This window comes from Gigantopelta aegis, chromosome 7, assembly GCF_016097555.1.
Source record: "Gigantopelta aegis isolate Gae_Host chromosome 7, Gae_host_genome, whole genome shotgun sequence".
Lineage (NCBI taxonomy): Eukaryota > Metazoa > Mollusca > Gastropoda > Neomphalida > Peltospiridae > Gigantopelta > Gigantopelta aegis.
The window spans coordinates 27,874,881-27,930,123 of NC_054705.1; the positions used below are offsets into that span (position 1 = coordinate 27,874,881).

At 37.0% G+C, this 55,243-nt stretch overlaps 1 protein-coding gene across 1 annotated transcript; it reads left to right on the plus strand.

The window, feature by feature from the left end:
• The first annotated feature begins 11,804 nt into the window (after nucleotides 1-11,804).
• Nucleotides 11,805-43,835, plus strand: LOC121377431. The gene is made up of 20 exons (XM_041505415.1): nucleotides 11,805-11,904; nucleotides 14,194-14,278; nucleotides 15,081-15,227; nucleotides 15,969-16,123; nucleotides 16,701-16,931; nucleotides 17,505-17,646; nucleotides 17,956-18,098; nucleotides 19,053-19,222; nucleotides 19,732-19,863; nucleotides 26,378-26,539; nucleotides 27,455-27,566; nucleotides 29,088-29,267; nucleotides 29,595-29,734; nucleotides 29,978-30,196; nucleotides 31,132-31,384; nucleotides 34,804-34,967; nucleotides 39,300-39,495; nucleotides 39,821-39,982; nucleotides 41,093-41,191; nucleotides 42,452-43,835. Exons 1-20 carry the CDS (start codon nucleotides 11,818-11,820, stop codon nucleotides 42,572-42,574), a joined length of 3,102 nt encoding a protein of 1,033 aa, XP_041361349.1. The 5' UTR covers nucleotides 11,805-11,817; the 3' UTR covers nucleotides 42,575-43,835.
• The last annotated feature ends 11,408 nt before the right edge of the window (nucleotides 43,836-55,243 follow it).

Below are 55,243 nucleotides of genomic sequence, written 5' to 3' on the forward strand. Positions count from 1 at the left end.
ATATTCATCATCTAGTGCTTATTCTGTGGAAATGAACAGAACCTAGGGTGGCTAAAGGCTTTATCTTAGAACGTGACATTATGTTAAATTTCTAATTCGGATTTCAGCTCAATATTCAGATTAGACCTACAATTCTGAAACTAAACATAGAATGTTTATTATATGATAGAGATGTATTCAGAAGTGCACATTCAATCCATAAATAAAAACACAGGGTGGCTCAGGGGCCTCATCTATGTATATAGTACTCCGTGTAAAATCAGTGTACCCACAATTCTAAAAGTAAACAAAATTTGTCGCGTCGCACGCATGCGGTTAGAATGCGACAATTGAAATCAATGATTTCTAAACTAATCGCTCGCATCCAGTTAGGATACAGCTTTAATAGAGATAATTATATGAGTTAGCAGGCCCGTCGGAGAATTTTGTTTTAAATGGGGTGGGCTAATGATCAGGGTCGTTGTTAAGCATGGCACGATGTGCCTTGCTGGAGAATGCACATCGCCCGAGATATGTAGGGGGTTTGGGGGCATGCTCCACCGAGAAAATTTTAAAATTGGATGGCTTTAAACGCCTTTTCTTGGCATCTGAATCGCAAAATTTGCCATTTTTAAACAATAATTTAAAAACTATTTTAAGCATTATTTTGCATAGTATTATAACCCAATAATGTTTGCTTTTTCTTGGCATCTTGATAGCAAGATTACCCATTTTCAGACCGTGATCAGTTTCTCTTTTGGAGTTTTATAACCCAAAAACTATTATTTAGAAAAGTTCAAACCCGTTACTCTTAAATCTCAATAACTAAATCGTAAATGACCAGGAGCGGGAGAACGGGAGAGGAGGACCCGAGGAAAAGCCATAGAATCAACTTTGCGTCGTTGACTTTGATCACTTTTTTTTACAATCTAATTAAAATTAGCTCCACTATTACATGTGGATCTAACACCAGCCAGTTGGAGCTCATGTCATCCAATCAAAACCTTACTTGCAGAATCCTGCCAGTGATTTAAAAATAATTTGAAAACATTCCGAATTATCCTGAGGGTATACGACATGTTTCGTGTGAATTACAAATGCCTTAAAACATGTTTTATTTTATAAAATAAATAATTTGTAATGTAAAACTGAAGACTGATTTAGTAGGGTTTTTTTATAAATAAATAAATAATTTTTAATGTATAATTGAAGACTGATAACCCACCGGTACGTATTGGTATGGTTCGCTGTACTGCGGCCACTAAAATAGACTCGCCCGATATTTTTAGAATTTGTATGCTCCCAAATAACGTTATAAAAGGCGAAGTGTGATTGGTCAATATTTAAATTATTATTTACAGACGAAATGTTACCTGGACATTGGGGACTACGCAGTGTTGTTAGCAATCCGATTAAAATTAGTTCTACTGGTCTAAATAAGGCATTCGTAATTCACATGAAACATATCGTATACCTCAGGATAATTCGGAATGTTTTCAAATTATTTTTAAATCACTGGCAGGATTCTGCAAGTAAGGTTTTGATTGGTGGACATGAGCTCCAACTGGCTGGTGTTAGATCCACATGTAATAGTGGAGCTAATTTTAATTAGAATGAGTTTGTGAAAACAGGAATCTACAAAAATAACAATTGAATCACTAAACGCGCGCGTGGTAAAAAAAAAAACCAAACCCATCAGTGTGTTTAAATTTTGGTATTGGGCATAGCTTTCGTTTTCTATTTGGTGTATTGATGGCATCGGAATCGCTTTTTTTGTGAATAATATTTAAGTCAGTTGCTCCCCCTTGATTGTTAATTCAACAAGGGTATTGCAATCGAAGTTCCACCAATGACTTTATTGGAGACGGAATGAAATGTATAAAACGTTAAACATATTTACGGTACCGGTACCAATCACAGTTTGAGTTGAGAACACATTCGACAGTGTCAGCTTTTAAATAAATTCATCTCTATACAACATGCAATATAAAAAGCAATTCGCCGCTTGAACGCAACAACGTCAATAGTCATATTTAACTGACATTTTATTATTTTTCGGGTGATCGTAGTTGATCAAGATATTTCATAAACGTATTTATTTTATTGACCAGTTTGGCAGCTCTTGGCTGCACGTTTTTCGCTTCGCTCTCTTTACTCGGGTCGTCCCATGATAGTTGTAGTTTGTGAGTCGACAAAATAGCGCGCCACAATTACTTACATATAGACTGGTTCTCATTTGAATATACCCATACGGATGCCTTGTAATATCATTCGTGTAACACATGTACCATTTTAGGCCAAAAAATATTTACGGAAATTTCCGAACGGTGAAATTAATATTTGAGCTTCTACAGAGACAAGTCAAATAATATCAGAGTGCGGGCTTCCAATAATGGTTTCGAATAAACTAGCATTTAATACAGCCATCTGTTAGGGTAAACGTTAAAATACTTATAATAGGAAATAAAAAGCATTATACATTTTTGGGCGGAACTCCAATTCTCGCGGAGGGGTACATTCGCACCCATCGCATCCCCCTTGGCTACGGGCCTGTGAGTACGTATTGCATATGGCATGTAGCTAATGTTCAGCTCTTGTTTAACGTATACTGTATATTGACAGTGTATATGTACGTTAGTAGTTTGTACTTGATATACGTAGTGTATATATGACGTGTTTAGTGCGCATTTGATATAGGAAGTGTAAATTAATTTCAATAGGCCCCTACGTTGTGCATTTGATATATATATATATATATATATATATATATATATATATATATATATATATATATATATATGCAGTGTCTACATATATATACGCTGCGTATGCTTTGTCTAAAACATCTGTGCCGTGTGCAGAGATACGATTTTGATCACAAAATACGGTTTTGTCAAATTATTTATTATGTCTACAATATATGTACGTACAGTCGAATGAAACAATGAAATAGACAGAGGATGAGAACCAAACAGAGGGAGACAGAAAAAAACAGGAAGGGAGAGTCAGAAGATAAAAAAACAAGACAAAAACAGACAGACAGACATACTAGCAGATTGGGGATAATATTCGTTTACATATTAAAATAAGGGGTTAGGTGGGTTGGGAGTTGTAAATGTTCGGTTAAAAATCAAAGCTCAAAGAATTAAATTCATAACACGGCTACTCAGTTTAGAGGGGGATGGGCTTTGGAAATCACTAGCCGATCACTTTTTAGGCCAGTATAAATATTTAAATATCGAAAGACACGCTTTAAAATGTAACATTATCAACAGAAAACAGTATTTTAGATCAATGCCGAACATTTACAAGCAAATGTTACTAGCTTGGACGGACATGCACTTAAAACGTGACACAGAGAGTGTTCAGCAAATCTTGGACGAACCTCTACACGACAATAAGTACATACCACAAAACACGACTAAGAGCAGACTGATAGGAGCACGATTAATTTTAGTTAGGGACATTTGGGACATACGGACGAAAGACTTTCGACCGCTGGATGTCGTAACATCCAGCGCGATCTTTCGCAGACATTACACAGACATAAAGGAAAATTTTCCTCGACAATGGCTACGGACTCTACAAACCGCAGACCCTGACGATGGTGAGTTAGACGCCATCTTTCTACTAGAAACCGACGAGACGCTCGCCGACGTACAGTTCGCGACCACGAAGGACTTGTATACGGTCATGCTAACGAAAACATATAGGCCTAAAGACGTATTGTGTAAGGTCAAATGGGGAAAAACGTTTGGTGAAAACTTAATTTGGAAAAATGTTTGGAAAACCATTCATTCTGGGTTAATTGAAAATTGGGATTTTGATATAATTTACAAAATAATTCATAACGTCATTGCAGTAAGGAAACACCTTTGTGATTGGACGATTATGTCCTCGCCAGTGTGTCGTGAATGCAATGACGTCGACACAGTCTTACACGCCTTTTTCCACTGCCCGAAAACAAAACAATTTATTAACGATGTGGAATATCTTTTTCAAAAACTTTTTGGATCTAATTTCAAGTTAAATGCATTTATAATTGTATTCGGTATATCACATAAAGTTGGCAATAATGCGTCGAACTTGGGAATTTTTCTTTGGAGTAAAATAATTAAAACAATTTGGGCCTCTCGTAAAATGCTAGAAGGAAATAAGCCATGTAATGAAATGGCACTATTCAAATGTTATGTCAAAAATCGTCTAGAAACTGAATATTCTGCTGCAGTTGAGCAGCCACAGAGAAGAGAAAAATTCCTAAAATATTGGTGCGACGAAGACATCCTTGCAACGTGCACGGATGTCTTCGAATTACAAACGTTATTATAAAATGAAGATGTTTCAAGTTAACCGGGTATAAAATTATTATTACTTTTAAATCATACACACGTATGATAATAATATCTTTTATTTCTTTTTCATGTTTCAAAACTGATTTTACCTGTATATATATTAAATTTTATTTCATTGAGACCCGGTTAATTTCGTCAAATAATTCGTTTAATGTATACAGAATGTGGGACGTTGTTTTGTAAATAAATGGGGTACCCGGCATGTTCGGGTGTGCCCAAAACATAAAAAAGGAGATAATATAGAACAAGGGGTCCAACCTAAACCGTATAACACATGCTTGAACTTCGTATACCACTACCAAAATGGCGGATAAAGCTCGCTTCGCTACACGACGGTGAGTACATTTTGTCGTACAGCTGGATGCCTTTGATTAAAATAATATTGCGATACGGCTCTAGAATGAATATTCTATCCGTTTGTTTACTTAATTCCCAATTTTGTTAAACCACAAAAAAGCTATTGAAGAATAAAAATAAAATAACACCAAATATTTTGATCATGTTTGTTTTGACCGTCAAAACAAGGAGGTTTTTCGTCAATAGCTTTTTTTTGGTTGAACAAAATCGAGAATTACGTAAACAGATGGATAGAGTATTAATTCTAGAGCCGTATCGCAATATTATTTTAATCAGAAAGGCATTCAGCATGCAGCTGTAAGACAAAATGTACTCACCGTCGTGTATCGAAGCGAGCTTTATCCGCCATTTTGGTAGTGGTATACGAAGTTCAAGCACGTATCATACGGTTTAGGTTGGACCGTCTAGCTCTCTTAGTCTGAATACTCGGGCTATGCCACCATGGGCGTACGGGCAAAACAGTGGGGAAAATTCGGGAAAATTTTATCTGGGTAAAATTTCGGACAAATCAACCCCTCCAGCCCGCCCTAAATCAAAGAGTCCCCATACGCCCATGTATGCCACCTCATAAGTTTACCTCGGAACGATAATTAGTATGTACTTTGATACAATCTTAAGTTGCACCTTTTATCTTTATTATAGTATAATTTTTTTGGGGTCAATTTCTTAATTTAAGCGCTGGTTCTAATTTTAGATAAAATTTTCGTTTCCTTTTTTAAGCCCGGAAAAATGTAGTACGCTCGAAGTCGTTCACCGTTCTACGATTTATCTCCCTTAGCGCACCTGCTAAATGGGTTACTTCCCCTCGTTAGTGACATCATTGTTTCTCAGGCAACGTTTCAAAATGGAGTTTTATCTATAATAACCGAGAAAAAAACCCAGTGAGTAGTTTTGTTTGGTCACATTTTACACAGGATTCACGTATCGTTTATTAGAAAGCATAATAATCGATACGTAAATCAAAGGAAAAGCCGAAACATCATTGCTGACATTTTTGTTGATGGAAGTATTTTTTTATTGATAAAAATATTTGTCAGGCAGTAGCAAACAAGCATTTTGTTTCAAAGACAATTTTTTATTACGCTTTTAATGTAAACTGAAGCAAATAGACTTAATTAGAAGAAATGCCCACAAAATGTTATAATATTTAATAATAAATTTTGTTCGGCATGATAGTCAATGGATATTCCTGAGTGCGGGACGTAGCCCAGTGGTATCAGGTCGTTACGTAACCATACCGTTTCGTACCATACCGGTTCGTACCCAAAAGCATACCAGTTCGTACCCAAAGGCATACCAAACAAAGGCATAAATTAAAACAAAAAGTTGTATTCTTCTATCAAAAATGTATTATATTGGACAATGTATATTTTTGTTATATGTGCGTGCGTGTGCGCACGTAAGTACTTGTGCGTGTATGAATGTTTTTGTTTTGAGCATATATACGTACGAAGAGAGGATCGGTCTTGCGAAATATTCCGATCGATATCTCGGAACGGTTATATATAACAATAAACACCATTGCTGCACTGTGGAATCGACACCAAATTACAAGACAAAAGAATTGCTTTTTGGTTACGAAAAGGCATGCGTTTTTGTTACGAAACGGCATGCTTCAGTGATGCACAGCACATAATTGCTCATTTAATGCTTATAAAAGATACTGAGTGATTATTACAACAATTTTTTTGCTAAATGTTACAATATGTTTGTAATATAACATTATAATTGTGTATTTAAAAAAAATATTAATGTTAGGTGTAATGTATGACATTATTTAATTGGTTACGAACTGGTATGCTAGTGGTTACGAAACTGTATGGTACGAACGTGTTTGGGTACGAAACGTCTAGAAACCTAGCCCAGTGGTAAAGCGCCCGCCAGATACGTGGTCTGTCTAGGATCAGTCCCCATTGGTGGGGCTCATTGAGCTATTTCTCATTCCAGCCAGTGCATCATGATTGGTACAGGGTTGAAAATTAACATGAAACCATGGTCACCAGCAGGGCCAGTTGAAGAAAAATCTTACGCAGTTACTGGCCCTTCTCGAATTCAACTAGCTAGCCCTTCAATTTAACTGTTCAGCAAAAACCAAAACTCGAATTTTCTTTGTTGAATAATAACCATGTATAATAATAATATATATACTATAGTGTGTATAATCCGTTTCTGTCAAAAGGAAAACGATGAATTGGCATGTATCTTCATAATGAATGGAGTTAAAAGTCATATTAAAACATATTATTAAATTATAAACACTTACCAACCCACAAAAACCTTTTTTGAAAAAGAAATCCATTATCAACAAAAATGTTTCTTTAAAATTACAATTAAATGATACAGATTAAATATAATGTTTAATACAGGGGTAAATATGCTAGAACAGCCAATTTATGCAACTTTACTTGCATTTTCAGGGCTCGACCTTAGCGGTAGCCCAGGGTGTTTTGTCTACCGATTTCTCACTCGGACTACCAGTTGTCTAACCCCGGTAGTCCGCCGGGCTACCAAATGTTTTGACATGTCCAATCATTCCACAATCAACAAGAGTAGACGTTTAAGTCATTGGTGTCTGAAATTCCACCCTTTCATGTGCACGCTCTCTACTGCCACGAGTTGCTGAAACTGTTAATTGCGCCCCTAGTCTGACCAACAGTTGGTGGCGATATGATTCTGTGTATTATCAAGACTTTTTGCCGCCAGCTGAAGTATAAACTAAACCATAACCCAATCGCAGTTTATTTCCTTCTAAGCTACCTATGCAAATTGTCAGATTATTGTTTACAAAATTAATATCTATTATTATATTAAAGAAATGTATAAATTGGTGAATGTTTTCAATGTTAAAAATATTAATCTTTCTTACAAATTATTTTTAATTAAATCTCTCTCATCGTTTACTATTGCTTTGCGTGATAACCTCGCTCAAAATGGCATCTGACCATGTCACGTGATAACACAAACACACATGGTGATCCCCTGTCTAGGATAATTGGCTTATGGCATTTACAAGTTTATTGTTATCAATAAAAAACGCTATTGTTTTGGAATAAAGGCAAGTTTTGTTAAGATTGTTCAAAATGACACCTATTAAAGATAGTTACAGCCATTTTAAGTATTAAAATATGCAATATCGATCTTCAGGATCGTAGGATTATTAGACAGTTCTACACTACTCACTAGTGTCATTTAACGCATGTTAAAATACTTTTCTTAAGAATCACATTTTCCTTTCTACGTCCATTCGGACCAAGTTCTACACATGAAAACTGTATGAAATGTTTCAATAATATTTTGTAAGCCTTCATTACGAGATAAGGCCTAAAAAATAATAATTATAATTTAAAAAACAAATACTATCGTACCAAACAAGTTATGTAGGTATTATAGGTGGGTTTTTGGTGGTGGTTAGATGTAAAAAGAAAAATTCATACCATATTTACCCCTCCTTTGAGGCCATCCATAAAAACAGTTTCTTTTGTCCATTTCCGACCAGTAGTTTCAAATGTGAGTAGGTAGGTAGGGATTATTATTATTATTTTTTATATATATATATATATATACGGTATATATATATATATATATATATATATATATATACCGTATATATATATATATATATATAGATATTTCACAGTATATTGCTCATAATTTTAAAAACATGTTTAAATAAAAATATTTGATTATGAGTTTTTTCTCTTTTTTTTCTCTCTCTTTTTTTCAAGTTAAGGGGCTACCAATTTTTATTGAGGGCTACTAGATTTTATAACCTGTTAGCCCGGTGGGCTACCACTGAAAAAACTTAAGGTCAAGGCCTGATTTTCTTAGAAGTAATCGATAATGCAGTATACAGAGACTAAAATCTTAAAAGGCAATACTGTAAATTAGTCTGAGAGTGGCAGTCCTCTTTATGGTGATGCAAGAGAGACGAACTCTCAAGTAAAGGATTTCCTAGGGAGTGGATGTCCTATAGACAAGGCACTAAGTAAGATTGATGGAATCATCCACTATTTTCCCAAATACCCATAGAATTTAATAAATTACTATGTTTTTATATGAATTTTATACATGTATTTATATGCCAATTAATTGACTTTGAATAATCCTTGTAGTAATGGAAAATATTGTTAGTGCGAGTTAAAACGACGAGATAAATTTTGATTTTGTCCCAGAATAAAATAATAGTAAGCTAATTAAATAGGATTTATTAGTACCATAACATTTAATAATGTCAAACAATAGGTCTACTAGATAATTATGCTGTATCCAGTCCATTCCAATAAGCCGATGACTTTAAAAAACACAATTTCAAGTGTCTACAGTACGTTTTCAGCTATATTTGTTTACAGCCCCAGACCAAAATCGTAGAAGCTGAGACTGAATCTGGTCAGTCTGGCACTGTCAAAATATAGAACATCTCCTGCCAGATCTGTAGTTTGCGCCAGCGAAGACGTGGTGTATTTTGTCACATTGGTCATTTGATTGAGTTTCAGTGCGTTTCTTTTTTAACAGGTACCATACTTGCCCGACTCTAAAATCGATGGTCGCCCAACGGACTACCTTTGTAAAATTCTTAGTCGCCCTTAGCCTATTAAGGTCCACACAGGTGACTGGGCGATTGCTAATTTTCAACCCTGCTGTATACCATTGGCTGTGTTATGTGCTAGCCTATCTATATGGGATGGTCAGTGTTTCAGCCAGAAATAAATTTTTGGGTATGGTGCTGTGGAGTTGAATGCAACCACAGTTAACGGGGTGGAGGGTGGGGGGGGGGGGGGGGGGGGGCTTCCCCAGAAAGAAAATGGGTTACGTTTTGGATTAGGGTTAAGAAATGCATACAGTAATGATAAGAGTAATTAATTTTGTCAAAAAGTTAACTTAAAATAATAAAATCTGCCAACAAATATGGGTATGGTGCGATACCCATTTTACCCTCTGGCAGAAACCCTGATGGTGCATATAAAAGATCCCTTGCGGAAAGACTTCCGAACATTCCAGCATGCAGGCTAATACTGGTACATGTACTATCACTAAACCTAAGCCTAAGCCTAAATGAACTGAATGCTGGAACATTCAGAAATCTTGCCTCCCATGCTATTAATGGAAGAATGTAGCAGGTTTCCTATCTATGACTGTCAAAATTACTATATGTTTGACATCCAATAGCTGATGATTAATAAATTAATGTGCTCTAGTGGTGTCGTTAAACAAAACATACTTTATTCAATGGATATTCCAGAGATTGTTATCTAAATTGGTCACAAACATGGTATTTTGTTTTGTTATTTCCAAAACACATTTACTTTCCTTATTATGTCAAACTAAGCTGAAATTATTTACAACATATTTGTAGGAGAGTATAGGACAGACTGTAAGGTACTAGAGTCACATAAACTAATTCATCATCCTAGTTTATGAACACTACAGAATTCTGGCGATTAATTCTGTCGTACAGCTGGATTTGTAATGTAGGTATTTGGGGACGCGTTATTGTCAAAATCATAAAATGTATTTAGAGTTGTGGCCCTTTACTTGATGGTCACTATTGCCAGTTTGTGGTAACATAGGCCATGATAGGAGACCAGTTTCGGTGACCATAAGCATATCAATATTCATAAACGGACAGGTGTAATCCAAATAGCTACCTTTTTTATTAGCATTTCTACCCTTCAAATAAATACCTTTTTTATTTATACTGATTTTAGTTTTTTCATAAATGTTAAATTTGAATTGGTATGGGTTTAAAACCTAATAATGGTTTTACTTTATTTATTATAGAGTATATATGCCAGTTCATCGGCTCCTTGTTACACTAACGGACTATACCATAGTCTAATAAACAAAACACCTAGACTAGTTAATAAAATGAAAAAACTAATAATATTATCACCTAGTTGTTTGTTAATTGGTTATAAAGAAGTGTCTGTATGTTGAACATATTATTTGTAGACAGTATGAAATGTTTAATGATCTGAGGCAATACTGCATGTTCAAGAAGGTGAGCAATTGGGGTCACTCACCAGACTGACTTTTACACCTAATGTTAGATGAGTGTAATATGATAGAAGACGAATGGTACCAGTCAAATAGTTTGCAAGCATTTGGCCTACTGAACATGCCACTGCTGTGATGTTATAATAATAGTGGCTGTCTGTCAGTTTGGCACCTGTCCAGTGCCTTTTGTGTGACTAGCACGAACACGTTTTCAAAACAGCTTATTAAGAAATTGTACACCGTAGTAAATATGAACAACAATGTACTAGCTGTATTCACACACTGTCTGCAGGTTCGTGACAGTAATAATCTACAGCAGTTGATAATGAAGTACATTTTATAGCAAGTCACACACAATAGCAGACAGAACTTATTTCATAAAATGTAAGTGTGAAATTCCATTTTTGTTTTAAATGAGCATTTTAACAATGTATTTTCATTGTAAAATTATTCAGCTATTCATCAACAATCAGTAAATTTTAGAAGAAAAAAATTTTTTTTTTTTTTAAACATGACCTATATGTAATGCTGTGAACTGTTTGGTATGTAATGTATTATGTTTTAAACCCATACCAACTCTAAATAATCAATTTTGGAAAAACAAAGTCATTGTAAATTAAAAAAAGTTTCTTAACAAATTATCATCAACTTATAAAGATTAAATCTCATTTTTTAATACAGGGTTGAACAAGATGCCAGAACAGCCAAGGTACATGTACATGTGTATGCAGCTTCAATAATAGTAAAACTGTGTGTGCTTTACCATGGCTGTTCCTCCAGTTCACTTCATACGAATGCAATTTGATGGTAATTTTTAAAGAAGCTGTTCAATTTATATTGAATTAAAAAACCCAAACATTTAAGATGGTATGGATTAATAAAACCCAATAATACATTTTTATATGAATTTTAACTTTATTCAATATAGAGTTGCATGCCAATTCATCGGTTCCGTTTTGATGCAAACAGACTATGTTGTGTAGTTGTCTGTAAAGCAGGATGTAAAGTTCTACAGGTAAACTTGTGGAAGAGACTGATCACAGAATTGATCATCCTTGATAGACTGTGGGGTTTTCAGTCTTGACGGAAATCCATCTGCTTATATATCTTATTCTGTTTTAGACTGCTTTAGATAATGGAGTCTGTTACGGTAGATCTGGAGTCGGCAGAAACACCCAGCGTGCAAACCGAAAATGCTGAAAACATTGAGAAAACTGAAACGGTAAGTTGATGAATGAATGAAGTTGCACAGATCTTTGTATTTTACTGTTACAGTACTGTATGTGTTCAAATAATAGATAATTTACCAACAGATTAGTGGCAGTAATTACTAGTTTATTGGTAAAATATTTATTGGATTAATAATAATATAAATTCAGTGAAACCCCATCTAATAACCACCCCATTATAAGACCAGTCTTTTACAGTCTGGAATTTTCTTATTGTTTAATAGTAAAATTAGTCTTGTGTTAAAGGCATATTGTCACAGAACATTAGGGTCTCCACAAGCACTCAAGTACTCGGGCACGGGCTGAGTTTAGCAAGACTCGAATCATTCACAGGATTCGAGTACCCATGCAAGTAAGAGCACTCATTTAATTTTATTTCTTTTACGTCATTTTTGCCATATGCTTGCTGCTGGTTACATTATTTAAGGATTGTCTGTTATTTCTTTTACGTCATTTTTGCCATATGCTTGCTGCTGGTTACATTATTTAAGGATTGTCTGTTATTTCTTTTACGTCATTTTTGCCATATGCTTGCTGCTGGTTACATTATTTAAGGATTGTCTGTTATTTTTTTTACGTTCATTGGGGTATGAACAAAAAAAAATCATCCATAAACTGTGTGAATCAGCGAAGCCGTTCTCACATAAGTTTGAGGATGATTTCTTGGGTTCATACCCAGATGAACGTAAAAGAAATAGCAGACAATATTTATAATTAAATTTGAATCAAACTTGCTAATAATAACATTAAAACTTCATACTTTATTTTGAATTATTTTTGGTCCATAAACAATAACGCTCAAAAAGACAACTTGCCCATATAAAATGACATCATCAGATACGACGTTCTCTTACAATGTAATTTTTACATTCATCGGAATTAAACAAACTCATGTTGCTATATCTGAACCAATTGTTGTAATGGATATAACGGAAATTTAATTATACGGCTATGAGCCATGGAGGGAAAACAAAAGTTAAATGTGTGGATGCAATAAAATGACATGATTTTGCATCGATGTTTAGCACTGGCATTAAGATGAATACCGGGTAATGCTATTTTACTTTATTCTTTAGTCTCATTATCATCTAGTGTAAGTGTCAGGTACTCTGATCCAGGTCAAGTTTGACCCTTGAGTACTTGTGGAGGCTCTACAGAACATTGACCTACCCTGTACGTTTTTCTCAAATAACTTTGAATTACAATTCACGCTTGGCAGTTAAATGTATTATACTTAAAAGTTTGTAAAAGCCAATATATTATCATCATCATAAATTTATGAGTCAAAATTATTAACATGTACTTAATTATTAGTAGTAATCCAATATTAGGACCACCCCACTAGTAAGAACAGTTGACAAAATTTAATATATTGTTTTTTATATGAATTTAGTTTAGAATAAAATAAAATAGCTTTGAAAATACTTGGATTTCATTTCAGTGGTTTATTATCTAGTAATAATTATAATTTCCTTTCATAATGTTTTTGTTTATTGTGTGTAGCAGGCTTGATTTGTTTTATTAGGCACCTGTTTAAAGTGACAGACACTAGTTTTTAAACACTACAATATACATTGTATTTTTCACTATTAAAGCTGTTTTTAATCATTTAATTTATAAGTACTTCCATTTTATTATTTTGAATATTAATTTTGTACACCTGAAGTGGTTCAGGACATCATGTTTTTGTAATACCCCAAATTGCATTTTGCATAATTCTAAAAACACATGTTTGTCTCAGAAGTAATGGTTTATCGAGACAATTAAGATCTAGTTATTTTTAGACAATATTTCCCTATTTAAACAACTTAGATTTTACATGTAGCTTTTCTCTGTTATAACCGTGTCCAAGTGTGTTGCAGGTTTGTAGATTAACTAAACGTAGTGTCAATTTTCACGAGCGGAAACTAGGACCTGTGTGTTTAATTTGATTAAGCCAGCAAATTCAAGTTACATAAATGTGTTATGTAGAGTACCGGCCACTAGATTAACAAAATACAATAGTTCCTCTCCTAGGACTTGTACATGTGCATGTTTATTTTACTACTGATGCACATACTAATCTTTGTATTGTATTATTTTATTTTGTTTAATGTAAATATTCAGTCGTTTATTATTCTTATCATTAGCTTTATTATTGCTGGGTCATCAGACTGTTTATATGTATATAATAATTATATGTATACATCATATGTAAGCACAGTAATAAAGCAGTTTGTATTTTATTGTATTGTATTGTATTGTATTGTATTGTATTGTATTGTATTGTATTCTTTTTACAGCGAAAAGAAACCGAAACAATAGAATTTGATAACATTGATCCAAAGGAATATGGCATTGAAATTGAAGAGGATGAATTTCAATATGGTAAATGCTTTCTAATTATTGTGTAAATTTTCATTTTGAATTCATATTTAAAAAAAAAAAAATTGTATAAAAGATTATGGACCAAATTTACAAAGCCTGTTTTTGTGTTGCCCTCATGTAACTACTTAAACCTGCGTTTAAGAAATACGGGCTTCGTACATTCGACCCTATAATTATAGCCCTACATTTTAGTAATTTGTTCCATTGCCTAAAGAATGAAGGAAAGGAATATTTGTTTACTGATACATCGTGATCAACACATATCAAATTACAGCTACTCAGTTGATAGAGAGACAGAGAAGAAACCTGCTGCCATCATACAGACTTCTTTTGTTTATTACAGAATTAGAAAACAGTGTAACATAGGGATCATTTGTTATGCGAGTTGGTTACAATCCTGAATGATGTCATTATGATGATAATTCTCAGGAAAATCAGTTGAGGTTTGTATCCGAAAAAGAGCAGAAAACACTTGAAATGAGAATAAGGATAACCCTATTGTGTTTACTGGTTTGTGGGTGTGTATCGGGGTTTTACTTTAACAGTTGTAGATTCCAGTTTTGTTGGCTTTGCTAATACATGTAGCAAATAAAACTCAATTTGCGACAGTAAAACGACTGATACATGTCCAAAAATTGCAAAACACAGTAAGGTTATTCTTTCAAAATGCATTTCAATATTTTATGTTATTTTTCTGACAAAGACCTATTTCCTAAATCGGACTATATTAAGCTGCTACACGAAGTAATGCCATGGCTAATCGTGGTATAGTGACTTCACTGATTTTTTTCTTTATTCCCAGACCCGTTGGTGGAGGACGACACTCTGCCTGATTTGTACAACCTGCTGGAGACTCTGCAGAGTGGCGATACTGACCTCGAGGCGCAGCGCCAGCCGCCGTCACTCTTCACTCGGCCAGAACATGTTCCAAACTACCAGAAAATATCAGGTAGATACAATCAGAACATGTGCCGAACTACCAGAAAATATCAGGTAGACATAGTCAGAACATGTACCAAACTACCAGAAAATATCAGGTAGATACAATCAGAACGTGCCGAACTACCAGAAAATATCAGGTAGACTTAGTCAGAGCATGTGCCAAACTACCAGAAAATATCAGGTTGATACAATCAGAACATGTGCCAAACTACCAGAAAATATCAGGTACATATAATCAGAACATGTGCCGAATTACTAGAAAATATTGGGTAGACATAATCAGAACATATGCCCAACTGCCAGAAAAGTATATACATAACATGTGCCAAACTGCCAGAAAATATCTGGTAAGTCCATCAAAGTACATGTAAGTACCCACAACCAGAAATTATTTAGGTAACTAAGTCAGAACATATTACCAACTACCAATATGCGAATATATCAGGGTACATCATAACGTGTACCTAATTACCAGAAAATATCAGCTAGTACCATCAGAACGTGTATTGAACTACCAGAAAATATTAATTAACTTCCATCAGAGCATACTCCGTTTTACAAAGCTACCAGAAAATATCCAGTAACTTAATCAGAATATTTCCCAAACTATTTGAAAATACCATGTAGCTCAATTAGTGCCAGACTGCCAGTGTACTCAAACAGATTTATAGAACATATTTTCACTTACTGGCCTATTTGTTAGTCTATAATCTAAATGGTAAAATGGTGTTTTTATTTTTGTTTGCAGAACTGCGGCTGGAGATTGAAGAGGCCAAACTTGGCCCATACCTGGAGGATTTTGCCGATGGTGTGAAGGATGACGTCGTGTTGCTGGGAGAAATCTCCCTGGACGAGATACAAGATGAAGAACGTCGTTTACGAGACGAACACATTGCGTATCAGGTTGATTGTCTTTTAATCACTCTCATACATAGGATACACTTTACTGTAGAGTAATAGTTTCTAGCAAGAGTCCTCTTGTAGATGTTTTTTCTGATACAAGTTTCACAAAAATCAATCCTTGGAGTGAGCATTAACACGGTCCAAGGATTGATTTTCCACAAAAGGACTCATGCCAGAAATATTTTTTACCATGATGTCACACCTCTCAGCTAATGCATGTAGTGGTAAATATTATATTCTTGCTTACAGAATTATGAAATCAGTATTAGGTCTACCTCCTGAATGATGAGACCACCGGAAGAGGCCATTACCTTCTGGGTGGGTGTGCTAGATGGATTTTCTAGCACCTTTCTGTCAGTTGATTGAGCTTCATGTAGCTCTTAGAGAGATTGTTCTCAGTTTGTTGCCAGTGTAAGAATATCATTGTTTGTATGTTCCACATGTTTATGGTTGTGTCAATGTTTACAATAGTTCAAAGTGGATTTTTCATCCCAATAATTGTGTATATATGTATGTACACTAGTTAACATCTTTGTGTTACTTGATAACATGTAGACACTGATTTTTCCACTAACAGGATCAAGAAGCAGTACGTTCCCGACAGACTGAGGAGAAACTGTTACGCCTTGAAGAAGAGGTTAAGCTACGAGTTGCCAAGTTTACCAAGGAGAAGCGTGAAGACATAGCCAGACGGGAGGAACTCATGAAACAGCGGGAGAAGTTGCTGCTTGATCGACTTCATAAAGCATTCAGGCGTGCCGAGAGTCGACTGGTTGGAACTCTTGAAAGCAGGAAGGGAGCAGTCAAGGTTAGGGTGTTCTTTGAAGATTAATTTTGTTTTCTATTTCTTGGAGCACTTGAATTGATTTTGAGATGAAATTTTTGCTACAAATCAAGTTTGACTTTCATGGCAATTTACCCATTTTTGGCCCATGTTCAAAGTTATAATACATGTATTTGGCTAATTTTGTGGGTTTTTTGTTTGTTTGTTAGAATCTACAACACATGTAGTTATATACATTCTTTTAGTTGAACAATAATATTTTATATATTAAATGCTAATCATAATATTTGTCTTCTTTTGTATTTTCAAGTTTTTATTGAAAATAGGTTTTATGCTTAAATATGCAACTATTTATAAACTAATTTTAAAGTAAATATAACATTTGGTGAATTTTTAATGTTTAGATTTTTGTTAAAATCTGTGTATACTCATCTGTTTAGAAACTGAAGTAACTATTATGATGACATAATAATAAACTAGGTTTATGAAGCATTAGAATTAGTATTTAGTAAGAAAATAACAATGTGAAAAGTCTTGCTTGCATGGGAGGGACCCTCCATATTTCAGTGTAGTATATGATGAAGCATGTCTTTACAGACATTGTATGGTGACCTGATGCTGGCTGAAGGTCAGTATGGAGGAAGCAGAGGTCGAAGGTGGAAGGTCGACTGGGATCGAACTCCGCAGCCAATCCAGGTCAAACTGAAATGTCTCCGAGGGGTCAAGGACAAGCTGCCAGGTAATTATTTACAATTTATTTTTAATTTTGTATTTTAATGGCTATGAGAACTGCATTATGTGATATATATGTTTTTACTTTTTGCATGGTGCTATAAAAATAATTATGATTCCCCATGATATGCCAAAGGGTATGTATAGGGTAAAATTTAAGCATTGTAGTTACACGCATGTAAGACATAAACAAACTTTGTAAATTCAGCCTTGTCTGTTTCAGTGATAAGTGAATAAAATACCATGTCATGCTGAGCACATGATCATGTAATAATCTGTATATATTGTAATATATTGTATGACAATGATTTTCCAGCGGGCCGCTATGTTATGATGGTGTCACTACACAACCGACTGGGAGGTCATGTGATGCGCTGGTCCAAGTTAAAGGGGCAGCAATGGGGAGGTGCCACTTTGCCAGTCTTCCACGAGGGAAACTTCAGTAATGTAGAAATGAAGGTAAGCTTTTTGTGAAAAGTGCTTTTTAGTTCCCTACCGGTCCAACCAGAGGGGACTATAGGTTTCATCTTCGTCCTTCTGTCTGTCTGTCTGTCCGGCTGTCCCACATGTTTTCTGGATGTTTTTTGCAGAAGTCTTTGAGATATTGAGCTGAAATTCTAAATATAGCTTTATCATATACTGTTACATGGCGATTTACCCATTTTTGACAGGAGTTACCTGTATGGCCCTTGAACTTAGGAGATATGAATTTTTTTCCCCCGGACTTTTGTTTTGCAATACCTTTAAGGAATCAATAGCTGATTGTGACAGCTAATTTGATAATAAGTTTGATTGTTATACCAACAACAAAAATCACCAAATATTGGAATATGAATTGTAGTTCGTTTCCAAAAACAATTCTTGTCAGAAAAATTGGGAATAATGGACATAAATAATGAACTGTATATGACCACACATGCCCATAAGTAAACGCAACGTTTTTGATATTTTGTCTAATTTTAATCAACATTAACTGATCTAAAATGTCATAAAAATTAGAAAAAACTATGAAAATAATACTTACCTATTAAAATGCAAACTTTATTTTATGTATTTATAAAACATTTAAGTGAATATATGTAAAAGTTATAAACTTGTACCCACTTAACATGGTTTTTGTCAAAAATTAATTCAGTAGTCGGAAGTTTAAATCAGTTTCTCAGAAACTATAAGTCATTGGTAGATAGTTGCACCTGTGGATTTCATCTCAGTGCATCGAAACATTTTATGGTAAGCAAAACATTTAAAATTGTTTTCTTCCTACAAATGCTGGCTATATGTTTTCAGATAACTGTTCTGACAGATATTAAATTGTTTTCTTGTTATAAATGCAGGCTGTGTTATGTTTTCTGATCAGTGTTCTGACAGTTATTTAAACTGTTTTCTTATAAATGCATGTATGTCTGTTTTCAGATAGATCAGAGTGTGTTCACTGTCCTGCCCGCCAAGCCGTCACTGCGACCCGGGTTTATTCTTGTCTTTGAGCTGTTTCTACTGCGAGGGTCTGTTGTCCACACAGACCGGGTGGTGGGCTGGGGATGTTTCCCTATCTGTGATGGACAGTTTGACATTATCGAGGGCAAGTAAGTAGGAAATGTTTAAAACATTGTTTTCTTTCAGCACTTTTAATCTACCTACCATTCTAACATCCAATAGCCGATGATAAATCAGTATGCTCTAGTGGTGTCTTTAAACAAAACACTTTTTTGTTATTTTTATAAACAAGCAATGTAGACCTATTAAACAAGACAGTCACTGTGTTTTGTAATGCATCTGGATCTGAATTGTCATTTAAATGTCAATGAGTCTAGACGTTGACAAATGCTAGTTGTGTTAGTCACTGGTTAAGAGAAATATTCAAAAGCAAATATTAAATTGAAAGAAATAGCAACAAAAGAGATGTGTACTGTTTAAAGGTCTGTGGACTTTTAGTAGCATGGATGATTCTGGTCATCAGTGGTTCACACTCTATATTCAGACAGTAAAAGAAAGAAAAATAACTAATAATAAATAAATAATAAGAAAATACTCCCACCAAAAATGAAAACCAAACCACACACCACCATTCAGGCATAGCTGTGTTTAATTTCAGATGCCGATGTCCATTTCTGCGAGGTGAGATGGATGCTAACATTGACAAGCACGACAAGATTGAAGAGCTCATGGCATCAGACATGGATCACTGGCTGAGCAACCTCTACTTTGAAGTGGTCAAACTGCCACGGTAATATGACATACAATCAGAGATTGGATGTAGCTGACTGGTAGACCAACCTCTACTTTGAAGTTGTCCAACTTTCACTGTAATATGACACACAATCTGGGCTGGTATGTAGGTTGCTGGTAAAGCAACCTCTACTTTGAAGTGGTCCAACTTCCACTGTAATATGACACTTACACAGTCAGGACTGGGATGTAGGTTACTGGTAGAGCAACCTCTACTTTGAAGTAGTCCAACTGCCACAGTAATATGACACTTACACAGTCAGGGCTGGGATGTAGGTTGTTGGTAGAGCAACCTCTACTTTGAAGTAGTCCAACTGCCACAGTAATATGACACTTACACAGTCGGGGCTGGGATGTAGGTTACTGCTAGAGCAACCTCTAATTGAAGTAGTCCAACTGCCACAGTAATATGACACTTACACAGTCAGGGCTGGGATGTAGGTTACTGGTAGAGCAACCTCTACTTTGAAGTGGTCCAACTTCCACTGTAATATGACACTTACACAGTCAGGACTGGGATGTAGGTTACTGGTAGAGCAACCTCTACTTTGAAGTAGTCCAACTGCCACAGTAATATGACACTTACACAGTCAGGGCTGGGATGTAGGTTGTTGGTAGAGCAACCTCTACTTTGAAGTAGTCCAACTGCCACAGTAATATGACACTTACACAGTCAGGGCTGGGATGTAGGTTACTGGTAGTAGCAACCTCTACTTTGAAGTAGTCCAACTGCCACAGTAATATGACACTTACACAGTCAGGGCTGGGATGTAGGTTACTGGTAGTACAACCTCTACTTTGAAGTAGTCCAACTTCCACTGTAATATGACACTTACACAGTCAGGGCTGGGATGTAGGTTACTGGTAGTACAACCTCTACTTTGAAGTAGTCCAACTGCCACTGTAATATGACACTTACACAGTCAGGGCTGGGATGTAGGTTACTGGTAGTACAACCTCTACTTTGAAGTAGTCCAACTTCCACTGTAATATGACACTTACACAGTCCTGGGATGTAGGTTACTGGTGCAACGTCTACTTTGAAGTAGTCCAACTTAGTAATATGACACTTACACAGTCAGGGCTGGGATGTAGGTTACTGGTAGTACAACCTCTACTTTGAAGTAGTCCAACTTCCACTGTAATATGACACTTACACAGTCAGGGCTGGGATGTAGGTTACTGGTAGTACAACCTCTACTTTGAAGTAGTCCAACTTCCACTGTAATATGACACTTACACAGTCAGGGCTGGGATGTAGGTTACTGGTAGAGCAACCTCTACTTTGAAGTGGTCGAACTTCCACTGTAATATGACACTTACACAGTCAGGGCTGGGATGTAGGTTACTGGTAGAGCAACCTCTACTTTGAAGTAGTCCAACTTCCACTGTAATATGACACTTACACAGTCAGGACTGGGATGTAGGTTACTGGTAGAGCAACCTCTACTTTGAAGTAGTCCAACTTCCACAGTAATATGACACTTACACAGTCGGGGCTGGGATGTAGGTTACTGGTAGTACAACCTCTACTTTGAAGTAGTCCAACTGCCACAGTAATATGACACTTACACAGTCAGGACTGGGATGTAGGTTACTGGTAGAGCAACCTCTACTTTGAAGTAGTCCAACTGCCATAGTAATATGACACTTACACAGTCAGGACTGGGATGTAGGTTACTGGTAGAGCAACCTCTACTTTGAAGTAGTCCAACTGCCACAGTAATATGACACTTACACAGGCGGGGCTGGGATGTAGGTTACTGGTAGAGCAACCTCTACTTTGAAGTAGTCCAACTGCCACAGTAATATGACACTTACACAGTCAGGGCTGGGATGTAGGTTACTGGTAGAGCAACCTCTACTTTGAAGTAGTCCAACTTCCACTGTAATATGACACTTACACAGTCAGGACTGGGATGTAGGTTACTGGTAGAGCAACCTCTACTTTGAAGTAGTCCAACTGCCACAGTAATATGACACTTACACAGTCAGGGCTGGGATGTAGGTTACTGGTAGAGCAACCTCTACTTTGAAGTAGTCCAACTGCCACAGTAATATGACACTTACACAGTCAGGACTGGGATGTAGGTTACTGGTAGAGCAACCTCTACTTTGAAGTAGTCCAACTGCCACAGTAATATGACACTTACACAGTCAGGACTGGGATGTAGGTTACTGGTAGAGCAACCTCTACTTTGAAGTAGTCCAACTGCCACAGTAATATGACACTTACACAGGCGGGGCTGGGATGTAGGTTACTGGTAGAGCAACCTCTACTTTGAAGTAGTCCAACTGCCACAGTAATATGACACTTACACAGTCAGGGCTGGGATGTAGGTTGTTGGTAGAGCAACCTCTACTTTGAAGTAGTCCAACTTCCACTGTAATATGACACTTACACAGTCAGGACTGGGATGTAGGTTACTGGTAGAGCAACCTCTACTTTGAAGTAGTCCAACTGCCACAGTAATATGACACTTACACAGTCAGGGCTGGGATGTAGGTTACTGGTAGAGCAACCTCTACTTTGAAGTAGTCCAACTGCCACAGTAATATGACACTTACACAGTCAGGACTGGGATGTAGGTTACTGCTAGAGCAACCTCTACTTTGAAGTAGTCCAACTGCCACAGTAATATGACACTTACACAGTCAGGGCTGGGATGTAGGTTACTGGTAGAGCAACCTCTACTTTGAAGTAGTCCAACTTCCACTGTAATATGACACTTACACAGTCAGGACTGGGATGTAGGTTACTGGTAGAGCAACCTCTACTTTGAAGTAGTCCAACTGCCACAGTAATATGACACTTACACAGTCAGGGCTGGGATGTAGGTTACTGGTAGAGCAACCTCTACTTTGAAGTAGTCCAACTGCCACTGTAATATGACACTTACACAGTCAGGGCTGGGATGTAGGTTACTGGTAGAGCAACCTCTACTTTGAAGTAGTCCAACTTCCACAGTAATATGACACTTACACAGTCAGGGCTGGGATGTAGGTTACTGGTAGAGCAACCTCTACTTTGAAGTAGTCCAACTTCCACAGTAATATGACACTTACACAGTCAGGGCTGGGATGTAGGTTACTGGTAGAGCAACCTCTACTTTGAAGTAGTCCAACTGCCACAGTAATATGACACTTACACAGTCGGGGCTGGGATGTAGGTTACTGGTAGAGCAACCTCTACTTTGAAGTAGTCCAACTGCCACAGTAATATGACACTTACACAGTCAGGGCTGGGATGTAGGTTACTGGTAGTACAACCTCTACTTTGAAGTAGTCCAACTGCCACTGTAATATGACACTTACACAGTCAGGACTGGGATGTAGGTTACTGGTAGAGCAACCTCTACTTTGAAGTAGTCCAACTGCCACAGTAATATGACACTTACACAGTCAGGGCTGGGATGTAGGTTACTGGTAGAGCAACCTCTACTTTGAAGTAGTCCAACTGCCACAGTAATATGACACTTACACAGTCAGGGCTGGGATGTAGGTTACTGGTAGAGCAACCTCTACTTTGAAGTAGTCCAACTTCCACTGTAATATGACACTTACACAGTCAGGACTGGGATGTAGGTTACTGGTAGAGCAACCTCTACTTTGAAGTAGTCCAACTGCCACAGTAATATGACACTTACACAGTCAGGGCTGGGATGTAGGTTACTGGTAGAGCAACCTCTACTTTGAAGTAGTCCAACTGCCACAGTAATATGACACTTACACAGTCAGGGCTGGGATGTAGGTTACTGGTAGAGCAACCTCTACTTTGAAGTAGTCCAACTTCCACTGTAATATGACACTTACACAGTCAGGACTGGGATGTAGGTTACTGGTAGAGCAACCTCTACTTTGAAGTAGTCCAACTGCCACAGTAATATGACACTTACACAGTCAGGGCTGGGATGTAGGTTACTGGTAGAGCAACCTCTACTTTGAAGTAGTCCAACTGCCACAGTAATATGACACTTACACAGTCAGGACTGGGATGTAGGTTACTGGTAGAGCAACCTCTACTTTGAAGTAGTCCAACTGCCACAGTAATATGACACTTACACAGTCAGGACTGGGATGTAGGTTACTGGTAGAGCAACCTCTACTTTGAAGTAGTCCAACTGCCACAGTAATATGACACTTACACAGTCAGGACTGGGATGTAGGTTACTGGTAGAGCAACCTCTACTTTGAAGTAGTCCAACTGCCACAGTAATATGACACTTACACAGTCAGGGCTGGGATGTAGGTTACTGGTAGAGCAACCTCTACTTTGAAGTAGTCCAACTGCCACAGTAATATGACACTTACACAGTCAGGGCTGGGATGTAGGTTACTGGTAGAGCAACCTCTACTTTGAAGTAGTCCAACTTCCACTGTAATATGACACTTACACAGTCAGGACTGGGATGTAGGTTACTGGTAGAGCAACCTCTACTTTGAAGTAGTCCAACTGCCACAGTAATATGACACTTACACAGTCAGGGCTGGGATGTAGGTTACTGGTAGAGCAACCTCTACTTTGAAGTGGTCCAACTTCCACTGTAATATGACACTTACACAGTCAGGGCTGGGATGTAGGTTACTGGTAGAGCAACCTCTACTTTGAAGTAGTCCAACTTCCACTGTAATATGACACTTACACAGTCAGGACTGGGATGTAGGTTACTGGTAGAGCAACCTCTACTTTGAAGTAGTCCAACTTCCACAGTAATATGACACTTACACAGTCAGGGCTGGGATGTAGGTTACTGGTAGAGCAACCTCTACTTTGAAGTAGTCCAACTGCCACAGTAATATGACACTTACACAGTCAGGACTGGGATGTAGGTTACTGGTAGAGCAACCTCTACTTTGAAGTAGTCCAACTGCCACAGTAATATGACACTTACACAGTCAGGGCTGGGATGTAGGTTACTGGTAGAGCAACCTCTACTTTGAAGTAGTCCAACTTCCACTGTAATATGACACTTACACAGTCAGGACTGGGATGTAGGTTACTGGTAGAGCAACCTCTACTTTGAAGTAGTCCAACTGCCACAGTAATATGACACTTACACAGTCAGGACTGGGATGTAGGTTACTGCTAGAGCAACCTCTACTTTGAAGTAGTCCAACTGCCACAGTAATATGACACTTACACAGTCAGGGCTGGGATGTAGGTTACTGGTAGAGCAACCTCTACTTTGAAGTAGTCCAACTTCCACTGTAATATGACACTTACACAGTCAGGACTGGGATGTAGGTTACTGGTAGAGCAACCTCTACTTTGAAGTAGTCCAACTGCCACAGTAATATGACACTTACACAGTCGGGGCTGGGATGTAGGTTACTGCTAGAGCAACCTCTAATTGAAGTAGTCCAACTGCCACTGTAATATGACACTTACACAGTCAGGGCTGGGATGTAGGTTGTTGGTAGAGCAACCTCTACTTTGAAGTAGTCCAACTGCCACAGTAATATGACACTTACACAGTCAGGACTGGGATGTAGGTTACTGGTAGAGCAACCTCTACTTTGAAGTAGTCCAACTGCCACAGTAATATGACACTTACACAGTCAGGGCTGGGATGTAGGTTACTGGTAGAGCAACCTCTACTTTGAAGTAGTCCAACTGCCACAGTAATATGACACTTACACAGTCAGGGCTGGGATGTAGGTTACTGGTAGAGCAACCTCTACTTTGAAGTAGTCCAACTGCCACAGTAATATGACACTTACACAGTCAGGACTGGGATGTAGGTTACTGGTAGAGCAACCTCTACTTTGAAGTAGTCCAACTGCCACAGTAATATGACACTTACACAGTCAGGACTGGGATGTAGGTTACTGGTAGAGCAACCTCTACTTTGAAGTAGTCCAACTGCCACAGTAATATGACACTTACACAGTCAGGGCTGGGATGTAGGTTGTTGGTAGAGCAACCTCTACTTTGAAGTAGTCCAACTGCCACAGTAATATGACACTTACACAGTCAGGGCTGGGATGTAGGTTACTGGTAGAGCAACCTCTACTTTGAAGTAGTCCAACTTCCACTGTAATATGACACTTACAGTCAGGACTGGGATGTAGGTTACTGGTAGAGCAACCTCTACTTTGAAGTAGTCCAACTGCCACAGTAATATGACACTTACACAGTCGGGGCTGGGATGTAGGTTACTGCTAGAGCAACCTCTAATTGAAGTAGTCCAACTGCCACAGTAATATGACACTTACACAGTCAGGGCTGGGATGTAAGTTACTGGTAGAGCAACCTCTACTTTGAAGTAGTCCAACTTCCACTGTAATATGACACTTACACAGTCAGGGCTGGGATGTAAGTTACTGGTAGAGCAACCTCTACTTTGAAGTAGTCCAACTTCCACTGTAATATGACACTTACACAGTCAGGGCTGGGATGTAGGTTGTTGGTAGAGCACATGCCCGAGATGTGTAGAGTCACAAGATCTATTTTGTGATTTCCGTTGTCTGTAAAACAGTGTACCTTTAACTGTTACTGTGTTTCATTACAGATACCTGGCAGGACAGAAGGAGTATGAGGTAGAGCTGCAGTTTACATCCGCACTCACCGGGTATCCGGATCGGGTGAAAACAGGCTGGGAGGAGAATAAAGATGGAGAAGACCCACTCCCGGGTTCTGTGTCCGATGTTGGGTCAGACGGGCATGGCACAGGGTGAGAATCTTGATGAATTCCTCATAGAGAAAACAAATAGTCATCAATTAGCTTCATGTAACTTGTGCAGTCAACATGGGAGAAATATTTTTCATACTTTTTCACTGAGAAAATATCACACTGGATTAACATGTCATGCTAGAAGGTGATTTTAAATTAGCGTTTAATAACTGGTCTGTAGTCATTACAACTTACCAAAGAAAAGAGCACGTCATAGTACTGTTTGTGGACTTTCACATCTAATGTGACATAACAATGTACTACTGTCAAGCATTTTACTTAAGAACCCAGGACAGACTACAATATGTATTTTATATGATACACTTTTCAGAGAGAGGAAAATGATTCTATTATTTGTTGCTATTGCATTGAGCTAGGGCAAGGAGTGATAACCAGGGGAGAGTGGAAGTAATGAGTGTCGATGTGTGGCACCCGTCTCTATTTATTGTTAGCTAGAATACTGCTTTGTATTTATTTGAGGTCTATTTCCAATGTAATAAAAAAAACACTTAGTAGTATTACTTTTTTTTTAAGAATTAAAAAATGCTTGTTTTTGTTTTTGTTTTTTAAAATTAAATAAATTGAGCTTTGATTTTTAAAAATCACCTTGAAAGTACAAAATAACCATTAATATACTAATATGGTGTTTAGTGGTTTTAACCAGTGTATACGATTCCATTATAAAGCAAATAACATTAAACTCATTTGTTATCCTATGTTTGATGTTTATTACAAATATTTATAGCAGTTGTATTGCATACATCGCCCAGTCATCTAGAGCTCTGTATCATTTTTGAATTTACCGTACTTTGACACCAATAGTCTTTGTATTTTTCATGCTGGGGTTTCGCTAAACATTCACTCACTCACTCACTCACTCACTCATTCATCCTCTCTGTGTGTTGTTTGTTGCAGCCTGTCTCAGCTGACTCTAACCAGTGGAGATCTGGGGACGGAGAATGCCACCAACAGATCTGAGGCGGCTCCATCCAAAGTGAGACTGTTGGAACAAGACTCCGAGTCAAAGGTACCTGCTCAACCATGTGACATGCACATGTAATAAGGGGCGGGATGTAGCTCCGAGTCAAAGGTACCTGCTCAACCATGTGACATGCACATGTAATAAGGGGCGGGATGTAGCTCCGAGTCAAAGGTACCTGCTCAACCATGTGACATGCACATGTAATAAGGGGCGGGATGTAGCTCCGAGTCAAAGGTACCTGCTCAACCATGTGACATGCACATGTAATAAGGGGCGGGATGTAGCTCCGAGTCAAAGGTACCTGCTCAACCATGTGACATGCACATGTAATAAGGGGCGGGATGTAGCTCCGAGTCAAAGGTACCTGCTCAACCATGTGACATGCACATGTAATAAGGGGCGGGATGTAGCTCCGAGTCAAAGGTACCTGCTCAACCATGTGACATGCACATGTAATAAGGGGCGGGATGTAGCTCCGAGTCAAAGGTACCTGCTCAACCATGTGACATGCACATGTAATAAGGGGCGGGATGTAGCCCAGTGGTAAAGCACTTGCTTGATGCACGGTCAGTGTGGGATCGATCTCCGTCAGTGGGCCCATTGGGCTATTTCTCATTCCAGCCAGTGCACCACGAATGATATATCAAAAGCTGTGGTATGTGCTATCCTGTTTGGGATGGTGCATATAAAATATCCCTTGCTACTAATGGAAAAATGTAGCTGGTTTCCTGTCTGACTATATGTCAGAATTATCAAATGTTTGACATCCAGTAGCCAATGATTAATAAATCGATGTGCTCTAGTGGTGTCGTAGTAGTGTAGTTTATTTGTTATAAAATGGTCAAATAAAAAAGTTATTTTTTCAACCATCTTTGTCTGTTTAATAGTTTATAATTATAGTAAATAGTAAATAATAGTTTATTTACCAAATGGATGAGAGAAAAAAGACTCCCATCATATACGGTCATGTAGGATAGAAAAGTACTCTCTCAGTGGTTGAAATGTTTTAACTCTGATTTGACTAGCCTCGTCTGAGGTAACAATTTGGGTGTATGTTTTCTATCCCACATGACTGTATGTGATGGAGTTTTATAATCTTCACACTGGCACCAATCTACAGTGAGTGCAAACTCAGCTGAGAGGCAGACATGTGCCTAAAGAATATTTTAAATAATTCTTCACCTTGCATTACTTTTAAATTGCAGATCTTCTTAGGTCCATTTTCGTTTGCTTGATCCCTTATTATGAGTTTAGACATTTATTTGTGTTACCTGTGTTTCAGGGCCACCACACGCCAGCAACTACGATCATGTCGCGAGTTTAGACATTTATTTGTGTTTACCTGTGTTTCAGGGCCACCACACGCCAGCGACTACGATCATGTCACGAGTTTAGACATTTATTTGTGTTTACCTGTGTTTCAGGGCCACCACACACCAGCGACTACGATCATGTCACGAGTTTAGACATTTATTTGTGTTTACCTGTGTTTCAGGGCCACCACACACCAGCGACTACGATCATGTCACAAGTTTAGACATTTATTTGTGTTTACCTGTGTTTCAGGGCCACCACACGCCAGCGACTACGATCATGTCGCGAGTCATCACAAAGGACAACAAGAAGCTGAAGCTGGAGGACTCGTCTGACGCGGAGAGTGACGCGGATTCCGTGGATGACGCGTACGTCATGAAGACTCAGGAACACTTCAAACCTGTGAAGGGCATGCGCGGCATGTACTACAAGGTGAGCACTGTGCAGTGTTTAAAAGCGCTTGCTTGATGCATAATCAATCTAGGATCAATCCCCGTCGGTGGGCCCATTGGGCTATTTCTTGTTCAAGCCAGTACACCACAACTGGTATATCAAAGGCCATGGTATGTGCTACCCTGTCTGTGGGATGGTGTATATAAAACATCCCTTGCTACTAATAGAAAAATGTAATAGGTTTCCTCTCTAAGACATTGTAAAAAATTACCAAATGTTTGACATCCAATAGCCGATGATTAATAAATCAATGTGCTCTAGTGGTGTCGTTAAACAAAACAAACTTTAACTTTAACTTTGTTTCAGCGTTACCTGACGAACCCAGCCGACGTATACTACCGACGGATGTACTCCATGCTGCCCAAGACGGAGCTGCTGGTTCCACAGAAAAAACGCAAGAAGCTCACCCATCTGGAGCAACTGGAGAAGTTTTCATTCGGAGTTCAGTGAGTGGAACTTACACACTGCTAATCCGTCTCCAGGCTTGAAATAATATTATAATATAGACACTTACTGGAAAATGTGGTCGAAATTAACTACCAGGAAACTTATTATTTTTCATTCTAGCCAGTGCTCTATGACAGGTATATCAAATACTTAACCATGTGTCTGATGCCATATACTGTAACCATAAATAAATTGTGTTGAGTATATTGTTAAATAATACAATTTTTCTTTCTTGTTCCCAGGCCCCCGTTCACAGGTAAAGGTCACATGGCCCAGTACAGCCAAGAGAAGCTGAATTACATTGAGCGTCAGTTCCTGGCAGAGCTTGGACTGTCCCAGTGGCGGAGCAGGGAATTCTGGGGCATGCTGCTCATGTTCATCGTGGTGTTCTTCATACGCATGTTCCTCCACTACCTCGGGCAGTGGGCCTTCCTCAGCGCCATCGAAATACCTGTCAACAAGTAGGCCTTTAACTTGCTGTAACTTGTAACCTGTGCACCACTTTATAAGATGCTAGACTGTGAAATGCCATGCGAATCGGTGCAGTAGGTTCGAAACCTGGTATTGACACTTTCTCTTTTTAAATACGATAGCCTAACAAGGCTGTACCTAGACAACAATAACTGGGGTGGGTGGGCTGAGTGCAGGGAACATCTTCCAGCAAATAACCAAACATATCTAGGGGTGCAGGGAACAGTTTATTCAGTATTGTGTCATCATTAGCCATGCAAGTTTCAGAGATCCTGACACAATACTAAAAGTAAAACAGTTGCTAACTGATATAGGGTGACAATAAAATGTAAACATGGGTCTGTTGTTATTCCCTGAATACAACTTCACAAACTGAAATAAGAAATAATGAATATGGTAATGATGTATTATGATGTTATTTCTGTTTGACGTTAATACATCCGAGTTAACTGTTTAAGAAGAAGTCAGCTGGAAGTGTAAGGGTACCAGTATTACACACACCCATGCAGGTCCCAAGCCCTGTTTTATTTGAAGAATGGAATAAAGTGATTATAATATATTCTCTGGACATTAGTTATTTTTATGTTTATGTTTTTTATTATGTTTAAGAGGACACACTTATGTTCTGAGATGAAACCAATGAAAGAATGTTTTATAAATGTTTAACTTATTATCGACTTGAAGAGTCTACAACAAAGTTTATTAACTTGTTGATCCTTTGTATCTAGCTAATGCTGCAGAAAGAATTAAATGGCATATTATGACATGTATCATTTCTTCTTGATGTTATTAAATCACATTGTTAATGATTTAAAAAAAAAGTCAGCTGTTCTATTTTTTGAATGTTTAAGTTTCAATGTTCAACACTTTTGAAAACTATAATAAGTTTTTCAGTTGTCTTATTATCTATAAACTGTGTTTTCAGATTTAACTTCCTCCCGTACACGGTTGATCTCAACTATCAGCCGACACTGCTGCGGGCTAGAGAAGAGATAGCCGTGGTCATCTTCGGACCGATGATTAACATTGTTGTGTTTTCCATGCTTGTCTTCTTCGCCTGGTTGTGTCCGAAGATCTTCAACACATTTCCCGACCTGTTCTCCAAGCTTGTCATCAACTACGGGCTGGCCACTCTACTCGATCCCCTCCTCATTCTCATCATTGACTGCATACTGCAGGTACTTCACAGTGTCTAGTGTGTTACTGGTACTGTGTAGTGTGTTACTGGTACTTCACAGTGTCTAGTGTGTTACTGGTACTTCACATTGTCTAGTGTGTTACTGGTACTTTGTAGTGTGTTACTGGTACTTCACAGTGTGTAGTGTGTTATTCTCATCATTGACTGCATACTGCAGGTACTTCACAATGTGTAGTGTGTTACTGGTACTTTGTAGTGTGTTACAGGTACTTCACAGTGTCTAGTGTGTTACTGGTACTTCAGTGTCTAGTGTGTTATTCTTATCATTGACTGCATACTGTAAGTACTTCACAGTGTCTAGTGTGTCATTCTCATCATTGACTGCATACTGCAGGTACTTCACAGTGTGTAGTGTGTTATTCTCATCATTGACTGCATACTGCAGGTACTTCACAGTGTCTAGTGTGTTACTGGTACTTTGTAGTGTGTAGTGTGTTACTGGCAATTCACAGTGTCTAGTGTGTTACTGGTACTTTATAGTGTGTTACTGGTACTTTGTAGTGTGTTACAGGTACTGCACAGTGTCTAGTGTGTTACTGGTACTTCACAGTGTGTAGTGTGTCATTTTCATCATTGACTGCATACTGCAGGTACTTCACAGTGTCTAGTGTGTTATTCTCATCATTGACTGCATACTGCAGGTACTTCAGTGTCTAGTCTGTTACTGGTACTTTGTAGTGTCTAGTGAGTTACTGGTACTTTGTAGTGTCTAGTGAGTTACTGGTACTTTGTAGTGTGTAGTGTCTAGTGTGTTACTGGTACTTCACAGTGTCTAGTGTGTTATTCTCATTGACTGCATACGGCAGGTACTTCACAGTGTCTAGTGTGTTATTCTCATCATTGACTGCATACTGCAGGTACTTCACAGTGTCTAGTGTGTTATTCTCATCATTGACTGCATACTGCAGGTACTTCAGTGTCTAGTCTGTTACTGGTACTTTGTAGTGTCTAGTCTGTTACTGGTACTTTGTAGTGTCTAGTGTGTTACTGGTACTTTGTAGTGTGTAGTGTCTAGTGTGTTACTGGTACTTCACAGTGTCTAGTGTGTTATTCTCATCATTGACTGCATACGGCAGGTACTTCACAGTGTCTAGTGTGTTACTGATACTTTGTAGTGTATAGTGTTTTACTGGTACTTCACAGTGTCTAATGTGTTACTGGTACCTCACAGTGTCTAGTGTGTTATTCACATCATTGACTGCATACTGCAGGTACTTCACAATGTGTAGTGTGTTACTGGTACTTTGTAGTGTGTTACAGGTACTTCACATTGTATAGTGTGTTACAGGTACTTCACAGTGTCTAGTGTGTCATTCTCATAATTGACTGCATAGTGTGTTACTGGTACTTTGTAGTGTATAGTGTTTTACTGGTACTTCATAGTGTCTAGTGTGTTACAGGTACTTCGTAAGGGTGTAGTGTGTTACTGGTACTTCATAAGGTGTAGTGTGTTACAGGTACTTCATAATGCATAGTGTATTACAGGTACTTCATAGTGTGTAGTGTGTTACAGGTACTTCATAGTGTGTTACAGGTACTTCATAAGGTGTAGTGTGTTACTGGTACTTCATAGTGTGTAGTTTATTATATGTACTTCATAATGTGTAGTGTAGTGTATTACAGGTACTTCATAAGGTGTAGTGTGTTACTGGTACTTCATAATGCATAGTGTATTACAGGTACTTCATAGTGTGTAGTGTGTTACAGGTACTTCATAAGGTGTAGTGTGTTACTGGTACTTCATAAGGTGTAGTGTGTTACTGGTACTTCATAATGCATAGTGTATTACAGGTACTTCATAGTGTGTAGTGTGTTACAGGTACTTCATAGTGTGTTACAGGTACTTCATAAGGTGTAGTGTGTTACTGGTACTTCATAGTGTGTAGTTTATTATAGGTACTTCATAATGTGTAGTGTAGTGTATTACAGGTACTTCATAAGGTGTAGTGTGTTACTGGTACTTCATAATGCATAGTGTATTACAGGTACTTAATAGTGTGTAGTCTGTTACAGGTACTTCATAGTGTGTAGTCTATTACAGGTACTTCATAAGGTGTAGTGTGTTACTGGTACTCCATAGTGTGTAGTTTATTATAGGTACTTCATAATGTGTAGTGTATTACAGGTACTACACAGTGTGTAGTGTGTTACTGGTACTTCATAGTGTGTAGTTTATTACAGGTACTTCATAATGTGTAGTGTATTACAGGTACTTCATAGTGTGTAGTGTGTTACAGGTACTTCATAGTGTGTAGTGTGTTACAGGTACTTCATAGTGTATAGTGTGTTACAGGTACTTCATAGTGTGTAGTGTGTTACATGTACATATACTTCATAGTGTGTACTGTGTTACAGGTACTCCATAGTGTGTAGTGTGTTACTGATACTTCATAGTGTGTAGTGTGTAACAGGTACTTCATAGTGTGTAGTGTGATACAGGTACTTCATAATGTGTAGTGTATTACAGGTACTTCATAATGTGTAGTGTATTACAGGTACTTCATAATGTGTAGTGTATTACAGGTACTTCATAGTGTGTAGTGTGTTACAGGTACTTCATAGTGTGTAGTGTGTTACAGGTACTTCATAGTGTGTAGTGTATTACAGGTACTTCATAGTGTGTAGTCTATTACAGGTACTTCATAATGTGTAGTGTATTACAGGTACTTCATAGTGTGTAGTGTGTTACAGGTACTTCATAGTGTGTAGTGTATTACAGGTACTTCATAAGGTGTAGTGTGTTACTGGTACTTCATAGTGTGTAGTGTGTTACAGGTACTTCATAGTGTGTAGTGTATTACAGGTACTTCATAATGTGTAGTGTATTACAGGTACTTCATAATGTGTAGTGTATTACAGGTACTTCATAGTGTGTAGTGTATTACAGGTACTTCATAGTGTGTAGTGTGTTACAGGTACTTCATAGTGTGTAGTCTATTACAGGTACTTCATAATGTGTAGTGTATTACAGGTACTTCATAGTGTGTAGTGTGTTACAGGTACTTCATAGTGTGTAGTGTATTACAGGTACTTCATAGTGTGTAGTGTGTTACTGGTACTTCATAGTGTGTAGTTTATTATAGGTACTTCATAGTGTGTAGTGTAATACAGGTACTACACAGTGTGTAGTGTGTTACTGGTACTTCATAGTGTGTAGTTTATTACAGGTACTTCATAGTGTGTAGTGTAATACAGGTACTTCATAATGTGTGTGCATTATAGGTACTTCATAGTGTGGGTATAAAGCATTAGCAGGTATGAAACATCCTGTAACCATTTATGAAGTGTACTTTTGATGCACACACTTAATATGTTTAGAACATATTTAAGACACTCTAGTTATTAAACTGTCAAATATTTTCGGCTTTAATAGCTTATATTTTTACCTTTGAATTTCAGCGATACACTGATCAGGCCACAGAGCCAATAGGTGACTTCGCCAAGCTGTACTGGAACTTCTACAGATCACAGGGGTCGGGCCTGGCGGGGATCTTCATTACGATCTTCCTATACGTGTTCACCTCCTTCATCACCGCATCCATTCTCTACATGTACTTCCTCCGGTAAGACACAATCCATTCTCTACATGTACTTCCTCCGGTAAGACCCAATCCATTCTCTACATGTACTTCCTCCGGTAAGACACAATCCATTCGACACAATCCATACTCTACATGTACTTCCTCCGGTAAGACACAATCCATTCTCTACATGTACTTCCTCCGGTAAGACACACTCCATACTCTACATGTACTTCTTCTGATAAGACACAGTCCATTCTCTACATGTACTTCCTCCGGTAAGACACACTCCATTCTCTACATGTACTTCCTCCGGTAAGGCACAATCCATACTCTACATGTACTTCCTCCGGTAAGACACAATCCATTCTCTACATGTACTTCCTCCGGTAAGACACAATCCATTCTCTACATGTACTTCCTCCGGTAAGACACACTCCATTCTCTACATGTACTTCCTCCGGTAAGACACACTCCATTCTCTACATGTACTTCCTCCGGTAAGACACACTCCATTCTCTACATGTACTTCCTCCGGTAAGACACACTCCATTCTCTACATGTACTTCCTCCGGTAAGACACACTCCATTCTCTACATGTACTTCCTCCGGTAAGACACACTCCATTCTCTACATGTACTTCCTCCGGTAAGACACACTCCATACTCTACATGTACTTCCTCCGGTAAGACACAGTCCATTCTCTACATGTACTTCCTCCGGTAAGACACAGTCCATACTCTACATGTACTTCTTCCGATAAGACACAGTCCATTCTCTACATGTACTTTCTCCGGTAAGACACAATCCATTCTCTACATGTACTTCCTCCGGTAAGACACACTCCATTCTCTACATGTACTTCCTCCGGTAAGACACAGTCCATTCTCTACATGTACTTCCTCCGGTAAGACACACTCCATACTCTACATGTACTTCCTCCGGTAAGACACACTCCATACTCTACATGTACTTCCTCCGGTAAGACACAGTCCATACTCTACATGTACTTCCTCCGATAAGACACAGTCCATACTCTACATGTACTTCCTCCGGTAAGACCCAATCCATTCTCCACATGTACTTCCTCCGGTAAGACACACTCCATTCTCTACATGTACTTCCTCCGGTAAGACACACTCCATTCTCTACATGTACTTCCTCCGGTAAGACCCAATCCATTCTCTACATGTACTTCCTCCGGTAAGACACAATCCATTCTCTACATGTACTTCCTCCGGTAAGACACACTCCATTCTCTGCATGTACTTCCTCCGATAAGACACAATCCATTCTCTGCATGTACTTACTCCGGTAAGACCCAATCCATTCTCTGCATGTACTTACTCCGGTAAGACCCAATCCATTCTCTGCATGTACTTACTCCGGTAAGACCCAATCCATTCTCTGCATGTACTTCCTCCGGTAAGACCCAATCCATTCTCTGCATGTACTTCCTCCGGTAAGACCCAATCCATTCTCTGCATGTACTTCCTCCGGTAAGACACACTCCATACTCTACATGTACTTCCTCCGGTAAGACACACTCCATACTCTACATGTACTTCCTCCGGTAAGACACAGTCCATACTCTACATGTACTTCCTCCGATAAGACACAGAATTAGATCCATACTCTACATGTACTTCCTCCGGTAAGACACAGTCCATTCTCTACATGTACTTCCTCCGGTAAGACACAGTCCATTCTCTACATGTACTTCCTCCGGTAAGACACAGTCCATTCTCTACATGTACTTCCTCCGGTAAGACACAGTCCATTCTCTACATGTACTTCCTCCGGTAAGACACACTCCATACTCTACATGTACTTCCTCCGGTAAGACACACTCCATACTCTACATGTACTTCCTCCGGTAAGACACGGTCCATACTCTACATGTACTTCCTCCGGTAAGACACGGTCCATTCTCTACATGTACTTCCTCCGGTAAGACACAGTCCATTCTCTACATGTACTTCCTCCGGTAAGACACTCTCCATTCTCTACATGTACTTCCTCCGGTAAGACACACTCCATTCTCTACATGTACTTCCTCCGGTAAGACACACTCCATTCTCTACATGTACTTCCTCCGGTAAGACACACTCCATTCTCTACATGTACTTCCTCCGGTAAGACACACTCCATTCTCTACATGTACTTCCTCCGGTAAGACACAGTCCATTCTCTACATGTACTTCCTCCGGTAAGACACAGTCCATTCTCTACATGTACTTCCTCCGGTAAGACACAGTCCATTCTCTACATGTACTTCCTCCGGTAAGACACACTCCATACTCTACATGTACTTCTTCTGATAAGACACAGTCCATACTCTACATGTACTTCCTCTGGTAAGACACACTCCATACTCTACATGTACTTCCTCCGGTAAGACACACTCCATACTCTACATGTACTTCTTCTGATAAGACACACTCCATTCTCTACATGTACTTCCTCCGTTAAGACACAGTCCATTCTCTACATGTACTTCCTCCGGTAAGACACACTCCATACTCTACATATACTTCTTCTGGTAAGACACAGTCCATTCTCTACATGTACTTCCTCCGGTAAGACACAATCCATTCTCTACATGTACTTCCTCCGGTAAGACACAATCCATACTCTACATGTACTTCCTCTGATAAGACACAGTCCATACTCTACATGTACTTCCTCTGATAAGACACAATCCATTCTCTACATGTACTTCCTCCGGTAAGACACAGTCCATTCTCTACATGTACTTCCTCCGGTAAGACACAATCCATTCTCTACATGTACTTCCTCCGGTAAGACACAATCCATTCTCTACATGTACTTCCTCTGGTAAGACACACTCCATACTCTACATGTACTTCTTCTGATAAGACACAGTCCATTCTCTACATGTACTTCCTTCGGTAAGACACACTCCATTCTCTACATGTACTTCCTCCGGTAAGACACACTCCATACTCTACATGTACTTCTTCCGGTAAGACACACTCCATACTCTACATGTACTTCCTCCGGTAAGACACAGTCCATTCTCTACATGTACTTCTTCCGGTAAGACACAGTCCATTCTCTACATGTACTTCCTCCGGTAAGACACAGTCGATTCTCTACATGTACTTCCTCCGGTAAGACACACTCGATTCTCTACATGTACTTCCTCCGGTAAGACACACTCCATTCTCTACATGTACTTCCTCCGGTAAGACATAGTCCATTCTCTACATGTACTTCCTCCGGTAAGACACACTCCATTCTCTACATGTACTTCCTCCAGTAAGACACAGTCCATTCTCTACATGTACTTCCTCCGGTAAGACACACTCCATACTCTACATGTACTTCTTCTGATAAGACACAGTCCATTCTCTACATGTACTTCCTCCGGTAAGACACACTCCATACTCTACATGTACTTCTTCTGATAAGACACACTCCATTCTCTACATGTACTTCCTCCGGTAAGACACAGTCCATTCTCTACATGTACTTCCTCCGGTAAGACACACTCCATACTCTACATATACTTCTTCTGGTAAGACACAGTCCATTCTCTACATGTACTTCCTCCGGTAAAACACAATCCATTCTCTACATGTACTTCCTCCGGTAAGACACAGTCCATACTCTACATGTACTTCCTCTGATAAGACACAATCCATTCTCTACATGTACTTCCTCCGGTAAGACACAGTCCATTCTCTACATGTACTTCCTCCGGTAAGACACAATCCATTCTCTACATGTACTTCCTCCGGTAAGACACAATCCATTCTCTACATGTACTTCCTCCGGTAAGACACAGTCCATTCTCTACATGTACTTCCTCCGGTAAGTTTGATATTCAGTAGCTGATGATTAATAATCAATGTGCTCTAGTGGTGTCGTTACACAAAACAAACTTCCTTTCCTCCGGTAAGCACAATTATGTATGACTGTTGGTTTGAGAATTAGATGTTAGAGTCTAAAAAAATGTTGTTTTGACGTTGGTAGCCTTGACATTTTACATTTTAATGACCTGTGTAGGATTTGCCCCAAAAGTCAAAAAGTGCTTGAATTTGATAGGAATGAAAGGAACGTGGATTTATAAACAACATGAGAAACCTTTGCATTTCATTATTCTGCGGAGAAATGTTTTATGAAAAGTCTGAAAAAGTTCTTAAATTTTGCATTCTAATTTTTGTATAAACTATGTTGTAGTTTAAAGATAACTCATTACTCAAACCACACAAAAGAATTTCAGTTAAATTATTGCAGAGGGCATACATGTAATAACACATATTATTTAAAAGGATAAAACTTACTTCAATTACCTAATGATCTCCATATGTGAAATTACGTAAAGATACACTGTTTTTTTCTTGATAGGCTGCACAATAATGGACGCATGTTGGATATCTTCTGGAGACTTCACGGAGAAGAGGAAAATTTCTTCATACCGTATGATCTTGAGCTGTCCAATCAGGAGTTGTCTCACATCTGTCGCAAGGCCGAGCAGTGGAGGGGGGAAGAGGGTGAACGTCGCAAAGTGGCCATCTATGATTATATCTGGGAAGAGGAGGAGGTGAGAGTTTTTCAAAATGTTCGGGTTTTGTGTTGTGTGTATTTGTTGGAAGGAAATATTGTTTTTATGTCAGTTTTCAACCAAGACGGTCACTGTAACCCGAACTATAATACAGGTATAGAGTAACATGAAAACTGGCATGTAGTGATAACTTACCTACTGCATGTGATAGGATGAAAACATATTTGTGTCCATTAGATACCATTTACCGTACAACTCATTTAAAAACATGTACAATTCACTTTTGCTTGTTAGATATACATTGTATTTTAGAAACAACTCATTGTAAGATGCTTTGTGTACTAATTTGAACCAAAATGATTAGGTTGAAGAAAGCATATGGGATGAGAATGGGGAGGAAATCCAGCACAAACAACAAGGCAGAAAGGAGATCACTACCCACGTCTCCATCCACACACTGCACCTTGACGGACTGCGCGAGTTGTACCGACACTTCCTGCGACTGCCAGACGGCGCCATCGTAGAGGTGAGATGATTCCTCAGCAAACGGTTGGTAAAATAGCAGCAGTTTTATAATAAATAGTATAAAAAAGATTCAGTTTTATAGCAAATAGTACAAAAAACAAACAGTTGTGTAGTAAATAATACAAAATAGAAACAATTTTATAGTAAACAGTACAAAATAGAAACAATTTTATAGTAAATAGTACAATTTAGCAACAGTTTTTAGATCTGGGCAGTATTGAACTTTAAGGTTCGGTATTGATATTGTTATTTTTTAAGGCAATTTACCTCAGTATCGCTGCAGTATATAGTACATGGTATTGACACAATACCAATACCGATACCTATATCGAGCAGTATTTTTGGTATACGTGGCTTTAAATGTGTGCCTGAGTTAAGGTTCACCCGCTAATTTTATCTAAATAAAATTAAATTCCTTACACAAAACTCTCGTGCGATTTATACCCAACCCATTTTGCATTCATTAGATATATTGTTAGTGCTTTACTAAATGGCGGGAAACATTTTTTAATACTGAAATTTCAGTATGTTGAAATTTGATCAGTACGGTAAATCGGTAGTGACATAATACCGATAACGAACGGTATACACGGTATGCAGCCCAGCTCTAACAGTTTTATAGTAAATATTACAAAATAGCAAGTTTTATAGCAAATAGTACAAAATAGTACCAATTTTTTAGTAAATAGTACAATTTAGCAAATGTTTTATAGTAAATAGTACAATTTAGCAAATGTTTTATAGTAAATAGTACAAAATAGTACCAATTTTATAGTAAATAGTACAAGGGTACAAAGTTTACAAACCAACATTCTTTTCAGTAGTCACGACTACCATAAGCCATATAACGGACATTTTAGAAACCTAAAATGAATGAAGTTATGTAGCTACTTAGCCTTTGTTGAGTTACATATTAAAATATAGAAAACAAGTTGGATATCTTGACTATCTGGCTGGGTGCGCACCAATTAGTAGGTCAACAGATGTACCACTACACCTTGGAGTTAAATAGTAGGCATTATTGAAATGAATGTGATTTAACAAAATATTTCAGTGGTCATTTATGAAAAAACTTAATAATATTTAGTGTTATTTTCTGTGTTTGTGTTAGGTGTTTGGAGACATGTCTGTGCCCGGAATGGATCGAGATGTGAAGAAAGCACTAGAGAAAGGCTCCCACGGTTTGGATAATCTGCTTAGTCAGGCAAAAGTAAGTTTTCTATAAACACCAGTCTAGTCTCACGTATATGATGATAAAATTGTGATGATACATTAATTAGGTACTTGGATGAAATACCTCGAGTCTAAAAATGCAACATTGTTTTAAAAACAACCTTAATACTAAACAGCTTTTCCAAACTTGATGATACATGTATAAGTTTATAACTGACAAAGTATAATAACTTCATATAAATCTGATCTGCCAATAACACTCAAGAATGATTTCTTTTGAAGTTACCTTGCAACCTATAATATATAAAGCATTTACAATTGCTTGTACAGAAACAGAAATTAGGCAAAGTTTATAATGATAATTTTGTTGGATTAGACTACAATTATGGTAAAATGAACAGGGATGGATGCCAGATTTTTCTAGGGAGTGGATATAATTGGAGTAAAAAGGACCTCTACAATAATCCAATAGACACTAATGTATGTTATATACCTTGTCATAGAAACACCCAGCTGAACCAGATAATCAGTTCATTAGATATGATTTATTTGCTTAACTTAAGTTTTTTGGGGGGAGGGGGGTGCACTTCTAACACCATTCCTCTAGCTCTTCATCTGATGAACATGTTTTGTAGGATATTGCGTCAATGTTTTAGTAATGGGTTATAGGTGTAGATAATAATATTGTTAATCCTCACATAGCATTATGGTGGGCGACACGCCATCGTTGTAAATACGTTGTAGAAGGGACATGCTGGACACCAATATATTTTAACATCAAGGAGATTCTCATTCTGTGATGTCATTCCAGCACAAACACAAACGGGTTAAATGTGTGAGAGAGTGACTACAAATTACTGTGATAGGCTGTTATTATAGTCCACATATTTCACAATCTGGTGAATACTAAAGTTGGATTAGTCCACATATTTCACAGTCTGGTGAACACAGTACACCTGCTAATGAAGTATACTTCAGTCAGTGCCGTCTTATTGCAGTTGCCTGCAGGCCCTGTGATTTTAACGATTCTATGAGTAAGTGTTATGCCACTACACCTACCGGTACTTCTCTCTCATTATCTATACATGTACTAACAAGTAACCCTCTGTCCTGGGCAGACAGCCCAGATAGCTGAGGTGCATGCCCAGGACAGCATGCTTAAACCTTAATTGGATAACAATAATGATAAAGATAAGAATGAATGAATGAATGAAAAGGAAACATTTAACACCACAGTTTCTCTTCTGTTGACAGGTTGGGATGGACATGTAATTGTATTTTGTGTTTCACTTTCAAGGTTCGAGGCAGACGCACGGTGAATACCAGCCATGGTTTCCGTGACGATACTCTGAGTCCGGGACTGAGTTCATCACCCACTCCCAGCAGTGCCGGGTCGTTTGTGGATAAAAAACACATGTAACCACCAGTCTGAGCAGCACTGTCAGTGTCGGTGGAGTAGACGTGCTAGGCAAGCCAGCAAATGTGTTTATAGCCTAGTAACTTTCAATACTAGCAGTTCACATCACTGGTACCCATGTTGTAAGTGTTTATAGCCTAGTAACTTTCAATACTAGCAGTTCACATCACTGGTACCCATGTTATAAGTGTTTATAGCCTAGTAACTTTCAATACTAGCAGTTCACATCACTGGTACCCATGTTATAAGTGTTTATAGCCTAGTAACTTTCAATACTAGCAGTTCACATCACTGGTACCCATGTTGTAAGTACAAACCTGCTATTATACAATTATGTAAACTTGATTCTTACGGCATGAGGTGACTAAAAAACTTACGGCATGAGGTGACTAAAAAACTTACGGCATGAGGTGACTAAAAAACTTACGGCATGAGGTGACTAAAAAACTAAATGCTATCCTTTGATAAAATGCAGAAAGTAATGTCATTACAGAACATGGGACATCATTTTCATGATCATTACTTAATACAGATCATGGAAATGATGAAGAAATAATTTATTATAATACATGTAACTGGATTTTATATTCCCCTCCCAGGTCCACCCCAGGACTATACATTGTTTTGACCTGTTAATAATCTGAGTGTTAATCTTGTTACATGTAAGTAACGAAATGTGATAACTTAATGAAAATTGTTAAAGATACAAAACAGTTACCAGTAACGGTATGTTTTAAAAATGTTTATTATTAATTGTACTTTAAATTTAAAGTAGCAGTACACTGTCAGATGTTTATTACTAAGGCTGAAAACTTTGTTACTGTTTCATTTTAACTTTAATACAGCTTTTGTAAATATTAATATAATCTTGAAATGTGCTGTCTTTATAATTACCAAGTTTTTTATTCTCTGTTGAATTATTTCACTTGTCAGCAACGGTTTTGTTCAATTTCTGAACAAAGCTGTCAGTTACCCATCTGAATTAAAAAAAATATTTTAATTCTAGATGTCATTTTATGTTTACATTATTTCTTGTTTGATTTTTAAAGTTTTGTTGTAATTGGGAAATGATTACAGCAAAACATTATGGTTAACCTTTTAATGAAATAAAGTTAAAACCAGACACAAAAATATTTTGTCAAGTTGTAGTAATTTTTCAGATGACAAAATTATGTACCATCGACGTCCCAAACTGCGTTCACCTAACGACAAAAACACGAATACAATATTTACGGAAATATTATTCTACATTTTTCAGCTATGATATGTGAAACAAAATAGATTGCAATCAATTAACTTTAAAAAATCAACAATGTGGATGTAAAACAAATCCATTCTAGTAAACAAAAGTGAAACACCCTCCGGTAAACAGGAAAGAGTGTGACGTTTCTAACTGCGTTCAGATGCATACGTTTGCAAAAAGTATCGTAACACGCATGTGCGGTTCGTCATTTTCCATTTTTAAGGCCACTATATGAAAAAAATATATGTTTCTTAACTATGCACAGTTGACGAACACTTAGTTTAATATTTTTTTAAAAGGAAAAATTCAATTTGTCAAGCGTTCTGGTCTGGTCCGTGTTTTATCAACACATGTCCCTAAAACTTGATGTCAATACCGATAGGCATTACGTTTAATACCAGTGAATAGTTTGTAAAATATCATTTTTTTAATGAATTGATTCATAATTAACACAACTTATACACTCAAAATTATTTACAATTATTATGAATGGATTATGAATATTATTCACTACAATAGAGGCACAAAAATGTGGCATACCTTTGGCAGATCGAATGTAATAATTGAAAACAAATTCTAACAACAGGGGTCTTAAAAATCGTAAAAATTAAATGCTTTGGCCTTGTTGATCTGGCACGTGTGAGGTCGTGTGAGGTCATGTGACACGCACCGAATATTAATTCATCTTTCTCAATTTTAAGTCAATTTCTACGAGTCATATAGACCCGATATCGGTAGTTTTAAGGAATAAACAAAAACAACTTAGTAAAATTAATGGTTTTAGGGGTTTGTAAAGTTTTGTATTTAGATACTTACTTTTCTGAACTTTATTGTTTATGAAAATGTTCCTGAAATGTGAAGAAAAACCTCATAAATGAACGACATGCTGATGACAACAAATCAGATGCTCATTGCGTGAACTGTGCATGAGAAAACAAACTGAATGGAATTTGAAGCATAACGCACTTAGGGATGTTGACGATATATGTTTTTATTTTCAAAAAATACAATTTCAATTTTATAAATTTTATTGAAAATCTTACATTAAAGTTGCTTTTTGACTAAAATTAAAAAAAGTACCAAGAGTTGACTCCCTTGAAGAGTGAGGTAGTTTATGTGAGTTTCCTCATCTATAGCTGTATAGTGTATGTAGTAAAAATTATCATCATTGATGCCACATATGGATAATGATATCATCCTTGATTTCGAATAAAACTTTGAAAATTCAGCATAGGTATTTTGAAAGATGGTTTGTGGTGCTTATGTGAAAGCAAAAGTAGGAATAACTCTTTCATGGTTAACAATTTTATTTACAAAGTTAACTGGTAATATTTTATTTCATTTACTGTGTATAAACAGATTTATTCAATATGGTATTATTTTTTATGCATGTAATGTTTTAAGCATATTTCCGACTTTGAAGCCATTCAAGTAACAGAAAGTTTTAAATATGATTAAAATTACAGATTACTTACCCGGTACATTTACTTGCGTAGAATATCAGTATCTGCAAATTCAGTGCATTTCTACTTGTCTCATAAGCCTTGTGGTGGGATAGTTCAAATTGGATGTCACATCCTAGTTGCTTGTTTAATAATTTATCATATTATTGACAGGCTGAATACAATTTAAGCCACAAACACACTGGATTTACAGACATTGATATGCTAAGCAAAAACAAAATTAATAGTTGAATAGCAAAGGAATACATTCCCCTTTTAATTATGTAAAGTTCTTTTACCATCTGTCCCCAATGTATGAATGGGGACTAAAAGGCGCAAGTCATTTATATATTCAGCCAATGACTTTATGCATATACATGTATATATTATGTCATTATAAAAATCACATTGTGTAGTTTGGGATATATTTGTTTTGAAGTTAGCCAATACAAAATTGATAATATAATTTAAAAATTTATTAGAATTTATAACATTAAAACTTTATCCATTAGGTTAGGTAGTTGCCATGGCAACAGTAATATAAGTTAAATGTACACCTGTGAATCAGAAACACAAATGTTTGTTTTTAAAATGGTTAATCATGAAGTCATCTTCTGAAATCATTATAATTTGTTTTTGTAATATTCTACAAGGATTTACAAGTGTGTGTTAAACGTGCTCAGTCAGAATGAAAGAAGAGCTATAAAGTTTTAACGTATATCACATTTGTCATGTGAAGTACAATTAACTGACTGTACCCTTGTTATAAAGTTTTAACGTATATCACATTTGTCATGTGAAGTACAGTTAACTGACTGTACCCTTGTTATAAAGTTTTAACGTATATCACATTTGTCATGTGAAGTACAATTAACTGACTGTACCGTTGTTATAAAGTTTTAACGTATATCACATTTGTCATGTGAAGTACAATTAACTGACTGTACCCTTGTTATAAAGTTTTAACGTATATCACATTTGTCATGTGAAGTACAATTAACTGACTGTACCGTTGTTATAAAGTTTTAACGTATATCACATTTGTCATGTGAAGTACAATTAACTGACTGTACCCTTGTTAAATTGTGTGTATATTTGATCTTTCTGTGATACATTTTCTTGGCTGTGATATTGTTTTATTATCTTTTCTCTTTTTAATATACATTTGAATATATCTATAGTCCGTCCTATCCTCAATATATTTTTTTTGTGTTTTGGAAATAACAAAAACCCCACCTATTTTTGTGTGCAATTTAGAAAACAATCTACTCAGAAATAAATAACTTGTAGTAAATTGCATAGTATGAAAAAAGGTGTTCCCTGTGGGATGGACTATAGAACGAAAGAAACAATTACAAATGTAACTGTGTATTTAGCTTGGTGTCTTGCCTTGACGAAGTCCGAAGGTGAGACATAGGTATTACTTGAATGTGAAGTACGGTGATATTGTACTTAATGTGTTTATTTGACCTTTCTGTGATATACATGTAGGTTCTTGGCTGTGATATACATGTAGGTTCTTGGCTGTGATATTTTTTCTTTTTAATATCAGTGTTTTCAGAAGGAAAGCAGCAACTATAAATTTATATGTATATGTTTACATCCAGTAAATTTATATGTATATGTTTACATCCAGTAAATTTATATGTATATGTTTACATCCAGTAAATTTATATGTATATGTTTACATCCAGTAAATTTGAATGTGTTCTCGGCTGTGATATAAAACAAAACAATTAATGTTGTCCTTTTTCCTGCAAATGTGATATTTATGTTGAAAATATTAAAATCAGTTGAATGTTTCAGATACATCATGTGTAAACTAATACATGTATTTATAGAAATAGAATTCTTTCACTTTCATGTTTATAGTTTAATGTTTCTGTTAAGTTGCAATGAAAATTGTGAATTTTTGTGTCAGTTAAATGAGATGTTCTTATTGACATAACTTGAAACCTGATACAGGTATGTCAAAACCTGGCTCTGTGTGTTGGGATTAATGTTGATGTAGTCATGTTGGTTTGGGGATATTCTTCATCTCTTATTATCACTGTTAATCTCTTTGAAGTCAGGTCTTACTGCCACTCCATCCTGGAAGTCACTGTTAGTAGATCTGATTCAAGCCAACATCAGATGATCTTTCCTTCGACCAGTCAAAACACTGCTAGCATTAATCTGCCATCAACTTAAGACATTAATAATGACTGTTCACAACAAAAACATCATCTGGACTAAAAGACTTAATTTATTGAAACTCTGATCTGATTTGTTTTCATTTAAAAATGGATTTCCATTTTTAAAACAAATTGTTATAATGTCCAGTTTCATTTTACATGTACCTGGTAGTGTTATCCATTTTTATGTTCCATTTCACATTTTTACCAGATGACCCAGTATTGTCTTTTGTTATTGGCTTACTGTTTTTAATGCATTACTGGTAAGATGTTTACCAGATCTGCAGTTGATAATAATGTAGAAAAGTCAGTTCCACTGGGTGTGTCTAGGGGAGAGGATTGCTGCTTCACTCAATTTCTGTTTGGGTTGTTAGCTAACAGAAATCATGTCTTGAGATGTTAGTAAATATTTGAGTGTGTCATCACAATAACATCAGTATTTTTCATACTGTAGAGTTTAACTGAAAAACACTTGGCAGGGTTTCCAGCTTATTTAGATACTGTTGCATTTATTTTGTAAAATAGAGTTTGTGCTTTTTTGTTTTATTAAATCTAACCATTCACTAGTAGTTCATGTTTTTAAACTTTATATTTGTTCTGAGGTGTAGTGAGGGATGTATAGGGAGGTATTTGCCCTGTGGACCATGATGACCATATTGTCATTTTACCAAAATTTCATCTCAATCATTAAAATGATTTTATTGGACATCAAATATTACGGTCAGTGACAGTCACTTTTCACACTTTTGTTTTGACTTCGTACACAATAAATATAGCATATCTCTCTGTAATTTCACTTGAAATCAAAATTTCGTAAATGGTACACTTTTATATTTACAAGATTTTCTTTAAACACATTCAAGTGCATTAGTAATGTTCAAACAAACAATTTTCAACAGCAATTTTGCTTTGGAATATTTCCAGCATTCTAAAAAATGAAACGTCATGTACTCTGTTTATGGTTATGATAAGGCGATGTAAAGTGACTTCATTGGAATACTGATGTTATTCAAATTCAAAATGAGCTGTATTATTATAATGCTTCACCACATCAACATAAACACTGGACTACTAACCTTGACCCCTGTACAAATTTTATGACTAGCAGATAACGCTGTTTACAGGTCGGTATGTTTTTATTTTTTTATAATTCTGGACGAATATTAAGTTTAGATTTTAAAAGATGAAAGAAATTAACAGTAACTTTTGTCAAATATATCATCAAAAATTACCATTGGATATGTTATATTGTGTATGAAGCCAAAACAAGGATGCGAAAAGTGACTGTCGATGTATATGAATAGACATCAAGTACATGAGTAGAGATGTAATTACAAGTTTTAAGGTAGAAAGTATTTGTGTGATGGATAGGTTGAGGGTTGTTTTGTTATGGGATTTTTTGTGGGAGGCATCCAGTTATGTTTGGACAAAGCTTTTTGTATGGCAGATGACCGTGCCTGATAACACATTATTAAGGTTTTAGTTTGGACATTTATTGTGTGTGGTATATTTTATATTTCATTTATGTATTCATGTAAACATTCTACATTAATAACTGCTTTAACGCATGTATTCAATTATATTTACTTCCGTTTGTGTTATAATCATTTACTAATGCTTTTATTCACATATTAATTCTTAAAGTTGTGTTGCTGGGTTTTTCTTCTTTTATTTATAAACAATATTAAGTTCCAGTTTTTGGAATGGGATTGACAAACAGACAGTCGTCTATATTAATGCCTTTTGTTTACATTTTTTAATGCACAATTCATCAGCAAGAATGATAACAAGAATGGTATTTTAAGCATTTTTCAGAATAAACTGTCGGTCAGAGAAGCAAGGGAAAATAATAGTCGACAGAGAAGTGAAATTGGAAGGTGGTGTACTAAATGTATGTTTCATGTTGTATCAAATCCTTTAAACCAGTGGTTTTGGCTTTACCAGTTTCATATATAGATAAACTAAATTGAATTAAAATTTAAATAGTAATCTATCAAGTTACAAATTGTTTTTAAATTTGTATCTTTTTTTATTTTACCTTGAAATTGCAGTATATAAATTATTGTTGACCTGATGATTTTCTAAAATTGAAACAACATAATTCAATCATTAGTAACTATGTGTAGTATGGAATGAAATATGCTTAGGTCAAGTGTTAAAATACACAGACCAAATGTTGAAATGACCCAAATAACCATGGTTTAAAATGTGCTGAGATGTCGTTAAACAAATATTCCTTTCATTATAATACCAAGATTAAATTATAAAAAATAAAACTGGATACTGTTGTATTCTGACCTTTCAGAAAAGTTGTATTAGGTAGAAGTGGTTTTATTGTGTTAGATCACAAGCTAATAGAAAAACAGTTTAGACAGAAGAATCATGACTGTTTGGAGATTGTATTCAGTTACGGCTGAACAATTCTATAAATAATTTATTATTTTTGCAATAATCACTGCATATTATTTACTGCATTTTATTTTATGTTAATCAAAATATTGGATTTATTTTATTGTTTGTTGTCATTTATTTTGTATTGAATTGACAACTAATTCACTTTTTAACAGGCTGTTTGAACTCTGGTTAACTTTACTTAGAAAAACAGTATTCATTTGACCAAGAAATGTGTGTTTAATCATTCTGGATTTTGCTATCAATGTTGTATTTTTCAAAGATAATTATATTTAAGTACATGTACACATATCTGCTTTTTAAGATATTTCACTGGCCTTGTGTCCTCGCTTTGAAATGCATCTTCATAATCTGTATCTTCAAAAGATTGTCTAAATATACACCTGAAAAAGTTATGTTACCTCTACTATTTTGATGATGAGGTTTAAAAACTGTGCCCTGGTCTTAAATCTATGCATAGAATGCAGAACAGGAGACAGTTCCTGAAAGAGTAAATTTTTGTTGTTGATAGCAATCATAACATTTTAGGATGTGGTTTTCATATTATTGGTGAACATTTCATTGTGTGTATTATTGACAAAATTGGTACATGACTTAAGTAAGGAGTTGCATGGTGCCCTGATCATCCATCAAAGGCAACTGTGGAATGAATGTTCCGTTGGCATTTATGCCTTTTTTATTTAACACCAGAATACACCAGTGCAACAAGAACCAGTATAAAATATTTAGAGTCCAGACTCAATCTCAAATGATGTCACATGCATACAATTTGTACAGCGTTGACATGACATTAAAGTCTCAGACTCTATTAAGAATTTTGAGTCTAAGACTCTAAAATGTTTATAAGCACCAGGCCTGGTGTCCTACAATCAGTGGTTCACCCTCCTCGTCCTCCAGTCCCAGCCACGTCTCACCGAACACAATGGCAGCTGGCAAGTGGTGCTGCAATAACAGTCTGGAAATACCATACACTCATCACCCTCCTTGACTCTTAACCTGATGATCTGAGTTGATTTCTCAAGTCCCTGATGGTAGTTATCTGTGGGGCATACAGTTCTCCTTCAGAAAGGTGCTTGTGGCAAACACCTAATCAAGCTATGGATATCGGTTTGTGTCGATACCAAAATAATATTACCAATCACATTTGTGATCATGAAACAATGATTAACCTTTTTAGGGAAGAGTAACATTTTTACCGTGTGTATAAATCAATTGGTGTGTTGTTAGGCCATTGCTTTTTACATCATGATTGTCAATAACTGGAAGGTGGTTATCAAATTGGTCAACATTTTTAACAAGCATTTTATATTTCAATATTTTTTTGTTCTGTATTTTTATTATATATTTGTGTGTTTTTAAAATAATACTTGTGTATTTTATTATGTATTTTATAACATATTTGTATATTTTATAATAACTGTGATTCTGACAATGTGATCAGCCCATCAATGTAGAGTGCTGCTGGCAGCAATTTGCTAATCTTCATTAAACTTTTGTTAATAAACTTAATATGTCTTTATTTTTTCATTTGTTTCACGCTCATTTGACAGTGGTGGTAAACTAAGAAATTGTATTTTTAAAGATGGCATTCACGTTTATCTCACTTTTGCTTCTTCTTTTTTTCAAAATGTATTTTGACATAGTAATTGCATCTGTGAATGAAATAGTGATAGTGGTGTACTGCAACCTGATACTCAATCTGTGGTGGTATATATCCATTATCAGTTGTACTAGCCAATATATATACGGAACATTTTCAGATCAAGGGTTGCATTAATCGATAAGGCTGGGTTCCAGTATTTTTTATTTACTTACACAAGGTTGTCACCATGTTTATAATATTTTTGTAACACTGTGCAATAGAACCAGACTTCTGAATGTTAAAATGGAGATTAATATAATGTTATGTGACTTGGATTAGCAATCATGTGACAGTACGAAAAAACAATTGGTCCATTCCATTTGTTGTAACTGCGGCTTTAAATAAAATTACATGCAACCACACCGCAATAAGCACAAACAAATGTCAAGTGTCAGAGTGAAAAATAATAAAAATTCAAATCCATAATATTAATTAGATCGCCCTTCAACTGTTGGAAGGGGGGGGGGGGCGCAACGCATATTCTGGCCCCTCCACCTTCAGAGTTGCGGGAACCAATGCCTTACCACCCGTACCCCCTTCCGACGCCTATGCTGGAGTGTGACCAGACTAACCGTGGAGCTGATCCAATAAATATTTTGTGGGGGTATTGACGGAAAAGGGCACATAGGTCAACATGTTAAAAGGGCATCCCAATGGGAAACAAATCGAACGAGAAAAAGAGGTTCTTGAATATTTTGCGGAGTCTGGTTCCCTGGTTCCCCACTGGATCCACCTTTGTTAACGGTATAACTAGTGGTTTCAAATCACCGTGTGATACACAGAGAATAATACATGATTGGCCGTTAGATACCATTTTTCTTCTTTGACTAAAAGTTATTTACAGCCCTTGCGATTTTAGCTAATTTACGCATCACAGACAAATGATTACAGTGTAATCTATTTCGACCATGCTGGTTTTTCATTGGAGGGTATGGCATTGGTGACCTGCATGGTCATCACCTAGGAGCAGCCAGTTGTATGTCTTTAAATTGTTAACACACGTACGTGTGTAAACAAGTATGTGTTACCAAAATTTAGCACTATATACAGCGATCGATGAACCTATGCAGACCCTGTGCCCGAGTCGGTCATACTGTGAGTGTTGTGTTGTGTTGTTGTGTTGTGTGGTGTTGGTGTTGGTGTTGGTGTTGTGTTGCGTGTGTGAATGAATGTGTGTGTGATAGTGAACGTGTGTGTGTGTGATAGAGAGAGAGGGAGAGAGTGAACGTGTGTGTATGTGTTTTGTGTGTGTGTGCGTGTGACAGAGAGAGAGGGTGGAGAGAGTGTTAACGTGTTTTGTGTGTGTGTGTGTATGTGAACGTGTGTTCGTATATGTATGTATAAGTAAGTGTGTGCGTACGTGTGTGAATATGTGGTGTGTGTTTTTTTTTTTTATGTCGGTGTGACATATTGATGCAGATATGTACATATTAAATCAATGCTGCTATATTTATAACCAGTTCATGTTTCTTTTTAATGTGAAAATTACCCCTTAACCAATGTGTTCACACACAGGTTGCAATACAGATTGTATTAGCCTATATTGATGTTCCAATTATCGATTATAATTGATTTGGCTTTATTGATACGATTATGTTGAGAAACGATTAACTATAATTATTGTAATTTTAGTTGGAGCTTGTTTTCAAGTATCAAATAACCAATGATTAATAAATCCATGCGCTCTAGTCATGTCGTTAAAAACTAAAAAAAACCTAACTTTGTTTTCAAGGTAACAAAAAAAAAGAGAAAAAAAAAGAAAAGAAAAATATATTAAATAGTTATTAAAGGTAAAACGAGCGATTTGTAGGGCCCATCCTGTTGAACACGACAATGGTTTCATGATCCTTACAATCATTTAGATCTTGAAGCTCATATTATTCGTTTGGTGCAAGCCGATTATAACGATGATCGATGGTGGAATCCCAGCCGATTCCCAACACTAGGTCTAAACACCACGCTGCCATGCTACACCAATCGATTTGGTTGCTGGGTTCCAGTTCTATATACAGAGATGGTGTGTTCACTTCAATTTCAGAGACAGGATGTCATCAATAAGTAATCTCTGTACAGTGCCTCCACGACAACACGCTACGATCGGGGCAGCTTTAATAAAAAAACAAACAATCAACAAGTATGAATAAATTATAAACACCGATGCAAGATGGTGCTGCATCTTTTATGCAGCAAGGGCCCTTGACACAACGGAAATTAAGATAACGCACTTCAACTAAATCTGGTGTCAAACCGATTGATTTGGATACCACACGTAGACTATTTTAACAAAGTGCACACGTTAAGCCGTCTGCTTTGAAGCTGGGGCGGGACATAGTCCAGTGGTAAAGAGTTCGCCTGATGCGCTGTCGGTGTAGGATCGATTCTCGTCGGTGGTCACATTTGGGATATTTTTCGTTGCAGACAGTACACCATAACTGGTAAATCAAAGACCGTGGTATGTGCTATCCTGTCTGTGGGATGGTGCATAATAAAACGATCCCTTGCTACTAATGAAAAAAATGTAGTTTTCTTTCTATGACTATACGTGAAAATGACCAAATGTTTGACACCGAATAGCCGATGATTAATAAATCAATGTGATCTAGTGGTGCCGTTAAACAAAACAAATTGTGAAGCTGAGAGTGTGCGGGATGTAGTTCAGTGGTAGAGCGTTCGCCTGTAGTTGTAGTATCGATAACACGAGTATCCCCCATCCCAGTCAATGCCCTACGACTGGTATACCAAAGGCCGTGGTATGTGCTGTCCTTTCTGGGAAGTGCATATAAAAGATCGCTTGCTGTTTTTCTTAGAAGTGGTCTGTATGATAGTACCAGATGTCCTATCACACTTTCCAAGGGCCGTGGTATGTGCTGTACTTCCTGTGGGAAAATGCATACAAAAGATCCCTTGCTGTTAGTGGGGAAATGTAGCAGGTTTTAAAACCATATGTCAGTTATCCAATAGCCGATGATGAATTAATCACTGCTCTAGTGGTGTCGTTAAACAAAACAAAACAATCCTTAACTTTTCCTCTCACACTTTAAATCATACAACAAAATAGCCGAAGTTTAAAATATTGCTGCTGATAATCACTTCATTTACGCATTTACCTTTGTTTGACACCGAATAGCCGATGTACTTTACGTGCTGAGGTGTTGCTAACATTCATTCATTCATTCATTCATTCATTACTTTACAATATGCTGATATATCATTAAAAATTTGTTAAGCAAATAACAGCAAAGGCAGATCTTTTGTATGCGCTATCTGGAGAGTACAAGTACCAGTCGTAGGAATCTGGTTAGAACGGGCGGAGTTCGGAGTCCACCGAGGACGATCGATCCTACGATCCTTCGCACATCAAGCAAGCCCTCGCCACGTTGGTTATTCGTTTATGTGTAGTTTCTTAGGGGTGCAAATAAGTAAACAATGCCACAGCGAAGAACGACCATGTGACCCATAGCACTTCAAGTGGATGACCTATAAAGTTAGGTGCATGCTTATGACAATGTACATTTTTGTTTTGTTTAATGACACCACTAGAGCACATTGATTTATTAATCATTAGCTGATTAATTATTCTCTAAATCAGTTACAGGCTATTGGATTGTCTCAACATATTTTGTTTATGGTTATATGGCGTCGGACATATGGTTAAGGACCACGCAGATATTGAGAGAGGAAACCCGCTGTCGCCACTTCATGGGCTACCTTTTTTCGATTAGCAGCAAGGGATCTTTTATATGCACCATCCCACATACA

Excerpts from the sequence above, each read along its gene's own strand:
- LOC121377431 (XM_041505415.1), top strand. The coding sequence starts at position 11,818 with ATGGAGTCTGTTACGGTAGATCTGGAGTCGGCAGAAACACCCAGCGTG. Across the intron at positions 18,099-19,052 it reads TCAGTAATGTAGAAATGAAG|ATAGATCAGAGTGTGTTCAC; the intron begins GTAAGCTTTTTG and ends GTCTGTTTTCAG. Across the intron at positions 30,197-31,131 it reads ATCGAAATACCTGTCAACAA|ATTTAACTTCCTCCCGTACA; the intron begins GTAGGCCTTTAA and ends CTGTGTTTTCAG.